Genomic DNA, 72089 nt, shown 5'->3' with positions numbered 1-72089 from the left:
GACTTCTTTCCGATGTGAATGATACTGTTTGATAGATACTGTTCAGTCCACTGGCACAGATGGTCTGAGATTCCGTATGCTCGTATTTTGTTGATTAGGCGGTAGTGCGAAAGGTATCAAATGTCTTACAGAAGTCAAAGAACACGGCGGTCTACCTGCGCGCTCGTATATTCTGCATTCAGACTCCCGTGGGCGAACAGAGTGGGACTGATTTTCCCACAACCATTGTTTTCGAAATTCATGTTGAGGAAATTCTCGGATTCCAGAAATGTAATACGTGAGCGTAAGACATGTTGCAAAATTCTACAGTTCACATACGTCTGAGATAATGATCAATTGTTTCATGCGTCTGTTTAACGACCTTTGTAAAAATGTGTATGAACTGTGTTTCTTTCGAATGCCTACGTTAAGCTACTTGCGGCTGGGCGGGTTCTGCCGGTCGTCCTTTCGTCTCCTTACCCTCTCTCTCGGTCATTTTCATAGAACAGTTCACCTACCTCTATATTTCTTCCTTCCGATTTCCCTTCACCCTGTAGTAGGAGATACGTACTAGGCAGTGTAAAGCAGCGTTGGTGAAACCACTACCTGATACCTACCACACAGAGGCCGCGTAACTCAAGTTGCATCCCTGTAGCGCTCTCGCACCAGCTAAGCGATCCTGTGACGATACGTGACGTTCTCCGGTGTATCTTACCTATCTTTCACGGCTGTCGAACCACGGTGCGTCTTTTCTATCCCTCACAACTTTACTCTACACACACTTATATATATATATATATATATATATATATATATATATATATATATATATATATATATATATATATAGGGTGTTACAAAAAGGTACGGCCAAACTTTCAGGAAACATTCCTCACACACAAAGAAAGAAAATATGTTATGTGGACATGTGTCCGGATACCCTTACTTTCCATGTTACAGCTCATTTTATTACTTCTCTTCAAATCACATTAATCATGGAATGGAAACACACAGTAACAAAACGTACCAGCGTGACTTCAAACACTTTGTTACAGGAAATGTTCAAAATGTCCTCTGTTAGCGACGATACATGCGTCCACCCTCCGTCGCATGGAATCCCTGATGCGCTGATGCAGCCCTGGAGAATGGCGTATTGTATCACAGCTGTCCACAATACGAGCACGAAGAGTCTCTACATTTGGTACCGGGGTTGCGTACACAAGAGCTTTCAAATGCCCCCATAAATGAAAGTCAAGAGGGTTGAGGTCAGGAGAGCGTGGAGACCATGGAATTGGTCCGCCTCTACGAATCCATCGGTCACAGAATCTGTTGTTGAGAAGCGTACCAATACTTCGACTGAAATGTGCAGGAGCTCCATCGTGCATGAAGCACATGTTGTGTCGTACTTGTAAAGGCACATGTTCTAGCAGCACAGGTAGAGTATAAAATCATGGCGGTGAATCGAGGAAGTACAGTACATACTGACGAAACTAAAATGAGCTCTAACATGGAAATTAAGCGTTTCCGGACACATGTCCACATAACATCTTTTCTTTATTTGTGTGTGAGGAATGTTTCCTGAAAGTTTGGCCGTACCTTTTTGTAACACCCTGTATATATATATATATATATATATATATATATATATATATATATATATATATATATATATATATCGCGTATGTTCCTGAACTTTGTCCATTGATGAACATTGTCAGTAATCAGTAATATACACTGGAGTCCAAAATTAAAGCAACAAGCGGAAATGTTGCAAGGTTGCGTGTACTTTGCCACAAAACAGAATAAACATGTATAAGAAGGTAAAAACAATGTAAAGATAGCAGAACGTAAACAATTGCAAAATGCATAATGGTAGACAAAAAACGTTCTTCATTTTTTTCCAACTTGTCGGATCTGCACACACATTGAGACACATGGTTAATGTGCTCAATATGGGATGTGACCACCTCTAGCAGCAATATAGGCCTGGCAAGAACGGCGCAAAGTCGAAACTAGCTAATCACACAAATTAAATAAGGACCATTAATATGCAGGTTACAACGGAACAGTTTGCACTTGTAAAATATTAAATATTTATTGGCAATTCCTTCTACCTATCTGAGACTGTTAATTTCACATGTTCAAAGAAATTTCTAACGACAGCCTAGAGAAACTGTTTCTAAATGTGTCTTTTTCTCTGGCTAAAGTGTTACGTTTTTGGTCACCTGGAACCTTACCACTCCCAGCTCCTAGCTCGCTAAGGCATATGCGTAAGTTAATAAACACTAGTTTGCAGAGTAAAATACACAGGTACCATTCACTTTCTTTAAACTGAATACTATGTGTATCTTCGTAATTATGGAGACGACATTTTTCGGAAATTATGATGATACGTGGCCAGTCTCATGCATTCTATTCGCCAAAGAGATAGTCGTTTTGTTGCCACTTACCCCAATGATTTTACAGAATAGTACTGAGCAGAGAGTAAGTCGCGGAACATATACTCCGTGCGGGTGCTTGTTGTCGTATGTGCAGACTTTAGATGGTAGGTGTGCAATACGAGAAAATGGCAAGAGGTGAGACAAATGAACGGCTTCAGCTGCTATGGGTGGATGGAAGTTTCTCTATTCCTTCTGTCTTATTTGATCCTACGTCGTCCAAGGTGATTTTAAATGATGATTCCTATCCCTCTCACACAGAGGCCTTCAGTGTGCACTTTCCACTTATCCCCTCTTTGCTCTGGATTCATAATATTTACGCCTTTCTTTTCAGTATCACCAGAGATTTCTTTCACTTCTTTGTATGCTGTATCTGTCTTCCCGATCGCTGTTTCTTCTTAGATTTTTCACGTTTCTCCTGCAACCATTTCGCTTTCTCTTCGCTGATCTTCGTATTAATTTCATTTCTAGGTGCCATAGTCATGTATTCCTGTCATTTCCTGAATATTTTCTTCGGTTAATTGAAGTATTTCTTCTGTTACTCAAGGTTTCTTCGCAGTTACCTTCCGTGTCCCTATGGTTGTCTCTTCAAATTCCGTGACTGTCCTTTTAAGAGGAACATTTATCTTCTTCTTAACTGCCTATTGCCGGCCATGGTGGCCGAGCGGTTCTAGGCGCTTCAGTCCGGAACCACGCGGTTGCTACGGTCGCAGCTTAGAATCCTGCCTCGGGCATGGATGTGTGTGATGTCCTTACGTTAGGTTTAAGTAGTTCCACGTCTAGTGGACTGATGACCTCAGCTGTTAAGTCCCATAGTGCTTAGAGCCATTTGAATCATTTGAACTGTCTATTAAGGTATTCATTACCGCAGTATTTGGAGTCTAGGAGAACTTCTCCTGCTAATTCCCCAGTAGTTCAGCACTTCTTAATACAGTGGTTCTACCAGACGATTCCTTTAAACTTCAGAGTACTCAGGAACACTAATAAATTGTGATCTCAATCTATATCTGCTCCTGGACACGCTTTACAGTCCACTATCTGATTTTGCAATCTCTGTCTGACGTAATCCAGCTGCAATGTTACCGTGACTCCAAGCCTGTTCCAAGGCTACTCCGTCCCCTTGTTGTTTTCGAACAATGTATTCCCAATTACTAGTAGAAAGTCATTGCAGAACTCAACTAGTCTTTCTCCTCTCTCCTCTTTGCTAACGAGCCTACGTCCTTCTCTAACCCTTCCTTTATTTTCCCCTATCCCATCCCCAAAAGCAGGACGTTCCTGTCTCCCATGATTATTAGGTTTTCATGTGCCTTTCCATACTGTACGTATTACCCGTTCTATGTCTGCTTATATCTTTTCTCTCTCCTGTGATGGGTCTTCGCTTTGAGACCCAAAGGAGGTACTTCACAGTGAGACTCGAGAGCAGGTGTTACACTTTGAGAGGGGACAATGCGGACCTCGATGATACCACGATGACACGAATGCAGGCCGCAGCTCTGAGATTCTGCAACTGGCTCCGGCACTCAGCCGCACCGGTCGGGGTTGCCGAGCGATTCTAGGCGCTACAGTCTGGAACCGCGCGACCGCTACGGTCGCAGGTTCGAATCCTGCCTTGGGCATGGATGTGTGTGATGTCCTTAGGTTAGTTAGGTTTAAGTAGTTCTAAGTTCTCAAGGACATGACCACAGCAGTTAAGTCCCATAGTGCTCAGAGCCATTTGAACCATTTGAGCCACTCAGCCGCGCCGCCAACAGTCCAATTTTCGCCCGGTAAATGACTTGCACTACGGCACTCCCATCAACGTCCACCTGTCACTTTCGTCTGTTTATTTGAAAACAGGATTAAAAACCCTAGCAACGACCAGAGCAGGTTTTTCTGTTGATAACGGGCAAATTATATCGTTAGTGGTGACGATTTTTTAAAAGTTTTCATAGCAGTGATCTGATATACTTTCAAGTGTGACTGTTCACTACATTCATGCTGATTGCGCTCAAAATTCCTTTATTTCCTATATGTATGCTACATTCAAGTGTAAATTAAATGTATTAATTTATAAATGTCAACACAAAATTCAGTCACTGCAAGACGTTCTGTCACAACTGAAGAAAGGCAACCTGCAGGTGAAACAGTCATGGGACGTACTGGTGTATTTGCAGTACAAAATTTTGTCTTCAACAGCATTCGGGTCCTCGAAGTACTCTGGATAAGACGTTTACTTTGTGGGAAGTATCTTCCTAGCGGAGCTCTATCAGAGCAAGAATGGTTTTTGTGAGTGTGGGTATTCTCCATTCTGACAACGCTGTTTTATTAGTAATATGTACAACTAACGCAATGAGTTTCGTATCTTCATTTGTTATTGTGTTCGTGTCAAAAGTCTACTCAAGGCCGTGTGTTTTCGAAGTGAGTGCTGCTGATAAGGTTGGAAGGAAACTGCCAAAAAATAGTTCATATTGAAGAGTGAATAGGATCACAAGTAGTATCTCGACTTGCACGAAGCAGAACGAAAGGTCGAAGATTGTGGCCCTTGTGCCATTCAGCCTTCAAGAAAGTCCGCCAAGATACTGATTGATAAGATAATTTAACTTTTGCAGAAAAATCTTTTGTGATTGTGGGTGTTCTCCATTTTGACAAGGCCATTTTATTAGTAATACACTGAAGCACGAAACAACCTGGTATAGGCATGCGTATTCAAATATCGAGAAGCGTTAACAGGGAGAATATGGCGCTGCTGTCGCGGACGCCTACATAAGACAACAAGTGTCTGGCGCAGTTGTTAGATCCGTTACTGCTGCTACAATGGCAGGTCATCAACATTTAAGTGCTTTTAACTTGGTGTTACAGTCGGCATGGGACACTGCATCTCCGGGGTAGCGATGAAGTACGGACTCTCCCCTACGACCATCTCACGAGTATACCGTCAATTTCAGGAACCCTGCAAAACATCAGATCTCCGACATTGCCGAGGCCGGAAAAAGATCCTGCAATAACGGGACCAACGACGACTGAAGAGAATCGTTCAACGTGTCAGAAGTGCAATCCTTCCACAGATTACTACAGATTTCAATGCTGGACCATAAACAAGTGTCAGCGTGCGAACCATTCAACCAAACATCATCGATATGGGCTTTCGGAGCCGAAGGCCCACTCGTATACCCTTGATGACTGCACGACACAAAGCTCTATGCCTCCCCTGGGCTTGTCAACAGCGACATTGGACTGTTGATGACTGGAAACATGTTGCCTCGTCGGACGAGTTTCCTTTCAAATTGTATCGAGCGGATGGAAGCGTATGGGTATGGAGACAACCTCATGAATCCACGGACCCTGCATGTCAGCTGGGGACTGTTCACGCTGTTGGAGGCTCTGTAATGGTGTGGGGCATGTATAGTTGGAATGATATGGGACCCCTGACACTTCTAGATACGACCCTGACAGATGTCACGTATGTAAACATCTGGTTTGTTCTCCTCATCCATTCATGTCTATTGTGCATTCCGACGGACTTGGGTAGTTCCAGCAGGACAAAATAACGCGCCACACGTCCAGACTGCTACAGAATGGCTCCAGGAACACTCTTCTGAGTTTAAACACTTCCACTGGCCACCAAACTCCCCATTATTGCGCATATCTGATACGCCTTACAACGTGCCGTTCAGAGGAGATCTCCACCCCATCTTACGTATTAATGGACAGCTCTACAGGATTCATGGTGTCAGTTCCCTCCAACGTTACTTCAGACATTAGTCGACTCCTTGCCATGTCGTGTTGCGGCACTTCTGCGTGCTCGCGGCGTCTATCACATTCTTTCTCTCTTCAGTGTGTGTTCAACTAAGGCGATGATTTTCGAAATCTTCCCTATTCGGGTTTCGTGTCTTGGCTTGTTATTGTGTGAGTGTAAAGGTCTACTCAAGACCGTGTGTTTCCGAAGTGAGTACTACTAGTAAGGTTGGAAGGTAACCGCCCAAGAATAGCCCATATTAAGGGGTTTAGCTGTCATACGACAGTGAAACGTGGTAAATGACAACCGTGCCGTAGATCGGAAACCAAGTTAAGTTTTTGTCATAAGACGTATTTTGTTTTGCCAGTTGAGTGGTTGAGGAAGTATTTTGTTTTCCCAATTCAGTGTTTCCCGTAAAGAGATAATCGCTGACCGAATTACAGTGATCCACTGGTAATAATCATTTAGCATAAACTGATCAAACTTGAAAATACATCAAATGGCAGCCTCCATACCGCTAGGACTCTAGAAAATGATGAGACGCCAGTGTGAGAATCAGAGTCCCAGAAAATGTCATAAGATATGTGTCTGTCACGTAGCTCGATCTAAATCCCAAGCAACATGGTTTTCTCCATCGCAAACTCAACTGTAAACAAGATACTACCACAGACAATATCAAAAGAGTTCAGTACAAAATCTTTTAAAATAATCCTACGACTAATTTCAACATTTAATTTTGTTAAATCCCTCGACCCTGTAATCGCTAGGTTTGTCTGAGACTTCGTGACATGACAGTTACATATCACTACACCTTTTTCTGCCACTATTTCGTGATTATTTTATTGAGAGTACTGGGCATGTTTCCTTGGGAGGGGAGATTCGCGCGTTTTTGTTCCTTCCATTGTGCTCCCTAGTTCCCATTTGTCAGCACAAGGTGGTCAGTCAGTCTAATTTGGGAGGGGGGGGGGGGGGGGAAGGGGCGGGACTGAGTGTCCCAAGGGAGTTGACCAGTTTCGCAGAAGTCTTCTACAGCCAGCGCCTGCCCTTGATGAGGACAGAGACCGCCTAGCCCTCACTGCCGACCTAGAGAAAAATTGGGCGCGGCGTTTTGCCTTTTCTGTGCGGATGTCAAAGGACGAGTCGCTGTGCTACCCGTCGTTTGTTTTCGCGCCAAATATTTGGTGTATCCAGTCGAAAGAGTCGCTGCCACCTCCCCCTGATCCTCCCAACGTGCTTTGTATGAAGAACTTGACCAACTGGCGGTACACTGCCCCAGGCCGGTACCAACTCCCGTTCGTTAATGCGCAATTTCTTATGCGAAGAATGGAATGTTCCTACTGTGTTTCCAAGTTTTTTTAGGTATAAGTGATATCCTGGTTTGGCACATTGGAAATAGCACTGAGTCGCCCTTCCACGTGTAGCTGTGTTTTTGAAAATTGGAAGCAAAGGGCGGAGAAGAAATTTCTGGGCTATTCTCCTCCCGGTAGCCATGTGGTCCTGATTGCCATACCCTAGCTGATTTTAAGGGGAAATGTAAGCGTCGCAGTTGCGGTAATGCAGTCCATATTCGGAGCAGCTCACAACTTACTTCTTATGCCACGCAAATTGTGTTGCCTATTTCATTAGAAATCTCATTTGTCTCTTTGACTCTGAATTTTCAAGTTGCCCAGATAAAGATATCTTGCTTACCCGGACACTGATAGTGTCATTTTGTGCAATTGTTATTCAGATTGCTCTAAGTGCATCATAAAAAGCAAATAAAAATCTTTTACACGCAGACTTGACTTGGACTGCAAGATCCCAGAACGTAGTTTTGCTCAACAGAACGATGTAACGGAGCTGTTTCTCAGAGGGAGGGAAATGTTTTATTCCTATTCTGCATATTAGACCCACATAAAAACAATCCAATTTTGTAGAGAACAATTTTATGTACATACATAATTAGTTATTTTGGAAAATTGTGGAGCCACAGGAATCCAAATAATTGTTCACTCTCTTTTATTTTGCAGTGTAAACAAGTGTCAGATGCCATGTTTGAGTGATGCAACATTCGCTCACATATACTACCCATCAGGTCGTATTTACTAAATAAGTACTGCATCTGGCCCATTGAGACACAACTAGATTTCATTCTTGAGACTAATTAATTTTTGAGTCGTTCTGCATACAGATATGATAAATAGCTTTTAAATACTAAGGACAAATTAACATACTTTTTCTAGTGTAATGGAAATTAAATACCATTTTAGAACATATTAGTTGACAGGCTCTCATTAACCATCAAGTTCACAACATGTCCCCATGAAATTTGTTACAGACAACTCTACCTTGTGTCGCATTGCAACATTATTGAGGGAAAGCAGTTCGAAGTTGAATTTCATTTGTATTTTGAGCAAAGTATCTGACCATCATGTATTTTTTTTTAAACGAGAATATTGTGATATTCATACAGCATAAATTTGAGACATATTACACCCAGATTTTGTGTAATATAACACAAATATCTGAATAATGGGGTAGATCAAAATTATGTTCCTAGCAAACCCAGTCGAAAAGATAACTTTAAGAATATTTGATATACAGAGTGAGTCTATTGCCATCTACAATAACTCGGAATGCATGATAGTAGCTGAAAAGATGTGGGACAGATGCTGCATGGGACAACGGGGGCCACAATATGACGTTGGTTTTTTGTTGCTAGGTGGGGTCACGACAGAGGTATGAAGGTCAACTTTGTTTTTTTAAATGGGATGCTATAGTTTGGTATTTATTTTCTGATAGCGGCTGTAGAGACGAATCCAATGATATGTAACAGTAAGGTCTTTGAAGGTCAACCAAGGTCAAAAAGGTGAATGTCCATTTACAGAAGGTGTTCGAAGTAATGACCATTGGTATCAATGCAAGGCTGCAATCTTCTTATCATGGATTGAGTGGTATTCCTTATGACATCGGAACTTATCGAAGAACATACTCTGACAATTCTCTCTCGTATATCCTGCAAATAGTAAATATTCGCCAAATTCGGCGTATCCATCTAACCTGTACGGACATGTAAACACCATACGACGGGTTCGCAATCCAACACTAATAGGAACGGCAATACCAATATCGCTGAATCAAGCGTGTGTGAATAATGTATTCCCTCGAAGAACAGATCGATGTGCTTATCATTTGCGGAGAATGCCAACGAATGTTAGTGAGAACTAGAGACTTATACGCTGAAAGATGTCCTCAACGTATTCACCCGACACGTCGTACATTTAAATATGTGTATGAAAAATTGAGAACAACTGTATCTTCAACGCATCGGAAACATAGCCGGTAAAGAAAAGTTACTAACGAGGAAACGGAAATCGGTACTCTTGCCACTGCGGTGTTAGTTCGCGTCAAATCGCAAGGGAATCTGGCATGAGCCAGAGTAGTGTTGTTCGTCTTCTGCATCGCCGTAAATATCATCCTTACCATATCAGTCTCCACCAAGAATTAACTGGTACGGATTGTATGCGTCACATTGAATTCTGCCGATGGGCTCAACTTCAGATTCACAGGGATGACACATTTATTAATTTCATTGATTTGATTTTATTTTCTGACGAGGCTACATTCACGAACCATTTGAAATGTTAATTTGCATAACATGCATTATTGTGGAACTGAAAATCCATGTTGGCTGCGGCAAGTTGCACACCAAAAACCGTGATCGGTGAATGTATGGTATGGGATTCTGGAGGAACAGAAATATAGGACCCTATTTCATAGAGGCAAAAATCACAGAAAAAGTTACCCAAAAGATAAGCCTTATAATGGAGGATTTCACGAAAAGTGTAAAGATCATGATAAAGGAAGAAATTGCGAGTTCAAGACAAAAGATGCCAAAACCGCAGCAAATACCCAACACCGCAAAGAGAGAAACCGAAAATGCATTTCACACAAAAGAAGACGAAACACCTACAACACGAGAATACCAAGCAACGGAAACGAATGGAAATGAAGAACACTGGACTGAAATTACCCATAGAAGAAAAAGAAGACCAACTAAACAACAGGAGACGCTGACTGGCGCTGGACCACGAGACGCAAGTCTACAAGCTGCAGAAAAGACGGCCTGGCTCTATATAGGACGGCTTACACCTGAGACAACACCGGACTCAATAAAACAATTTCTCAATAAGAAAAGAATAAAAGAAAACGTGAAATGTGAAGAACTGGCAACAACAATAATACGAAGTCTTTTAAAGTAGGCATCCCCTTTCACAACTTAGAGCTGGCGAATAAACCTGAATTCTGGCCAGCAGAAATCACCGTCAGACACTTTCGTTTTTCCCGTTTTTTTTTTCGAGAAAACGGAGGGATGCCTCTTCCATAAGACACAAGAATACAGCCCAAAAGAATGCAAAGAAGAAGGAGCAGTAGGAACCTTCAAGATCCTCCTGTGGAATATAGAAGGTCTAAAAAGTTCAACCAACACAGCTCCAACAGACTTTCTGCAGGGATATGACATAGCAGTCTCAACAGAAACATTCTTAACCGAAGACTGGTATCACCCAGAATTTTACTATACTCATCTCCGTGCAAAACAAGGCGACAGAGAAAGACCCAGTGGAGGAATAACTGTACTCATAAAACCGGAATTAACGCCAATGATTGCAACTATCAAACAAGAACATACACTCCTGACAGAAACGAAACACATTACAATAATATCAGCATACTTCCAACCGAGCAAAACATGTATTGATATAATAGATGAAATAGGCCAGCTGATCACTCAGAGTAAACATAATAAATATTGCTGGAGACTTAAATCGCAGAATGGATGTACAAAATTACAAAGCAAAAGTAACAGTGGAAAAGTTGCAGGAAGAAGGCTTTATCCTGTTAAACAATCCCAACATACCTACATATATTTCCCACAACGGCAAAAGTACAATAGACATTGCGTTCATAAGGGGACCAATCAGGGGTAATGTATCACTTCTCTGGACTGCAGACCACACACCACTTCGGAAACATATCCCTCTGGAAATAAATATCCAAGGAGCATGGCGAAAAACGCATGAAAAGGAGGAAGAATCACTCTCGAGAACAATAGACGTCGGGAAAGTGGAAGCAGAATCCGATCATATAAAACAAATCGAAATGTTAATAGACAATTCGCGACTAGAGGAAGCAACAGAAGCGATAGGAGAATTCATAAGACAAGCCGCCAACCCCAGATACAAAAGAAGAGCGAAAAAATGGTTCAACACAGAGTGTTACAGTCTAAGAAAAGATGTACTAGGAAGCCTACATCAACTAATACTCGGGAATTACGCCAAAAAACGAAGCATCTATAAGAAAACTCTAAAGGAAAAGAAGAGATCATTCTGGGCAAAAGAAGGAAAGAAACTAGTGGAAGAAGCCTCAAAAGACCCATATATTGTGCTACGCCCCAGAAAACGAGCGGAAACACATTACATAGACATGAAAATGTGGGAGACGCACTTCGACAACGTACTGAATAAGGAAGGACTAAGAGGGAGACCGGAGGGCAGAGAGGATACAATGCTGCAAACAACTGTGGATTGGATCCCATTGACCACGGAAGAGATCAAAGATGCCATTAACAGTTGCATGGGGGCTTAATTATATATAATGCAAGTATTTTTAATTTTAGTAGCTGTCTGTCCGGTTACGCAGTCTCGTAACCGGTTGGCCCTGACTAGTATTAGTACGCAATCTGACTGCATAGAATAACAACAAGGAATGAAAGGAAATTTCCGTTAACACAATTAATTAATTAATTAAGTCCCCAGCAACTATAAAAGCTACGAAACAACAAAGCACAAGTGTAACTGTTCTGTGTGTGGAAGTGTGATTCAACGTACACATCTGGCACGGTTCTTCCTCAATAAAACAAGATATTTTAAATACCATTCACACTGAATTAATTAAATAAAACTGAAATACTATAATTGCACATAGAAACCCGAATTACAGTCTAATACATGAACACAAGCCAGATGCTTTGTTGACTGTACCTGTGACCAAGATGCATTGTTAGTTAGGAAATTTAAAAAAAAATAAAAAAATGTTTTTTACCTTCATATATATTGACTAAAAATGTACTCTGATCATTACAACATCTCAATTCGAACAACATCTGCTGTCTAACCCATCAAAACAACTGCACACGACATGGCCTCAAATAGTACAGCTATCAACATCCTCTCAGCAAAGCACTAACCACCACAACTTCTGAACAAGCACTCCAGTGGAGGCGGCGGAATAAAACTCTTTGGCGCGATCTCTGGCGCTGTGACTCAGTGTAGCCACCTTTCACAATACCAAGAGTAAAAAAGCTGCAGGCCCTGACAGACTTTATAGCGAATATCTGAAAGACACTGCCCAAATACTAACGCCAATGTGGACAAAACTCTACAATAAGTGTATAGAAACAGCCTCCATTCCGGAACAGTGGAGACAGTCAACAGTAAAAGTGCTTTATAAAGGAACAGGAGACCCCCAAGGACCCTAGCAAATACAGAGGCTTAGCCCTTGAAAACTTACCTTTCAAAGTGTTCACAAAAATAATAGCATAAAGAATAAAGCAAATAATCGACAAACACCTCCCCGAAAGCCAAATGGGATTCAGAAAGGGAAGATCAACTCTGACAGCAATAGGACTCCTGCTAAAGAGCGTATGGGAAGCCCTTGAAGACAGATAAAAGTTCTATGTAGTATTCATAGATTTTACAAAAGCCTTTGACTTTATAAACAGAAAATTAATGACCAAAAAACTAGAGGAAACCCTGGGAAAAAACAACATCTGGACACGAATTATAAGCGCAATACTGCAATGGAACGAAGTAAGAATATCAGACAATCTCTCCCTATCGGGCCGCTACTCCAATCAAACGGAGTACTACAGGGAGACCCACTGAGTCCTCTGTTATTTATCCTTGCAGCGGAAGAAATTGTAAGAATACCCCAAAGGGAGGGTGCAGTCTCATATGCATATGCAGACGATATTGTAACAGGTGCAAAGAATATTGCAAAGTTACAAGAAGCGATAAACGATATGGAAGATTTGTGTGTCGAACACGGCTTCGAAATAAATGTGGCGAAAACAGAAATGATGGTACTCAGAAATGGAGGAAGAACACCTGCATCAGCTGAGATCTTCATACGAGAGAGAAAACTGAAGATTGTACCGGACTACAAGTACCTAGGGGTCACAACACAAACAACTGCAAAATGTTTCACAAAACATGTAACAGAGAAAGCAATGCAAGCAATAATGGCAATACATGAAATACAATACATCAGATCCCTTAGCCTAAAGACAGCAATGGCACTATTCAGAGCCAAAATCTTCCCAATACTGACGTACGGCATAGAAATTATTGGACCACATCTTACAGTGAACAACCTAACAACAGTAGAAAGAGTGAAGGCGACCTATATAAAGAATGCAATAGGAGTGTCCAAAATAACACGATCGAGACTTGTATACCTGCTGGCGAGGGAACCCTTCCTCATTGAAGACTTTCGGACAATCCTGATGCTACCCAATAGCAGCGCCTTGGAAAGTCTACTTAAAACATTGAAGGAAAAACGGAAAGACGTACCTCCAGAATTTTACAGCACAGGTGCCATGATTGACCGAACATGGACAAAGTAAAACTTAGAAATGAGACACGTGTTCACCAGATTGGCAGTCCATGGTTTCCACCACCTTATTTTCAACAACACGTCACATCATGAACCAAACTAAATTTGTGAGTGTAAACTGTGTCACCAAATTTGCAAACGCTACCATATAGAGCTCTGTACCAAAAGGACACGAACAATATGCAAATCACAATATGTGAAATTTCTAATTTATCTTATTATTATCACTGTACATTGAATTTGTATGGCTATTTGGCTGCAATAAACTTATTATTATATTTCATCGAAGGAAATTTTAATGGTAGGAAGTACAGCATGTTCGTACCAGAAACATTAAGTCTGTTATTGGAAGAAATACCTTTAGGAACAAGGAGCAGAATGTGGTATCAACACGACGGGTGTAAGGCATATTTTTCGCTGATGGCTAGAAATGAGTAGCAGGGACGATTCCCAAATCGTTGGATTCGACGAGGAGATGTGTCGTGGCCAGCTCGTTCGCCAGACTTGACGCCTCTGGATTTTTCCTTGTGGTGATTCGTAAATTGTTTATAAACACGTTGCAACTGAACCTGAAGATATGCAAGAGAGAATTGTCAGAGCATGTGCTTCAATAAGTGTCGATGTGATAAGGAATACCACTCAACCCATGATAAGAAGATTGCAGCACTACATTGATACCAATGGCCATCACTTCGAACACCTTCTGTAAATGGACGTTCATGCCACCTTTTTGACCTTCTTTGGCCCCTACAACGACCTTACTGTTAAACATCATTGGATTCGTCTCGATAGCCGCTATCAGAAAATAAGTACCAAACTATAACATCCCATTTATATATAAAAAAAAGTTGACTTTCATATCTCTGACGCGACCCCACCTAGAAACAAAAAACCAACTTCACATTATGGCCCCCGATGTCCCATGTAACTTTTGTCCCACCAACGTTTCAGCTACAATCATACTTCCGGAGTTATTCTAGGTGGCAATAGTTAATGACTCACCCTGCATATCATGTTGAATGGAGACTCCTGGGGTTAATGTTTTGATATTAATAAAACATTTTAACTGTCAATATGACACCTCAAGTTCATACTTTTGAACTATGTACAAGCCTGAGGGATGGTATTAATTCACCTTTGTGCCACTGTTTCGTGGTTATTTTATTGAGAGTAGTGGATACATTGTAAGGAAAGATTTGCGTTTTTTCTCAGTGTTGCCCCTTGTTGCTGTTTGTCGGCAGAAGGAAGTCAGTGAGTCTTACTTGATGGGGATCAGCATCTCCAGGAAGTTGAACAGTTTCATGAATGTGTTGCCACGGTCAGCTGAGTGCTTTTGTCGGTTAGAACTGGTGCCTGTCCTTACTGAGGGCAGAGACCACCATGCCTCAACTGCTCTCCCCAGAGAAAAACTGAGCACTGCATTTTTTGCCTTTTCCAAGTGGACGTCAAAAGATGGGACGCCATGGCACCACCTGAGCAGCATGAGAAAGTTGAAACGTCCCCTTTGAACAATTATACATGACTGTGCTTAAACTGACACACAATATTTTTAGCGCAACGCAATCTGACTTTCAAAAATCCCTACAAAAGAATGGCCCTGACTAACATTAACCTATACGTTTCACAAATCACTTACCTCACAAAAATCTTGGTTACTCGAGCTACTGCAATAAAGCGAGCGCCACTACTGCCAGCTAAATAAAAGATTCAAACTACTGGAGGCACTAACTACTGATAGGCATAGTTAGCAAATGAAAGATTTTAATAGAGAACAAACAATGTATTTACCTTGATATCATCATATATATATATATATATATATATATATATATATATATATATATATATATATATATATATATATATATATATATATATAGCAGTTCATAACAAATTTCAAAACTCCACCATCTCTCTCCCCACGTCCACCACTGCTGGCGGCTCACCTCCAACCGCGCAACGCTACGCGCTGTTCCCAGCCAGCTGCCTAACACTACAATGGCGAGTATTACAACAATGCAAAGCAGCTACAGACTGCACACAGCACAGCCAGTGATTTTCATACAGAGGTGGCGTTACCAAAAAAAACTAAACAGCCTACTTACATAGCCCCCATGCTCCCCACAAAATATTTTACAAATTGGTTTGGGCAGTGGCCAATACAGATTTGAAAAAATTTTTCATAATTACAATAACAAAGAAATCAAATGCACACACTTATTGATACAATGTTGGTCAAAATCTAAAATTTTCTCACAGTCCATAAAGATAGTCCTGATCATTCATCATAATAGTAATTACAGTTTTTTTTTCACAGAGTCTCATTAGTAAAAGAAATTGCACACAGAAGTAGTGGATTTCCATGCAGTCTTGAAGAAGTAGTGTTGACCTTCCAACGGAAAGACAGTGCTGACTCTTGACATGCTGACAGGTAATGGGCCACAACAGAGCAAACCCACAGCGGAGTCAATCGTAGTTTTGAAGAATATCGTTTGGTAGGTCATCACAGAGCAGACCCACTGCAGTCCTGGTAGAGATTACGGTATTGGTGGGCCACCAGAGGCGCAGATCCACTGCAGTCCTTGCAGAAATAATGGTACTGGTGAGTCATCAAAGATGCAGACCCACTGTAGTCCTTGTAGAGATGGCCAGCAGCCATCTGTTGCAAATGTGCAGGTGCACAATCACCATCGAAGAGTCTTGCGGACAATATAGCAAGTCCATGAACCACCACTTGTGCACTCACAAAGTTCTTTTTTGTCCTTAGAACCAGCAATGCTGTTATCCAGTCCCTTGCTGAATTATTAACACACATGCAAACACTAACAGTCCCTACTTCTCACATATTGTCCATATACTATGACCAACAGAAACGTGTGCAGTGAAATGGAACTTACAAGTTACTTAATTTGATGACCTGGTGTCAATTACAATTTTATAACATAAGAATACAATTACAAAGGTACAAAATACATCATTAAAGAACATAACAATACAGATAACATTTGTAGTACAGGTTTTACAATAGAATAGAAATAAACATATACATCAATGATACAGGAATTATGAGATAAGTAGATACATAAAAGATCAGAATAAATTTTGAAACATCAACTTCACACATGAGCATTAAAACAAAACAGAATAAATAATGTCTAAGCATATTTACAAAGTAAGTAACATATTATTAATGCCAATTATATTTGAGGATAACAGTATTCCTCATCATAGTGAATGTAGCTTAGTATTAGAAGAAGAAAAAATTCTATGAAACTACACAGAGACAGGAAGAAAACAAATACACAAGGGTACACAAACACATAGTGGGATAACACAAAAGGAAAGGACAGGGTTTGTTTTCAGTGTAACATTTGGTACTGCAGTCCAACCCAAAACTTCATTCCATAGATCTTTCGTCTTATTTCAACCTTTGCTTCCACCAAAAAAATCCTATCCAAGCATGCTTTCTGTATTTATTTCACATATTTCTTACCTCTTTATTTATTTCCAAGAAAATCCTACCTATACCTGCTTTCTGTACTTTTTTCGTATGACTTCTCAATGCATTTCTTCCAATTCATCGCAACGCAGTCTCTTATATAGTCTAACCCCTCTTAAGCTAACTTAAATCTACTGAGCTCAGATGCTAAACTAAGGAACGAGGCAATGCAGCAGCACAAAACAATTAACACAAACAGCAATGATAAAATATACAAAAGGCAAAGCAAGCAGCATAAATTACAACTAATATAAGGCAATGAGCAGCAAACAAGAAAAATAAATCAGTAGTAAAACTGGCTTAAAAGAGTAACACAAATTAAAATACAGTAGCGCTATGCATGGCAAACAGCAGCAGCATCTAAACATGACAAAGCGCAAGCAGAAAAAATAGTACACTAAAGACAACAATGCAGATAAGGGAAATGTCTGTTCACATCTTAATGTCTATGTAAGTAAAGTGGTGCACCACAAAAACTTATTCTATGAGATAAATTACCAAATACTTTAAAAGAAAATTATGTATGCAGTTCCTGTGAAGGTAAATGTCTTTTTGTGCTCCCTCATTTGTTTGAAAAAAAATATTATTTACTCGATCTGTAGACAGAAAATATTTATATTAATACATCTATAAAATTTTATTTTTATCAATGCTGCAGTGCAGCTAAGAACTAGATATTAAACAAAATGAGTAAACAAATACATAAAGCAAGCCATATGGCAATTCTCTCAATTAGCAAGACAATAGCTGTGAAATGTTTCTCATCGTTTCATTAGGCATTTTAGTAAATATCATAAATTAAGAGCTCCACAGTGTAATCATATGTTTTCAAGTTCGACCGTGTCGTTTTTGCGATGCTTTCTACAAAGGAATGTCAGAAGCGAGGTTAATGGCCTCTTTTTTTCTCCACCTAATGGCTTTTTCTCCGGGCGGCTGACACACCTGGGTGCCCACGACGCATTACGTGCAGGTGGTCACTTAACTTTCGTACGGAAATATTTACGACAGCAGTTTCCGCTACAGTGGCAGTCTCATATAAAAAATTGCAGAGGTCGAGAATTTGCGTTGCAAATGTGTAGATACAAAATCTTATGAATATAACAGTGTCCAAAAAATTTTCGCCGGCATTGTGATACATTCACGCATTTACACACATTTCATAACTCTTAAAGTATAATTCTTGGTTTCCAACATCCTTTTTCACAAGTCAGAGTCCCTAACTGCTATTCATTATTCATATACATATAAACACGTAATCACATTCCTTATATAGCATCAGCTTATTGATCAGAAACATACCGCAACAGCATAAAACACATCGTCGTTGTAAAAATAACATCATAACACCTCAGTCAAATCTCAAAATCGTCGTAGCTTCCTCCAATAATTTCAAAACCTAAAAAAAATTCTCTGCTCATTTCAATAGTGTCATCTACCTCAAACGTACTTTAAAAATCATGATCTCATATCAAATACATCGTTCAAAGCTCTCATAGTATCACAATGGTTGCGAAAAAATATGAACAGTTCACAAAGTACAGACAAAATACAATTTCATAAGTGTGAAGTTATCCAACTGTGTAACTGCGTAAACATCTGTCACTGATGTAGTAAAAAAAAATGTTTGTCTCTCAGTTAAATGATCTGATAGCTGTGTAATACTGTGTTGGAGAAATATGGTACCGATGTGTAAAGTTGTATAAGCAAATACCATATTAGCTAGGGCTCCTTGTGCTTGCCAAACACATGATACACAAAGTAAGTGTGTACCCCCCTGAGGATTAATGTAATTATACCCTCAGGTGTTACAGATTACAGCAATGGAATGAAATGTATCATGGAAAACTTTCTTTGTAATTCAAAAATCTTGAAAAATAAATGGCATAAGTACAAAATTAATCTCTCAAATGCGTGTCCTGTAGCGCTAAATGTGCGTCTTGCTGTAAGATAATTCTGTGGAAGTGTCGTAGTTATCGTCCTCTGTAAGCAAAGTTCTGCTGAAGTCAATATACTTACCTCATCATAAACGAAAGTGAAATGCTTTGCATATGGATACCGTAGTTATTACGTACCTTACCGTGATCAAGAAAGTACTGTAATGTAACATATTGTTGTGCTACGAAAAAGGCTGTCTCATTGTAGCTATACCACAAAAGTTACTACTAAAACATGTTTTACTTTCCAGAAGAATTCAGAAAAACTGTGCAGTTATAAAACAGATACACTGCAAAAGCAACATTGTAAATTGTCACTCATTAGTAGCGTCGTGATATAATTGTGTAGCTGTCACATAAACTAACCACTGTGTCGTCTGGTATCTCACAGATAGTACTTTAAATCCAGAATGTATTTTCAAGTAAATCAAAATGTTGCATTAAAATCTCATTAGCAGTACCAGTATGTGTCCTAAGTATGAAAGCCTTATAGTCGTTACATAATAGTGCAACTAACAAGCAAGAATGTACAAATAACAACACTGTGTCGTCTGTTCACTATAACAATGCATTCATAATTTCTGTTGGAATAAGTTCTCTTGGTTCTTGACTGGATATTTAACTTCAAACATTGTTGCATATTAACAGATTCTAAGTCTGACAAGCATACTAGTAATGTAAAGTGAAAAGTTTTATAGCAAAGACTAAGTAAAAAAACAGATTATCTTTAAATAAACGGTTTTACATGTGAAGTGTGGTGCTACCCTTTACTCTTCATAGTACTCACAGTTTGATTTGAATGCAATTATCATGTTGTATACGTCGGTAAGGAATGCTAAAATTTTTCTAAAGGCAAGCGTCTTATGTTATTTTTCTCTGAGCCAGCTGGCGCACGCAGCTGCCTGCTCTGCGAGTCATTGTTTGTCTCTTTGTTGGCGCGCGTCGTTATTGGGATTAGGAGACCTAACTTCTACAAATTCACGTTGTCGAAAGTGCCCTGCTCTGTTTGAATCCCGCCAGTTCTGATGAAATTCAGGTCTGTCGTTATGATTATCTCGTCTGTCGTCATGTCGGTAGATTTCATAATTTCTTTCTTGTCGGTCATGTGGTGGAGAATTTCTTCCTGAATCGTACCTGCGCGCTGAACTGTTGCGTCTGAAGTTATTCTGTCTCCCTTGATAATAATTGTTTTGGTTCCCATATTGTCTGTTTCTAAGGTAATCTCTGTCATATTCATTACTACGGAAATGCGATCTTTCTCTGTAACTATTATTACTCTGCCAGTGGTTGTCATATGGGTGGTGTCTGTTTTGGTCTCGATTTGCGTTGTAAGAATAGCCTTGTCGTGTCCAGTTATTGTTTCTGTCGTCACGGAATTGTGACGTATGTGACCTGTAGTGATTGTTTTCCTGCTTTCGCATCCAGCGACTGTCTGTGTCAATTTCTAATTCTTGTAGGAGTCCCTGAAAAGCTTCAATGTCGTCTTTGCAACGTCCTGCTAAAATAATATGTCGTAAATGTTCAGGCAGTTTGATTAAGCAAATGTGGATGAGTTCTGAGGGGCTGTATGGTTTTGACAGGTACTGATTCTTATGCAACATGTCTTCAAAATATTTCATAAGACTGGAAAATTCAGATTGTTCGAAACGTTTCATCATTATGATGCTATGTTTTACTCGGTCTTGTGTAGCTTGAGACCAATACGCTGAGAGGAAGGCATGATAAAATTCTCCTTCACTGTAACAATCGTGAATGACCGATCGCATTCTTACAGCTGCCTAATACTCCAAGTAGCCACACATAAATTCTAACCTGTGCTCTAATGACCAGTTGGGAGGAAAACAATGAGAGAATTGATGGAGCCACGCTTGTGGATGAATGTCGTTGGCAGAATTCTTAAACGTTTTGAATTTACGTGAACGAACAGCTTATAGTCAAAATCATCGTGTCGGCGAGTAGCATATCGGTCATTGTTACGTCGTGTCGGCGGTTCCATCTCAAAATCCAATGCGCCTTGCCAATTTCTTTCATAATTTCCGAAATGTCCTGTGTTATTATTTTGTGGTTGTTCCGTATTTCTATGTCCCTCTTCCCGTACTGGAGCACGAGTGTCCTCTGAAATATGTAATTCTTGTATTACCTGCGTCAACTGATCTTGTACTTCCCGGATTTCTCTTTTGTACTGTGTATTGATTTGATTTTGATTTTGCTTGAATTTCTTAATTTGTTCATACTCTTCTGTGTCAGTGATGGCTACAGGTCTTGTGTCATTCAGATCATCATCTACCTTTGTAGATAAGTTAGTGACCTGATCCGAAAGTTCGGCTACTTTCTCCGATAGTGAACACATTTCCCCAGTGTGTTTTTCTGAACCAAGTTTCAGAGTGTCCATTTGTGTTGAAATCGAATCTACTGTGTCCTTCAAGTTTTCCTGAGTTTTTGCAAGTTGCGTAACCGAATCGGTAGATGCAACTGAGTCAATTTTAGCCCACAAGGTCTCATGATTTTCATGAACAATGGTTTGCAGTTCTTTTATGGCTGCTTCGTGATTCTGTAATGCATTTTCATGCCGCGAAAAAATAGGTTGAAAATGCTCACAAATTTGTGTTTTTACGTCATTACAGACTTTTTGACATTTCGATTCAATGTTATGTAACTCAGTAGTTAAATCTTCACGTGTTTGTTCAAGTGTGGTGTCTAACTTTTGAAGATTTTGTCCCATTGTGTCTAACTTTTTAAGATTTTGTTCCAATGTGTCTAACTTTTGAAGATTTTGTCCCATTGTGTCTAACTTTTTAAGATTTTGTTCCAATGTGTCTAACTTTTGAAGATTTTGTCCCATTTGTTGCATTAATTGCAATAATAATGTATTAGTGTCTGGAATCTGTTTCTCTATGCTTTTTTGCAGTGCATTTTCACTGGCAACATTCACATTTTGACAAGCAGAAAATGTGTCTTGACTCATTTGAGAAAACGGTGAGGACCCAAAACCTGAGTCTACAATATTTGCAAAATTGTGTCCTGTCATTCCCGATTCCTGAGGCGAGCTGTTGCCGACCGATCGATCGATAATGCTTCCCCCTTCACTAATTGTTTCACTGTCCACGCCATTGTTTGCCACCCACTCTATTTCCCTATGCACAGTTACCAAATTACTACTTCGAATATTAGTTAATTCATTACACGGTGGCGCTAACACACTGCTTTCGTCTTCGCTGTCATTTCTCAATTTACTTTGGAGCCTAGTGTTACGTTTTTCACACGCCATTATTGTCACAATATTTCACACGACAACACAGAAAAACACAATTTGAAGAGCATAAAAAGGGGAACACATTAACATAGCACTGAAAATAATATCTAGTTAATTGCAGCTGCGAAATACTTGGTGCAAATCTACATGCATGCCACAACTGTTTTACTGTACAACAATGAAAGACTGCAACTACAAAGGAGATTTTCTCTACAATTACGTGCTAGCAATAAACAAAAGCTACAATAATTACACAAACTACAAGAAAAAATCAGAAGATCCCAGTGAGGTATCCTGGCAGGGTCGCCATATGAAACGTCCCCTTTGAACAATTATACATGACTGTGCTTAAACTGACACACAATATTTTTAGCGCAACGCAATCTGACTTTCAAAAATCCCTACAACAGAATGGCCCTGACTAACATTAACCTATACGTTTCACAAATCACTTACCTCACAAAAATCTGGGTTACTCGAGCTACTGCAATAAAGCGAGCGCCACTACTGCCAGCTAAATAAAAGATTCAAACTACTGGAGGCACTAACTACTGATAGGCATAGTTAGCAAATGAAAGATTTTAATAGAGAACAAACAATGTATTTACCTTGATATCATATATATATATATATATATATATATATATATATATATATATATATATATATATATATATAGCAGTTCATGACAAATTTCAAAACTCCACCATCTCTCTCCCCACGTCCACCACTGCTGGCGGCTCACCTGCAACTGCGCAACGCTACGCGCTGTTCCCAGCCAGCTGCCTAACACTACAATGGCGAGCATTACAACAATGCAAAGCAGCCACAGACTGCACACAGCACAGCCAGTGATATTCATACAGAGGTGGCGTTACCAAAAAAAACCTAAACAGCCTACTTACAAAGTCAGTTGCTTTTTTTCCAAATTTTTGGTGTATTGAGTCACAGAAGACACCTGTGGCACCATTCTTGGAGCGAAGATGTCGATCAGTAGGTTGTACATCAGACCACTATCAATCTCTTGTTTGTTTCACCAGGAGTGGGACGTTTATGTTGTGTTCCTCTCTTTTTTCGTGAAAAAAGAAATATTCTCTTTCGTCACTTTGGCAATAGCATTGAGTCATCCCCTACACTTGGAGATTTTTTAATTACTTTTTTAAATTGGAAGCTGAGGACGTAGAAGAAGTTTCTAGGCTATTCATCTCATGGCTGCCATGTGGTGCTGACTGGCGCACCCTAACTTGCTTTTGGCGGAAATGTAAGTGCTGCAGTTGTGCTACTGTGATCCGTATTCGGTGCAGATAAATCCTATGACACAATATTTGTTCCCCAATAGTGATGCTGTTTCCCGTCAGGGTACCTAATCACACAGCGCCCGTCGTTCAGGACTAATTTTGTGAGCATGAGGGTAAACTGCCGCACCTCTACTGCCCACGACAGTCATCACATCTTCGTGCACTACTCTGGAGAGAAAGGTGTACCATCGCTATCCACTCCATCTCCGTTACCTGAAGTTACCATTGTTTTGCGGGCCCCGATAACATGTTCCATGCGGGATGGGATCGACGCGTATAAGGCGCAAATGGCGTCCCGCTGCATAGCCATCCACGCTGCGTTCACCTGGTTACATAGCTCATCTGTGGTGGTCCGCATTGGGTCACAGCGCTGCAACCGTCTTTCACCATATCCCATATTCCAAAATGTTACAGGACCTGCAGTCATCCATTTCTAGACGACTGGAAGCTGTTTCGGATGTCAACGGGTTTGCTGCACTGGATTGGGCATCGTAAAGTGTTATGTTTATGGTGTTGCTATATTTTTCGTACACCATCTGCACAAACGAGAACTCATGCATTGTCAACAACCAGAAGAATGTCGGAAGTGGAACTTCAGAAGACGCGCTTGTCTGCTGAAGTACTCTCATCTGTACACACAAATTGATGCAGTGTGGGAAATATTAGAATACACAATTTTTTTTATTAAATTTTGTTTTCTTACAACTGTAATGAAAAGTTGTAACAAAATTACTCTATGCGTGTATTAATCATTTTCCTTTATTTAGAGGTTCGAAACAACGCTAAACTGAAGTATAAGTTTTCTTGAGTACAGTGCAAGGTTACATAAATGCACGATAAACTGATAAACCGCACCGACTACAGTCACCAGGAAATATCGGTGAGGTGCAGAGAACTGACGTGGTATCAGCAAACAATGTGTTCATACTGGACCACAGTAGGCTTCTTAATGTGAGGGATCGGAGATACGTCCAGCAAAGAGCACCGCCCTCGTCTTTTGATCCAGTATGTAGAAAAGAAAAGGATGGTCTGCCTTGAAAAAGATCGGTGGTGGAGGCGTTGTAATTGCACTTGGCGCTGGGACAAAATGAACACCTGCAACAGATAAATCAACATTTCAGATTGCGTGTAACTCAATAATTTACCATACCTAATTTGCATTGATGGCTGAAAACGTGTCTTTTCATTTTGTAACCGGGTACAAATGGTTCAAATGGCTCTGAGCACTATGGGACTTAACTTCTGAGGTCATCAATCCCGTAGAACTTAGAACTACTTAAACCTAACTTACCTAAGGACATCACACACATCCATGCCCGAGGCAGGATTCGAACCTGCGACCGTAGCGGTCGCGCGGTTCAAGACTGTAGCGCCTTGAACCGCTCGGCCTCTCCGGACGGCAACCGGGTACAGATTATAACATAATTGAAATTAAACTGTAAGAGAATCGTTGCACTTTATGAACCTTGCAAATAGTCATCACTGCTAATTACTTTCAGCTGTCACAAGGTGATCGCTTATAATAAGGGCACCGAAGAGTTTGACCGTAACTAAAACTCGTTTACTTATTTTCCGTGTTCACTCAAACAACTTTCTTTTTCAACACTTTGCCTTGATATTAATTGTAAACAGGTGTTATTGGGAGCAAGCTGCACCAAGTTGGTGGTATTTCAGCACCTGGCGCACCTACTTCACTGCACCACGATCCCTGACACCGTCCGCTTAGCAAGTAAAGTGACCCGACTGATTTCAGCATGTTGGTCGTGCAGAGCAGAAATCGTTCCATGGCTGTTCAGCATCCAACATATACCGTAAGGAGCGTTGCAGACAATGGTAGACACTCCTTTCAGAAGGACAGCCTGGCAGATATTAATGCGCTGGTTCTCATGCGCATCGTTTGCTTGCAGCACCTACCATCTTTGGAGAAAGCTTTTCATATGCCATAAGCGTACCTCAGGTGGCTGCAATGCGTTAATTATGTAATGGGGAAAGGCCTCCATCTTCATTATCTTGGTATTTGAGCAACGTCTCTGCGCACATGATAGATATAAAATACGTATGCATATTGATATTTTTCACTACAGTTGGTATTTAGTGCAGTGTCCAGTAGCTGCTAAGATAATCGGAACTAATAAACTTTTATAATGCACCAAGACTGTTAAGTCTGTACAGTGATGTTCTCAGTCTGTAATGGAGTTTGTACTGACATGAAACTTCGTGGCAGATTAAAACTGTGTGTAGACCGAGACTCGAACTAGGGCATGTGGTCTATAAGCTGAGTTACCCAAGCACGACTTACGACCTGCCTCACAGCTTCTTACCTTCAAAACTTAACAGTTCTGGAAAACTTGCAAGACTAGCACTCCTGGAAGAAAGGGTATTGCGGAGATGTGGCATAACCACATGCTGGGGATAATTTCCACATATTTTTGGACCACTGTCGTATGATAGTATTTTTAACGAGATCTCCGCCATTTGAACGTACAGACTTCTTTATTTCATCATGATTTTGGCTTTAAGTCGTTATCAAATACAATAATGTTGGGTGTAATTAGACTTTGTTAAGTGAAGTCATCGTCAAGATCTATTGAGCTGAATGTCCCAGCGTGTAGATAAGTGCAAAGTCATAAAAATGTATGGCAGACGGGTAACGATAAAACGATTGAGCCACAAATTAGCATCAATACAGTCATTACGCTTGCAGTGAACATGGCCAGAAAATATACTATGGATCTTATTGGTTTACTATCAGTAACTTCCAATTACTCTTGCAACATTCGTCTACCATCTCTTTGATCTCTTTGCTATATACCAATAGAGTTAAATGCAACACATTCCTCACACGACCATCTGGCTGTCTGGAACCTGGAAGACAAATAATCACGTTGAGTAGTTGGTACATTTTAGTGATACATAATCCACAACTTGCCAGCTGAATTGCAAGATCAAAACTTTCGTCTTTTACAGCTGAAATTTATTCTTGAGTGCAGACATGTTCCGACTATTCATGTTAGGCATCTTCAGTGGTCTACAATACATATAAAATTATCTAATTATATATATATATATATATATATATATATATATATATATATATATATATATATATATTGATGTGACATATGTGGTGATTTTTGGATTTGTGTATCTCTAACTATTTCTATTTACAGTTATCTGTTTGTGTTTTCCACTCACATTCATTTTTGTGACCTGTTCATCCAGTCGTCTGTAGTTTTATACATGCTAAAAGCACATGGCATAGGTTTCTTCAAGTAAATACTTCTCTCCACATAACCTATACTGCAGAAAACTGCACATGTTTGCACTGCTCTTGGTCATATGCTAAGAGTCATGCAGAATGAAATGTGGTGCTGGGATGGGTATGGGGGAAGGGTGTGTGGTGGAGCACTGTCTGTGTGTGTGTTTGTGTGTGTGAGTACGTGTGTGTGAGTGAGTGCGTAAATTTTTGTTTATTATTTATTTAAGTGTTTGACATGTTTTCATGTTAGACTGTGGATTAGTTTGAATATTGATATTCTGTTGCCGTTCTTTTTGTCATTGAGAAAATTTTCATTTTTATTCATGGCCTTCTGTATTAAATATTCTTCCAGTATAGCGAGAATTCCCTTCTTTTTGTTGTCGTGGCCCAAGATTGGAATTATATTTTAACTAAAGTTTAGTCTTGATCACAACACTTATGTCTCAATAAGTGTCTTATTGAGACATAAGTGTTGTGATCAAGACTGAACTTTAGTTAAAATATAATACTCTATTGATCACTGTTTCCAAAAATGTTTACCAAAATTGTACAAGATTGGAATGTCTATTTTATCTCAGTGTGATGGTGATTTTATTTTATTAGATATGCAGCATATGTGAAGTACATACATCCATTCTTCGGTGCTCTTATGTGTTCTTTGTAGCTGATGTTAAAATTTCTTGCAGTCATCTCAATATATTTAGAGTTGCAGCTGTTTTACGTTAATTCGTATATACCTGAACTGTTGTATTTATCTTTCTTTTCTGTCACAACTTCTGTTGTATTGTGCTATTTATCTTGAAAGATATATTAATTTTATGTTTTTTGAAGACGTTACTAATTTTATGTGTGAGCTGATTGTTGTATGTCATGGTATGCCATTTTTTGTTGAGAGCTCTCTTTTCTGGCGTGAGTGTGCATTGTGTGTTATTGTCCACGTATTTTGGAAAAACAAGGTTACAATCACCATAATGTTTAAATAACTAGAGGTCACAATTTTCTAATTTTTTTCGTCTCTGAGTCAGAGAAAACTGACGTAATGAATAATAAGGGCAAGTTTTTGGTTTCTTCTTGGGCAGCAAGTTACTTACCAGTTGCTGCAGCAGCCTCTGTGCCCTCTTCGTTAACCTCTATGAAAGCTTTGTGGAACACGTCGTCCACTTTAAGTCGTTTCTTGCTAATTCCAGAAAAATCTGCGTCGTCATCATCGAACATATCAGTCATTCCCAGCTGAAATTGAAACGACGTTTAGCTTAAAACAAGATTTCCTTGTACATTGTTTCTAGATTCCGTGGATAATATACGTTATCGGAAATTACAATAACAGTTCTAATTGCAATCACCAGATGTGTTGAAAAAAGTACTAAGAAATTTCTGACAGTGACAGACTGCTCAGTAGATAATAACTCGAACTTTTGGAAGAGATAACGAATGAAATTAATACGATATTCACCACCAAATATGTTGTAACTTCTTAGTAGCGCATCTACAATCCCTCTGAACCACGCCTGTTCGTAATTTTTATACGACCAAAGAGGGCATAAATTGCTCCTAATAATGGCACGTTAAAAACATGAATAATTTGGTTTTTTCTCATCAAGAGCAGCAGAAATACTGGTGTTCAGTTTGAACCCTATTGTTGCCTAATTTGGGTAGCAGCAATGTTACATTCAGAACAGTGCTTCAAATTTATTGTAATTAAGGAAGATCTTCTGTCTGGGTATGGGGCGGCTTCCCCGCGCCTATGTAATTCGGGTGGTAGCTAGCAGATAGCTCCATACATGACACATTGTTCTACCACGACAGATGTGTTCTTACGATGCAGCAGTTCCCAGTAGGTAGTTACGACTGCGGCCGAAAGGTGTCAGCATCTTACCGACCATGAAATAATGAAGTCAAAACCAGTATTCTGGAAATGAAACTTTCTCTGCCGTGAATATTACGACTTCTGTTAATTATCGTTGATTCAATATGTTCAGTTGTTAGTGTGAATGAAGTTGTGAATGCAAAGTAATATAATAAATAAATACTTTTATGTCCATTGACGGAATATACGTTAGCATGAAAACTATTTATGTACAGAGTGTGAGTAGTATGCTCTGGGAAAGGTTTGTAAAGTGCAACTAGTCAGTTTATGGAACGGGGGGGAACATGAAACATTTTAGGATAATTCAGTTATTTATTGAGTGATCTATTATGGTATCTGTGAATTTATAAATTTGTGCTTTTAATAAACTGCTTATCAAAATGCTTAAGTTGTGATTGGTTAAATGTAAAAGTCACGGGGTCGCGCGGTCTAATACTGTTATCAGATCGGCTATGATGTATCTCAGCCAGAGTACAATACAGGGTGATTCAAAAAGAATACCACAACTTTAAAAATGTGTATTTAATGAAAGAAACATAATATAACCTTCTGTTATACATCATTACAAAGAGTATTTAAAAAGGTTTTCTTTCACTCAAAAACAAGTTCAGAGATGTTCAATATGGCCCCCTCCAGACACTCGAGCAATATCAACCCGATACTCCAACTCGTTCCACACTCTCTGTAGCATATCAGGCGTAACAGTTTGGATAGCTGCTGTTATTTCTCGTTTCGAATCATCAATGGTGGCTGGCAGAGGTGGCCGAAACACCATATCCTTAACATACCCCCATAAGAAAAAATCGCAGGGGGTAAGATCAGGGCTTCTTGGAGGCCAGTGATGAAGTGCTCTGTCATGGGCTGCCTGGCGGCCGATCCATCGCCTCGGGTAGTTGACGTTCTCTGTAAACTGTTTATACCAACGTTTAATACACCACTTATAAGGAGGTTTAACACCATACTTCGTTCAAAATGCACGCTGAACAACTGTCGTCGATTCACTTCTGCCGTACTCAATAACACAAAAAGCTTTCTGTTGAGTGGTCGCCATCTTAGCATTAACTGACGCTGACGCCTAGTCAACAGCGCCTCAAGCGAACAAATGTACAACTAAATGAAACTTTATAGCTCCCTTAATTCGCCGACAGATAGTGCTTAGCTCTGCCTTTTGTCGTTGCAGAGTTTTAAATTCCTAAAGTTGTGGTATTCTTTTTCAATCACCCTGTACTTTCGCGCGTATGTTGTGGGCCAGAGAATTGTTTTGTTAAGATTAGATTAGATTAGTACTTGTTCCATAGATCATGAATACGACACTTCGTAATGATGTGGAACGTGTCAGGTTAATAAAAGGTGTCCATACAACATATTACATTACACAAAGTATTACATGACACTTAATTTTTTTTTGGGAGGGGTGTTGGGGTAATTACCCACTTACTATATCCAAAAATTCATCTAATGAGTATAAGGAGTTGCCATTCAGAAATTCTTTTAATTTCCTTTAAAATGCTATATGGCTATCTGTCAGACTTTTTATGATAATTTACCCCCTTCTGAGCCAAAGTTAGATTTAATCTTGAGTAGTGAAGATCATCCTTTCTCCTAGTGTTGTAGCCATGTACACTGCTATTACTTTTGAATTTGTTCGGATTATTAATAACAAATTTCATAAGTGAATATATATATATTGTGAGGCTACAGTGAAGATCTCTAGCTCTTTAAATAAGTGTCTGCAGGATGATCTTGGATGAGCTCCAGTAATTATTCTGATTACATGCTTTTGTGCAATGAACACTCTTTTACTCAATGATGAGTTACCCCAGAATATGATGCCATGCGAAAGCAGAGAATGTTTTTTCCAGTTCAACCCCTCATCAATGCATACACCTAGAAATTTTGAATATTCTACCTTAGCTACCGATTTCTGATCGAAGTCTATATTTATTAATGGTGTCATTCCATTTACTGTGTGGAACTGTATATACTGTGTTTTGTCAAAGTTTAATGAGAGCCCATTTGCAGAGAACCACTTAATGACTTTCTGAAAAACATCGTTTACAATTTCACTAGTTAATTCTTGTCTGTTGGGTGTGATAGCTATACTTCTATCATCTGCAAAACGTACCAGCTTTGCACCTTCGTGAATATAGAATGGCAAGTCATTAATGGATATTAAGAACAGCAGAGGACCCAAGACCGAACCTTGCGGCACCCCATTCTTGATTGTTCCCCAGCTTGAGAAATCACCATTTTTTTGCATATTATGTGAACTGATTATTTCAACTTTCTGTACTCTTACAGTTAGGTATGATTGAAAACATTTGAGCACTGTCCCATTCATACCACAGTACCTGAGCTTATCTAGAAGTATTCCATGATTTACACAGTCTAAGTTCAGTTTGGAGCTCACCTTCATGCACCCATAAGAACCTATTTTAATGCGGTAATTTAGGGAATTATGGGTTAATCTTAACCATAGAGAGCCGCAAAGTAACCGCGAGCGAGTGAGAAAGACGAACACGCTAAATTCCGATTTTTCTGTGTAAATTGCGACTTTTGAATAATCCGAAAACCGCGTGGTACGTTATACAAGTTGTGACTCCAAACTGGACATTCACGGTGGTCAATTTATGTAATATTCGAACGAGTATTCTGTCACAGACAATCTGTTTTGCAACATTTCCCGTAAAACGTTTGGTTAAATACCATAAGCTTGCTATGACGAGTGACTGTAATAGTGTGTGTGTGTGTGTGTGTGTGTGTGTGTGTGTGTGTGTGTGTGTGTGTGTGTGTGTGGGTGTGGGTGTGTGTGGGTTTGTGTTATAACTGCACACCAGCACGGGTATCAAACGAGTAACAATACATCGAAGTTTTCACGCATAGACTATCTATCCGTTAATAGCTGAATTTACCCTTAAACTAAAATATTTAATGCGACCTATGGATATAATTGGTGTGGCTGGTTCTACTACAACTTGTCCAGTCGAGCAACATCGATTTTTTTCTAACAGGAAGGTGTGTGGACTGGACTGCATCGGAAGATTTCACCGAAAAGTGAGTGGGCATCATCTGTAGGAGAAACAGTTAACTGCCCCGGTGCAGATAAACCGCAATAAGTCACTCTGATACACGTCTGCTAATAGCTACTAGAAAAAAATGCAGACATCATGGCTTGTTACCTTTGCAGATTCGAGTTCACCTTTCTCCTCTACGAATAGAGAGGTGCATCAAGCATATCGTGACTTTATTTAACTGACTTATATATTTGGCAAAATACACGAATCATCATAACTAAGAATTCCTGTGACACCAACATTCGTGACTTGGTACTTTTGTCATCACTGACCCGATGGCTTTCTTTCTGTGACGGTTTGTGAAAAGAGAATTGTATGGCACTTGCCTGGCTGGTGTTAAAAATTTGCGATTCCGGATTACAGCAGAGGTACGACTGTTCACATCATCACTTGCGAATGTGTGGCAGAATGTCGATTATCACCTAGACGAGGCTGCGCTGTCAGTGGAGGTCACATCAAATCTATGTGAGGTATTTTTGCCAGGTAAGTAATCCCCAGCGAAACAGATGCAACGATTTCCGAGATATGCACCATCTACATCTACATCTACATGCATACTCTGCAAATCACATCTAAGTGCCTGGCAGAGGGTTCATCGAACCACGTTCACAATTCTCTATTATTTCAATCTCGAATAGAGCGCGGAAAGAACGAACACTTCTATATTTCCGTACGAGATCTGATTTCCCTTATTTTAGCGTGGTGATGGTTTCTCCCTATGCAGGTCGGTGTCAACAAAATATTTTCGCATTCGGAGGAAAAAGTTGGTGGCTGGAATTTCGTGAGAAGATTCCGTCGCAACAAGAAACGCCTTTGTTTTAATGATGTTTCCAGATTGAGATTTTCACTCTGCAAAGGAGTGTGCGCTGATATGAAACTTCCCTGCAGATTAAAACAGTGTGCTGGACCGAGACTCGAACTAGGGACGTTTGTGTTTCGCGGGCAAGTGCTTTACCATCTGAAGTAAACAAGCACGACTCACGACCCGTTCCCACAGCTTCAATTCTGCCAGTACCTCGTCTCCTACCTTCCTCCAGGCTGTGGGGAGTGTGCGCTGATATGAAACTTCCCTGCAGATTAAAACAGTGTGCTGGACCGAGACTCGAACTAAGGACGTTTGTGTTTCGCGGGCAAGTGCTTTACCATCTGAAGTAAACAAGCACGACTCACGACCCGTCCCCACAGCTTCAATTCTGCCACTACCTCGTCTCCTACCTTCCTCCAGGCTGTGGGGAGTGTGCGCTGATATGAAACTTCCCTGCAGATTAAAACAGTGTGCTGGACCGAGACTCGAACTAGGGACGTTTGTGTTTCGCGGGCAAGTAAACAAGCACGACTCACGACCCGTTCCCAAAGCTTCAATTCTGCCAGTACCTCGTCTCCTACGTTCCTCCAGGCTGTGGGGAGTGTGCGCTGATATGAAACTTCCCTGCAGATTAAAACAGTGTGCTGGACCGAGACTCGAACTAGGGACGTTTGTGTTTCGCGGGCAAGTGCTTTACCATCTGAAGTAAACAAGCACGACTCACGACCCGTTCCCACAGCTTCAATTCTGCCATTACCTCGTCTCCTACCTTCCTCCAGGCTGTGGCTAAGCCGTGTCTCCGCAATATCCTTTCTTCCAGGAGCGCTAGTTCTGCAAGGTTCGCAGAAGAGCTTCTCTGAGATTTGGAAGGTAGGGGACGAGGTACTGGCAGAATTGAAGCTGTGGGGAGGGATCGTGGGTCGAGCTTGGGTAGCTCAGATGGTAGAGCACTTGCCCGCGAAATGCAGAGGTCTCGAGTCCGAGTCTCGGTCCGGCACACAGTTACAATCTCTCAGGAAGTTTCATATCAGCGCGCACTCCGCTGCAGAGTGAAAATCGCATTCTGGTGTAATAATGTGTTAAGTTAATAGTTTAAGCAATCTTTTTCACTTATTTCAGTGCTACCACATTCATTAACTGAGCTTCTTCCCAGCGGCTATGCCCACGTAAACACATGTTACAAATTTGGAAAATGTTGTATGACCGCCTTGAGCTGGTGGTAAAATTTTTATTTATACAACCAGTTTCAGTCGTATGGCCATAATCACGTTCATAAAAATATTCACAGCATCACGTTAAGTGAAGCATAAAATAATTATCATCAGATGATAAAACACTGAATCAGTTCACTGGGTTAACGCTGACTCCAGTTGTAACACGAATGGGTATACTACCTAGCACAGTTTTTATAAATTGACGATTTAATTTATGTTTCGATATTTCGGCTAACGTTATGCTGTGGATATTTTTATGAACCTGCTGACAGTCAGACGACTGAAATTGCTTATATGAATAAACTATTTTACGAGTATATCAAGGCGGTAATGTGACGTTTTTCAAATATATAAGAGCTATGGTGCACCACCTCCTGAAAATACTTGTTATAGACCTCCAGGGATGAGTCGAAAGTCATAAGCGAAAATCGTTCTGATATCTCTGATAGTGGAATCATGTACAGGTACTGTCGTTGCTGTAGGATAGGCAAGTTTCAGAGGTGGAAGTATGGACCAAAATAAAAAAAATAATGGTCAGTAATATTGGCACTAAAGTGCATACCTCAACATCATCTTCGCTAGCGTGAAATGCGTCTCTTCCAGTGAGCGAGTGCCCAAAGCTTTTAAGATATGCGTTTTAGAGCCCATATTTATTGTACATTTTCTTTTTGTTTTGGTGTATACTACCTCACCCAATAATACGGAAAGCAAGGAGCTTGCAGTAAAAGAGATGTGTTTCACAGTATCGATGATGAACATGTGCTCAAAGCACTTAAGGTATGCGTAATATACCAACTTTTTACCCGGGGCTTCGCCTGCGGACACATATGTCATGTATATTGAATACATATACAATATATCTCATTCTCTCGTGTTTTATACCATACAAGTCCAGAGCGGAACTTAAATTTATCTTAGGTACTCAGCCGTGTGGTCCCGAAACATACTGACAAAATAATTGGCTCACTGCATTGCTCATTCTCTCTATCAGATTCATTTTAGCAAAAGCAGACAAGCATGGCTAGGACGGTAACAACCTGATATACCATGTATTCGTATCCTTTATCGCAGACCTACCCTAAAACCTCCCAACCATGTAACAGCGTCCCACTCCCAACTTTGTGACACGGGTTTTGACATACAGAGCTCCCTAGCGGTAGTTGTGATCAACCTAAAGTTTCGGAAGAAGTACGGGCAACTGTCTGGAAGAGTTGGAACAGATTCCACGTGCTATCTGCCTCAACTCCATGTTTCTGCACGTTTACAAAACTTAGTGTGAGTTGTTCTTGTGTTAACATGATTAATACAGACTCCTCTGACTTCACCATATCTAGTTGCTGAGAAACCTGGTATGTTTGTATGGTCACCTCAACAATATCAGCTACAAAATGAGAAGTTTGGCAATTTGAATTGATCGTTCGTTCAGGTTTTGGGTACCCAACACTATGACACTAGTTTTTTTTCAATACTTTCACATTTAGGTGACGTATCTTTGTGCTCATTGCCACAGTAGTGGCTTTTAGTGTGTAGAACAAAGGTGGATAGTCGGCAATATAAAATTTTTTCACCGGAATTGCTGGAAAAGATCTCGGATGAAGTGAAGAGTGAAAAGACCATAGCTCGCCAAGCTAACAAAGGGTATAGAATACACCGAAATGTGATTTATAAGAGGATGAAACTGAAAAAGGAAAATCGATCTTTGACCTCTCACAACCTAGGCAGACAACGAGGAGCTTGAAGAGAGTATAATCTGTGGCCATGTAATCGCTCTTACGGTCTGTGGTTTTCCAAATGATAAATTCGAACTGCAGCTGATTGTGAAGCATTATTTAACACAATCTGGCCGCACTGTTCCTGAGATCAAGGATAATCTGACAGAAGAAAGTGGGATGACATGTTTTTGGGAAGACATGGGAAGTTGAGGGTGAGAGTGTCAGAGAGCATTTCGCGATACAGAACAAGGATCAATGCTGAATGTGTTTTTCGATGATCTGGAAACTGAATAGCAGGGCGTCTCTGCAGAGAGTATTTGAAGTCATGACGAATGAGACTTAACAGACGAACTAGCTTCTACGACAGTCACAGCAAAAAGAGGTTGCAAGTACCCAGAAATTATTAAAAATGCTACTACAGTGTGAATCTGTATAATGATGTGTGGCAGTGCGACGACAGAACTGGCCCCATTTTATCTGACTTACAACGCTGAAAATGTTAATCCTGGGTTAAAGTAGGGGGGAGGTGAGAGGTACTACGAACACGCTACAGTCGGTCAAAGAGCGGGTGATTTGACATGCGGACGCTAGAAGATTGGTCTGAGTCCAGTTTGCTGATTATTTTAAGGAAACAGTTTGGAAATGAAGTGATTTTCCTGGTTCAGTTCCCGTTCTTTTATGTGAATGTGTGTGTTTGTGCCTGTTCTTACAAGGATCAAGATTTGTTTTTAAGATTCCTATCAGAAAGTTTATTTTTGGATGTGTTGTGGGCTAAAATTTAACTGTTTTTAGGAACTGGAATGCGTTAATTCCGATAAACGCACTACAACAATGTGACACATCCACTGTGAATGATTTTTCCTCGTGAGATGAAGAGTGTCACATAGCTGAGTGACACAAGAAATTCGTCCATCGCCTCCTCTAAGAGATATATCTTTTAAAGAGACAGAATTCAAAAGAAGAGGCGTGTAGCTATGTTGAGTAAAATCCTCAGCCTTGAACATGAAATATTACGGGAGTTACGTACAAAATACTTAAAAAAGTGTCACAATGTTGGGGAATTCTGTGGTGTCATTGCAGCTGATGGGAGAGCTATTCCAGGACAAAGGCGATATCGCCAGTGGTCGGCAAATGTCAACGACGGTAACGGCGTCCTGAATACGTTTCTTTTCAATTTTATTTGGCCTTTGTTGCTGCTGCACCATACTTCGAGTCCTGTATGATACACACAATCTCTTTGGCCTCTCTCAACAGAGGGCATAGCTTGTTTTGGCGGTGTTGGGTACTTACCATCTGCATAGCATGTTTCAGCCTAGTTTTCTCTCTGTTACAGATCATTTGCGCCATTGATTGGATCATTATGATAGGTTGTGATTAAAGTATAGCACTTATTTCCACAAAAGAGAGAAATAGTCACCCTCTTGGTAGTTCTGTTTAAGTTTTCGTCCTAACAGTTCATAGGGGCTTCCTTTTATAGCCAGAAAAGAGTTGTGGAACTCCGTAGAATAAAAAGAGATTATACTATTCGCACGCTGAAAACAAGGGATGTCCATACCTCGTACGTTGAACAGCATTGCTGAAAGATTTTACGAATGTTACAAGCAGTATACCGACCCTCCATATTAAAGAGCGTAGTGTTGCACGAAAAATGTGCTTGAGCAAAGGCGATCACATAGCATATTAACGTTCCACAGATTAAATTAAGATCAACAAAGGAGAAGAAAATATAATTCTCAAACCACTGACAAAATTTATCGAGTTCACAATAATTGAAATACTGGCGTCAACTGTTATCGAAATAATTATTGACATCTGTTCATATGGATATGCCGTTCACCAAATCGAATATTTTCCTAAAGAACGTTAAGTTGTCGGTTCTTACTGCATCATAGAACCCTGCTCCTTATTATCAAATTTAAATTCATGTGGCTAACGATGCCGGCTAATACAACAATTGAGAAATACAGCATTTTCATGGAAGTAAAAACTGTAACACGTCAAAAATCGCACTCCTTCAGTATTACTTCTAGGTACCAGAATTACACTTACTTTCCTGAGTGCTCCTGTAAGTCCTGCTTCGTAGTCCATTTTGAATTTAGGTAAATATACATGTACCTCGGCATTGTACATTCTGGAAATTATTTCTTGAAGACATACATTCGTAAGATTCTTCTCGACGTCTGGTAGGCCATTTAATTCTCTGGGTAAAATTATCAACATACTTATTCTGTTACCCTGATGTAAGAAATAAGATCAAAAAACACAATTAAACTGATATTACATAAACTGGGCAGCAGAGCAATCAAATGGAGACTACAATAATATGAGGGCTATCCGTTTATTCAGGTCCGACCGCTCGCGAAATATAAACCACAGTGAAAATCCGCAGAAGCTTCGCACTGATAGGTTGGGCAGTGTCTGTAGAGTTCATGTCGATTGCGTCACGTTCCTCTTTTCAGTTTTAAGCCCACAGTGAGCACGTGAAGATGCCTAGAAAATAGTGTCTCTTGCCAAATATGACTGCCTGCTGACAGATTTCGCCTGATTTCACGCACCCCACAAAATATAGCTGTCATTCATCTCCTTCTTCGTGATAACTCTCGGCCGCTTACCGCAAAGGCAATAAAGAGATCACGTGAACCGCTGGCTATGAAGACAATATTTTGACACAGAACAACGAGCTGCAGACCAGCGTAGACAATTGGTGGAAAGCACAGGAGGCTGCCTTGTATGACAAGGATATAGGAAACTTGACTACGCTACGACAGAACGTCTAAGTCGGAAAGGCAACTGTATAAAGTAGTAGCTGGAAGGTAGAGCTAACTGTTGCAAATGAAAAAAAAAATTGATTTTCATTATGGCCTCCATTTCGCAACCGATCGGACCTTAATAAATGAATGCCCTCGTACCTTGTCAAACATTGTATGGAGCTGTGTAACTAAATTCTTATTTCACTGTTTCATGCTGTAACAAATATGTAGACAGGGAATCATTTAAAATTCAAGGGGCTTAAGAGATTAGTACATTAATTATTCTCACCATAAAAACATGGATGTTAGCTCTGTATGACAATTATCATGAAATGAAGCAGTAGTATTTTTTTCAATATTACTGCGTGTATAACGTGAAAAGTATTAAAATGTTGGTGGCTGGCTTAATAGCTATGCAAACTATCGTTACTTTAGACTCCATTACTTGTTAATAGTATAATACATTATATTCATACTGATTGTTAAAACAAGGATGAATTCTTATTCTCATCTATTTAGTTACGATATGGACACAATATAACGTCTTTTATTATTCGTTTTATTGATTAAACCTACGCGAAACTGATTTACTAGAAAAATTTGTCTTGGTGTTGTTCTAAAACAAACATACAATGATGTTATTTCCAGAATGAGATTTTCACTCTGCAGTGGAGTGTGCGCTGATATGAAACTTCCTGGCAGATTAAAACTGTGTGCGGACCGAGACTAGAACTCGGGACCACTGCCTTTCGCGGGCAAGTGCTCTACCACACAGTTTTAATCTGCCAGGAAGTTTCAACGATGTTATTTCTTGCAAAAAAACGCAATACAAGCTAATCAAGACATAAGAATCTCATTACTGTATGTTTCCTCGATTTGTATATTAAAATAATGTAATTCATGTGTCTTCAGACGAAATACCTTGTACGGAAGCAGGATGACCTGAGAATTAAGCTCATTTATCTCCGCGTACATATATCGATTCTTGACGAACATGGTGTCCACATCTTTAGTTGGCTGTGATGGTGGATGGAAAGGCCGGGGCTCTGTGAAATATTTGCTGAACTGTACGCTCCAGTTGCCCTTGAAGTAAACCGCATTGACCAATACCATACGAGTGTGTTCACCGAGAGCACCTGAAATAATTGTTGTTTACTGACATTTGAACATAATCCACTCTGTCATTCATTCACACACGCCTTCATGGAAGTGAAACTCGTTGCATTATACATTAACAGACAGAGGTAGCCATTACAAGCTACTTTTGTTAAGTACATTGATACAACATTATGACTACTACTAATATACCGACCCGACGACTTATCTTAGAAGATAGATTAAGTAACGGCCAATCTAGGTTTCTAGCATTTGTAGAATTAGAGAATGGTTTTGACAATGTTGACAGGAATACCCTCTTTCAAATTCTGAAGGTGGCAGGGGTAAAATACAAGGAGCGAGAGGCTATTTACAATTTTTAAAGAAAACAGATGGCAATTAAAAGAGTCGAGGGGCACGAAAGGGAAGCAGTGGTTGGGAAGGGAGTGAGACAGGGTTGTAGCCTATCTATGACGTTATTCAATCTGTATATTGAGCAAGCAATAAAGGAAACAAAAGAAAAATTTGGAGCAGGAATTAAAATCCATGGAGAAGAAATAAAAAGTTTGATATTTGCTGACGACTTTGTAATTCTAACAGAGACAGCATAGGACGTGGAAGAGAAGTTGAACGGAATGGACAGTGCCTTGAAAGGAGGATATAAGATGAACATCAACAAAAGGAAAACGAGGATAATGGAATGTATTCGAATTAAATCAGGTGATGCTTGGAGAATTAGATTAGGAAATGAGACACTTAAAGCAGTAAATGAGTTTTACTATTTGGGGGAGCAAAATAACTGATAATGGTCGATGTAGAGAGGATATAAAATATAGATTGGCTATGGCAAGGTAACCGTTTCTGAAGAAGGGGAATTTGTTAACATCTAGTATAGATTTGTCAGGGAGTCTTTTCTGAAACTGTTTGTCTGGAGTGTAGCCATGTATGGATGTGAAACATGGACGATAAATAGTCTAGACAAGAAGAGAATAGAAGCTTTCGAAATGAATGCTGAAGATTAGATCGTTAGATCACGTAACTAATGAGGAGTAGATGAATTTGTGGCACAACTTGACTAGAAGAAAGGATCGGTTGGTAGGACATGTCCTGAGGCATCAAGGGATCACCAATTTAGTGTTGGAGGGAAGCGTGGAGCGTAAAAATCATAGAGGGAGACCAAGAGATGAATACAGTTAACAGTTTCAAAAGGATGTAGGTTGCAGTAGTTACTCGGAGATGAAGAAGCTTGCACAGGACAGAGTAGCATGGAGAGCTGCATCAAACCAGTCTTTGGACTGAAGACCACAACAACAACAACTAATATACTCATACTGATAATTATGTTAATTGTACAACATTACCCGCCTCCTTAGAAGAGGTCGCTAGCTCACGCTTGTGCACAGGCACTCGACTGGAAGGTAAGGCGGTTCGAATACTTGTGGTGGAAAATTTTGACTGCCTTGATCTGGCCGACAAGGGAAGGAACTCTTTGCGCCGATGTCCTAGATTAAATTTAAAAGCTCTCTGCGGTGTCTTATGAGGTGAGGGAATGTGACACTGTTGATGGCGAGCCGTTCGTCGCATGTGGACTTTAAGGTCGGTGGACCCCTTGGTGCCATTCAAGAGAAGTAGGCTACGTGCCGGCACCGAATTTCACCGTCTCTCCCAGTGATCCATACCAACACACAATCAACTGTACAACCATTCAACACAGTGATCCACACGGTACATACACACACACACACACATACACACACACATACATACTTCACACTTCATAGCAGGTCGGAGGAAGGCAACGGCAAGCCACCTCCACTGGGACCTAGCAGTGTACGGCGATACTGGATTCCTGCATCTGCTCCCCCTACACTAATTCTCTGACTGGGGGGATACTCTGGCATTTGCCGATTATTTACATGTGATTAAGCCGTATTAGAAGGTAGAAACCTTATTTGAAAAAAAGTCGCTGATCACTCAGCCTCTATTTGTATCTAATACTTCAAACAAAGCATTTATGCAACTTTGCATAAACACAGATAATCTGTTATACATTTTTTAACTGTGGTGTCACCGCCAGACACCACACTTGCTAGGTGGTAGCCTTTAAATCGGCCGCGGTCCATTAGTATACGTCGGACCCGCGTGGCGCCACTGTCAGTGATAGCAGACCGAGCGCCACCACACGGCAGGTCTAGAGAGACGTAATAGCACTCGCCGCAGTTGTACAGCAGACTTTGTTAGCGAAGCCACACTGACAAATACGCTCTCATTTGCCGAAACGATAGTTAGCATAGCCTTGAGCTACATTTGCTACGACCTAGCAAGGCGCCGTATTCAATTGATAGTTATTATGTGAAGCATGTATCATCAAGAGAGATGTTCTACAATTGTGGATTAAAGTTAAGTATTACTTCATCTACGTACTTTATTTGCACTTCTCATTGTCCTGTTCCAGACCTCACGCCAGTCAGCGTGTAATTAAACGCGTGCAAAAAATGGCTCTGAGCACTATGGGACTCAACTGCTGAGGTCATTAGTCCCCTAGAACTTACAACTAGTTAAACCTAACTAACCTAAGGACATCACAAACATCCATGCCCGAGGCAGGATTCGAACCTGCGACCGTAGCGGTCTTGCGGTTCCAGACTGCAGCGCCTTTAACCGCACGGCCACTTCGGCCGGCAAACGCGTGCATTTCGGCCTCCTCTAGAAAAACAGTGTTGGCTCTTCTGCCAACACTACATTAACGAAGTGGCAAAAGTCTTCCGAAACCTCTTAATATCGTGTCGGAACGTCTTCCGCCCAGTTCAGTGCAGAATCCCGACGTGGCATGGGCTCACCAAAGTCGTTGGAAGAGCCCTGCAGAAATATTGAACCATGCTGCCTGTATAGCAGCCCATAATTGCGGAAGTTTTGTCGGTGCAAGATTTGAACTCTCGATTACGTTCCATAAATGTTGGATGGGATTCATGTCGCTCGAACTGTCCAGAACGTTGTCGTGGACAATTTTGGCCCGGTGACATGCCGCATTGTCATCCACAAAAATCCCATCTTTGTTTGGGTTTGCGAATTTAATGAATGGCTGCAAATGGTCTCCAAGTAGTCGAACATAGCTATTTCCAGCCAATAATTGGTTCAGTTGGAAGAGAGGGCCCAATCTATTCCATGTAAGAACAGCTGACACCATTATGGAGCCAACACCAGCTTGCACAGTGCCACTTTGACAACGTGAGTTCATGGCATCGCGGGGTATGAGCCACACCCCAACCCTACCATCAGTTCTTACCAACTGAAATCGGGTCTCATCTGACTGGCCACGGTTTTCCAGTCGCCTAGGGTCCTAGCGATATGGCCACGAGCGCAGGAGAGGAGTTGCAGGCGATGTCGTGCTGTCAGCTGAGCATTTGTAAACGGGCGATTAAAAGATGATTATACGTGTGTGGAGAAGACGTCCATACCAGTACTCATGGAGATGAATCACGATCAAGCAAGTGTGAAATCGCTCTTTGGCGAAGCTAGAGGCGCTGTCAGCATCTTCCTATATCTGGAAGGCTATGATATCATGCTGAGGACCTATTATTATTCCTCATTTAGGCCATACTCGAGTTTGTAAATTCATCACTCAGTGACGTCACACACAATATAATTGACAATACAGTGATTTGAATGAATTTTAGTTGCATTTTTGGCTGTGTGCTGTCTCGAACTAAAATCTTCTCCTCTTTCCTGAGTTAAAATTATAATCATCAACCACTATTATTTCAGTATTCCTACAAAGAAAACATATTTTTTTCTGCATTGTGATTTCATTCCCCTGCCCCATATGGGCAGGGAGGGGCTGGCAACGGCATAATCCGCCATTCTTCTGCTGAGTGACATGACAGCTAATAAAAGAAAAAAATTATAGATATAAAGGCGATGAAAAGGTGGACATAAAAACAGAGTAAGGGGGGACAATGGAGTGAAAATACACACTGACACGAAGACATTCATTGGGGGACAATTAAAAAAAGTCTACATGAAGTTAAAAAATAGATTTGGCGATTCATAGAGCACAAAAAAGACACTGAAGTCACATGCACTGGTTAAAAGTTGGCCACTCCAGAACAAAGACACCTTAAAACCCCCTTAAGATGAAGCACACACGACAAACAATAAAAACTGCCAGGAGGGACCTGCCGAGGGAGAGGCCTGAGAGGAAAGAAAAAGAGGGGAGAGCAAGGTGCAGTGGGAGAGGGGGCAGGATGAAACGAATAGGGGGTCACGGGTTGTACCAAGAGGCAGCAGACAGATAGGGTGGGAGATGAAGAGGTGAGACAAGGCAGGAGGGAGTGCAGAGAGGCTGAAGGGGAGCACAGGAGAGGGGGAGGGTGTATCAGGGGGTAAGCCATTCAGGAGAAGTGAGGGAGAGGAGAGGGAGCCCTTAGAAGGAGGCAGGAGGGAGGTGGGGTTAGAGTTGGTAGGAGGGGTAGACGTCAGGGCGAAGTTCATCATACAGGAGGGGTAGGGTCTGGAAGTTGGGTTGGGAAAGCAGGTGGAGGGTGTGGAGATTGAGAAAGGGTGGGACACAACGGTAAAGGCGCGGCAATGGGCTGGGGGTGGAGAGGCAGGGCGACACCAGGGGTGGGGGGAGGGATCGAGTCGGCGGACAATATAGAGGGTGCAGATGTGTTCAAGGGAAAGGAGAAGGTGGGGGAAGGGATGAGGTCACAGTGGATGCGTGTGGGGGATGGAAGGAGGATACAGAAGATGAGGCAGAGTGCATGCCGCTTGAAGATTTGGAGGGTGTTATAGAACCTAGGAGGGGCACAAATCCAAGCAATGCTGGCGTAACAAAGGATGCGACAGATCAAGGATTTATAGGTGTGAAGAAAAGATAAGCTAAAATCCATTTACATAATTACCAGTTCAAAATTCTATAAGCAGTTACGTTGCATTGTACCTGGCCACTTTCATTTTTCTGCCACGACATTGCAGTTCAGTAGATGGCATTGTTTCTAATTATTCACGATCAGTGTGATATCCGCTAGCACATGGGTTAAGTGTAATCGTGCCAATTTCGGTTGAAAAAATTCGGGATTGGTTGCGGGACATCGTGGAATATTTTCGCTGCAGCCACTGTAGTTTCGTGAAGCTCCGGTAGGTGACGGAGAAATACATAGCCTTCAAAATGGTGTCAGTAAGAGGCGTGCGTTCCAAGCAGAGAGCTGCCACTGAGTTTCTTTTGGCGGAAACCAGAGCATCGCAGATATTCTTGGGCCCTAACGGAATGTCTCCGAAGACCTGGCAGCGAACAAAAGCACAATGAGTCGTTGGGTGAAGTGTCTGTCATCATCGGAACAAGTCTGTGCAAACCTGTCCCATATCCATCACGCCGGCCAGCCGCACGCAGCTGTGACTTCAAATGTTGGAACGTGCGGACACTCTCATTCGAGGCTATCGACGGATCACAGCCAAACACCTCGCTGCACAACTGGACGTCTCTCTTGGTAGTAAATTTGTAAATTCGTGGTAAGATATTATGGGACCAAAATGCTTAGGTCATCGGTCCCTAAGCTTACACACTACTTAATCTAACTTAAACTAACTTACGCTATAGACAACACACACACCCATGCCCGAGGGAGGACTCGAACCTTCGATGGGGAAAGCCGCACGGACAGTGACAAGACGCCTCAGACCGCGTAGCTCTCTTGGTAATGTTGACACACTTGTTCACCTGTTGGGATACTCAAAGGCGTATGTCCGTTGTGTTCTTCGCGACCATATAGACTATAAATACCATAAAGAATGATGAAGGAACATACAGGGTCTTTCAAAAATGACCGGTATATTTGAAACGGCAATAAAACCTAAACGAGCAGTGATAGAAATACACCGTTTGTTGCAATATGCTTGGGACAACAGTACATTTTCAGGCGGACAAACTTTCGAAATTACAGTAGTTACAATTGTCAACAACAGATGGCGCTGCAAGTGATGTGAAAGATATAGAAGACAACGCAGTCTGTGGGTGCGCCATTCTGTACGTCGTGTTTCTGCTGTAAGTGTGTGCTGTTCACAACGTGCACGTGTGCTGTAGACAAGATGGTTTATTCCTTAGAACAGAGGATTTTTCTGGTGTTGGAATTCCACCGCCTAGAACACAGTGTTGTTGCAACAAGACGAAGTTTTCAACGGAGGTTTAATGTAACCAAAGGACCGAAAAGCGATACAATAAAGGATCTGTTTGAAAAATTTCAACGGACTGGGAACGTGACGGATGAACGTGCTGGAAAGGTAGGGCGACCGCGTACGGCAACCACAGAGGGCAACGCGCACCTAGTGCAGCAGGTGATCCAACAGCGGCCTCGGGTTTCCGTTCGCCGTGTTGCAGCTGCGGTCCAAATGACGCCAACGTCCACGTATCGTCTCATGCGCCAGAGTTTACACCTCTATCCATACAAAATTCAAATGCGGCAACCCCTCAGCGCCGCTACCATTGCTGCACGAGAGACATTCGCTAACGATATAGTGCACAGGATTGATGACGGCGATATGCATGTGGGCAGCATTTGGTTTACTGACGAAGCTTATTTTTACCTGGACGGCTTCGTCAATAAACAGAACTGGCGCATATGGGGGACCGAAAAGCCCCATGTTTCAGTCCCATCGTCCCTGCATCCTCAAAAAGTACTGGTCTGGGCCGCCATTTCTTCCAAAGGAATCATTGGCCCATTTTTCAGATCCGAAACGATTGCTGCATCACGCTATCTGGACATTCTTCGTGAATTTGTGGCGGTACAAACTGCCTTAGACGACACTGCGAACACCTCGTGGTTTATGCAAGATGGTGCCCGGCCACATCGCACGGCCGACGTCTTTAATTTCCTGAATGAATATTTCGATGATCGTGTGATTGCTTTGGGCTATCCGAAACATACAGGAGGCGGCGTGGATTGGCCTCCCTATTCGCCAGACATGAACCCCTGTGACTTCTTTCTGTGGGGACACTTGAAAGACCAGGTGTACCGCCAGAATCCAGAAACAATTGAACAGCTGAAGCAGTACATCTCATCTGCATGTGAAGCCATTCCGCCAGACACGTTGTCAAAGGTTTCGGGTAATTTCATTCAGAGACTACGCCATATTATTGCTACGCATGGTGGATATGTGGAAAATATCGTACTATAGAGTTTCCCAGACCGCAGCGCCATCTGTTGTTGAAAATTGTAACTACTGTAATTTCGAAAGTTTGTCTGCCTGAAAATGTACTGTTGTCCCAAGCATATTGCAACAAACGGTGTATTTCTATCGCTGCTCGTTTAGTTTTTATTGCCGTTTCAAATATACCGGACATTTTTGAAACACCCTGTATGTGCGGCATTGATTGTGCGTTACGAGGCTCATCGTTACAATTTTTTGTCGAACATCATCCCAGGCGACTAAACATGTGTTCATCACTTCGAACCGGAAACAAAACGGCGCCACACCACCACTCCTACGAAGAAAAGTTCGAAACCGCACCCGCAGCCGGTATAATCACGGCAACAGTCTTATGGGACTCTGAAGAGATTATTCTGTTTGGTGCCCTCTCTCATAGCGTGACGATCAACTCTGAAGTGTATTTTACTACCCTCAGGATACTGTAGAAACTGAAGAAACAACGCAAGGCTTCACACAAGTATGTGCGACCGAGAGGAACTCACAAAACGTCGTTTCACTGTTCTTCCGCATGCACCCTACAGCCCTGATCTCGTACCTTCCAACCTCCATCTGTTTGGCCCAATGAAGGATGCACTCCGAGGGAAGCAGCACGTGGATGATGATGAGGATATTGATGCAGAGCCGGTCGAAGTGGCCGTGCGGTTAAAGGCGCTGCAGTCTGGAACCGCAAGACCGCTACGGTCGCAGGTTCGAATCCTGCCTCGGGCATGGATGTTTGTGATGTCCTTAGGTTAGTTAGGTTTAACTAGTTCTAAGTTCTAGGGGACTAATGACCTCAGAAGTTGAGTCCCATAGTGCTCAGAGCCATTTGAACCATTTTTTGATGCAGCAAAATGTGGCTCCGAGGTCGACCAGTAGAGTGGTAACATGTCGGCATACAGGCCTCCCAGGAAGGCCGTTGCATTGAACAGATTTCGAAAAATAGGGTTTTGCAGCCAAAAGAGTGGGGAATAATATGGTGTATTGAAATCCTGAATAAAATCAACCTGCTTTCAAAGAAAAAAAATGTGTTGCATTACTTATTGAAATCCCCTCACAAAAGTGAAAGTGTTTTTGTTCTTTTCGTTTTACTGCTATATTTCTCTTGCTCCGTTGTGAGGAAATCGTCGTTGCTCACTTAAATTACATTCTTGTGAAAAGTGTTTGGCAAAATTTGTTTGATTTGTTTCTATACGTTTCCAAGATTTTTGAGGAGATAATATTATACATCTTTTGCGTCTTGTGTTATTACATTGATTTGTTTCTATACGTTTCCAAGATTTTTGAGGAGATAATATTATACATCTTTTGCGTCTTGTGTTATTACATTCTGGTGAAAGGCTGGGCCATAAGCAGGGCCACTTTAAGGCACAAGTGGCTGCTTGGGGCACCAAGTGTAAAATTTGCACACAGGGTGTAATATAATTCATAGCGGAAACTGACACGGGTGAAAGTGTAGGGTAACAGAAGCAAAAACATTCCAGTAAACACGGGTGCCCGAAAGAGCCGTTTGCGAACGTGAGCCACCACTGACTTCAGTATCGAGTACTGTCCTTGTGGTGTCACCGCCAGACACCACACTTGCTAGGTGGTAGCTTAAATCGGCCGCGGTCCATTAGTACATATCGGACCCGCGTGTCGCCACTGTCAGGATCGCAGACCGAGCGCCACCACAAGGCAGGTCTCGAGAGACTGACTAGCACTCGTCCCAGTTGTACGACGACGTTGCTAGCGACTATACTGACGAAGCCTTTCTCTCATTTGCCGAGAGACAGTTAGAATAGCCTGCAGCTAAGTTAATGGCTACGTCCTAGCAAGGCGCCATTAACCATTTGTAACGTTGCACGTACCTCAAGATAGAGTCTCACTTGTATCATCCAGAATGCTGTATACCAAAGGACAATATAAAAGTTAAGTGTTCTAGTAGCTACGTTCTTTTCTTTATCACATTCATTACGAATCCTGTTCCAGACTTAACGCCAGACGGCGTGAGTTGACGCGTGCCCTTTCGGCTACTTCACTGTGGACTGGCTGCCTTAACAGTCCACTACAGTCCTAGTTAGTATAAATGTATTTTAAATGTAACCTCTTAGAAGAAGTTCCCATCTAAGTGGACACAAATTTTTGCCAGGCCTAACCTAAAAAGAAGTACAATATTGCTTCCGCACGTTGTGTGTTACAAATAACTGTCCACTGTTACCAGTTTAAGAAGAACTGACATAGTGCACCATTAATAAATGTTATGTCTTGTATGTAGTGTTGTTAATGGTATCATTGAATGGATATAGAACGTTGGTGACTCTAGCATGGGGAAGTTGTTTCTTTGGCACATTTGGTACTGTTTCACGTTTGATTATAAGGCAGTCGCCAAGTCATTTCAGGGAGGATATTGTGCAGATTTTGTTACAGCCACCTGGTGGTCTTTCATGAAATACTGGTTTATCATTCATACTTGGAATTAACAGGTACCTGTTACACATATCATACTGACATTTAGAGGTACTATTGTATTCGGCTTTGTAGTGAGTTACAAATTGTTTCTGCATCTGTGGATGCATGGGATATTTTGAAGAATCAGGTATCTAATGCGTAAAACCTCTCAGCTGCACCCGTTTGGAAAGCCGAATTGGCTTCGTCTTACACATAGTGTCTTTCCGAGAGCAATTGTTATCATCAAGTGCGTTTTCATTTCATTATGGCAGCGCTTATTGTGTGTAGGCTGCCACATCTTACATACGGCAAGCATAAATAATGATTCCCTTACGAAACGGGTGACGTGGAGCATGAATAAAGCAGAAATCATATAGGTAGCGCAAACTATTGGATGTTAAAAACGATTTAAAGACATACTGACATTATTCTAAAGTCACGACAAAATTTGTAAATGATAAGATAAAACCTGAAGTCACTTACCTTTTCCAATTACTTGTTTTATTCTTCCATTTGTTATGCCTGCTACCCAAGAATTTATTGCTCCGGCCGCTCCTACATCCTTAAAATCCATTTCTTCTGCTCCAGCCATGAATTTTTTCGCGGACTGCTTGAACCGCTCTTTAATGGTAAAATTCTGCTTCACAAATATCCTGTTCGCTACTCTAAGGATAACATCGTCGGATTCCTGAAGCAAAGTACGTAAACATTAATTACTGCTCTCAACAAACCACATCTCCTTAAAAAAAAAAACGAGGAAATGCTGTTTCCTGGAGTTACAGATGACTAGAGGAAAGCGGCATTCGGAGAACACGAAACAAAATTTTCGTTGACGATTGCGGATCGGATCTTCTGCGCGCAGAGGACAGCTGAAAAGATAGTGTCACCTGAACTATGTTCCGACCAGCACCGTAAAGTAATTTGCAAAGTATTTAAAAATTTAAAAAAATATTGCTCGGCAGAAGTTAGGTCACTGGCCCTGGTGGGAAGTTCAAACAATTTCTTTGTAGGGGTCAACTTTGTGACACCAGCTTGCTCCGTTCGTGAGATCCAGAAGAGAGCTAGTGGCGCGTCTAAGGCTGTGATCCTGTTCCTCGATTTCGTAAATCCTTCACTACAGTTCCACACCGGCACCTACTAAAACAAAAGCACACACGAAGTATCTGACCGCATATGCGATTGGATTTAAGATTTTCTAGTAAACAGAACTCGATTCAGCAGCGACACCTAGGGCAGAGTGACAGGGCTGCCACTTCTCAGACTTTATGAAGATGATGCAGCACACAATACGACGAGCTCTCTTAGGCTGTTTCAACACAGGACGAGTCAGCTGCCCCTGGCGATGGGTTTCTTGCAAGCAACCCACAATGCCTTTTAAAAAATTTAAAAAAACCATGATATTTTATATTCTCTCGCTCGCTATGTGCAAACTATTAGTCCTACAGAAAAAAATGAAAAGCACTTTTTGTAGAAAAATTAATGGAGTTGAATTTTTTTCTGTGATACGTTATCGGTGGAGACCACTTTTGTGCGTTTTTCTTGAATAATACGAAGACTATCCGGCTGCGGTGGCCGGGCGGTTCTAGGCGCTTCAGTCCGGAACCACGCGGCTTCTACGGTCGCAGGTTCGAATCCTGCCTCGGGCATGGATGTGTGTCATGTCCTTAGGTTAGTTAGGTATACGTAGTTCTACGTCTAGGGGACTGATGACCTCAGATGTTAAGTCCCATACTGTTCAGACCCATTTGAACCAATACGAAGACTACGCTCTGTAGCGAAAACGTGTCCCACCTCAAAATTTAACTACAATAAATTTCCAACAAAGAGGCCTTTTTTTTTTTTTAAGGGAGAGAGTGAGAGAGAGAGACTAATGGGTTGCTTGTAGCAAGCGTGAGAATCTGAAAATAAAATTTTGCGCATACTATTTGAAGGCGTTGACGGTTGCATAAAACCCATTGGCAGGGGCAGCTGGATCACCATGTATATGGCAGTAGAGTGCATGAAGATTACATTATTAGAAAGGTGTTCTTTAATTCAGAGATATTTCCAGATTACTACTACCGACTGACGCGAAAACTGGGAGTAAGAATGGATGTTCTTGAATGTCCACTGGACGGCGAGATCGGATTAGACAAGGAGAGGAAGGAAATAGGGAGTGTTAGAGGAACCATCCTGGCACTCTCATAAATCGATTTGAGACTTGTGAAAACCCAAATCTGAGCGAGCGGACAGGATTTGAACCCCGCTCTTGCGTAATTCAAGTGGGCTGTCTGCTATTGCGCCATCCCAATTAGTGCAAAATGGTTCAAATGGCTCTGAGCACTATGCGGCTTAACTTCTGAGGTCATCAGTCGCCTAGAACTTAGAACTAATTAAACCTAACTAACCCAAGGACATCACACACATCCATGCCCGACGCAGGATTGGAACCTGCGACCGTACCGGTCGGTCGGCTCCAGACTGTTGCGCCCAGAACCGGACGGCCACTCCGGCCGGCCAATTAGTGCAAAAGACTGCCAGAACCAATTAGTGCAAAAGACTGCCGGAAGATATCCTTTTTTTCTTTTTTTTGGCGTTTCTCTACAGGACCAGCATTGTTATGTGTTGGTTTTGGTAATGTCAGTAATATTTTCTGGCAGGGTGCACCTTCCTGACACCACCATTCTCACCCTGAGAAGGTGTACCCCGCCTGCCTATGCATAGTGTAGATCTCTCGTTAAAGTGTGATAATGTTTTATAAGTGTTTGCAAAGTGTGTATCTAAGGTGAGACATGGGTATCACCCCGTTATTTACCTGTCTGGAAGAGAGAATCCGCCTAAAAGTCACATACAAGTGCGTGGCAATGTGAGTAAAGAGACGAAAAGATCCGACGTCGGTTTATTACGCTGTCGATGATCAGCCGCTGGAATCAGGCACAGCTGTTAAGTATCTAGCATTTTCTGTCCGGATAATTCAGGCGGAACGACCACACACATCTAGCAGCGGAGAAAGCAGATAAAAGCCTCAGATTTAATGGAGGAACATAAGAAAGTGTAAGCCATACACCAAGAGGTCATTTATAATTTCGTTCGACATTTTCTTGAACACTGAAACTTCCTAACAGATTGAAATTGCATGTCGGACCGACATGAGCGACTGAACTATTTTATTTTGCTTTTCTCTTTACTTTTTCAATTGTTTTCTTTTTCCTTCTCTCTTTTCTTTTTTAATATTAATTCTGGAAATTAAAATTCTTTGTGCTTAATCCCTTCTTCGGGATTAGGATATGCTTCCTGCTCCAGAAAAGAAAAGCGTTTCTGAAGAAGACAAATTCGTAAAACATCCGATGTAAATTTAAGTGGTGGAAAGTGTGTTCTGTAGACATTTGTCTGGAGTGCAGCCTTGTACGGAAGTGCAACGTGGATGATAAACAGATCAGACAAAAATACTGCACTACAGAAGAATGCTGGAGGTTAGATGGGTAGATCGCGTAATTAATGAGGAGGTACTGAATAAAACTGGGGAGAAAAGAAATTTGTGGAATAACTTGAGTAAACTGAGAGACTGGTTGATAGGACGCGGGATGAGACATTCAAAGTATTGTCAGTTTGGTTCTGGAGGGAAATGTAGGGAGTAAAAATTGCAGGAGGAGGCCAAAAGACGAGTGCAATAAACAGGTTCAAACAGAAGTGGATTGCACTAATTATTCGGAGATGCAGAGATCTTCGCAGGATAAAGTGGCGTGCAGAGCTGCATTAAACCAGTTTTCGGACTTAATACCACAACAACAACGAAAACAGAGACAATGAACTCTCCGAGAGCGTAGTAGGTCCTCGTCGATTTACAGCTTGCATTTCTCGTTAAGGCAAACCAGGATATGATGACTACAAACTTTTGAAACTTTTCACTGTACTTTCTGCCACACCTTTGTCGCTTATAGACTACCACTGTAGCTGCTGTGGATAAGATTGAAAGTCCAGTACATCCGGGGTGGCTATGGTTACTTAGTGGTACAGTGAATTGGGCCGCATACCAAGTATACAACCAGTGTTTGTTTCCTGAGCACTTGTGCCAATCCAGCTGGAAAAAATGATGCATAGTTTTGGTAGTAGGGCTCGTTCTGGTAATTAAAGCCATTTCGTTTTTTGCCCCTGGCGAAACTGCATTTGGATCTAAACAAATGTATATATGTGCAACGCTGTCCGGTAACATTCTCTACACATAGGGTATGATATTAGATTGATGTTGGATTTCTTGTCTCTAGTTTGAGCCTCCTCACAGATTACATCCAACTCTTATAAGACACGGAATATACTGTACGTAAACGTTCATAAATTAATAAAGTACGTTACCCAAGAGATAAACTTATAGTTACAGTAGAGTGCACAACTGGAAAGCTGAATTGTTGATGAACATGCGACTGAGGATACAAATAAGAATGAAGGAAACTTTGAAATTACTTGAACAATCAAGAAAATAAAAACTCAGCTGCAGCATGCGTAGATGGTGTTTAAAACTTGGATGCTCGACCCTGAAGTATCACAGCCCAGTAGTGACAATCAAAAATATTAAATTCATAAGAATAAAGTAAAATCGATACTATTCTTGAAATAATATAGCGAATTGGAAATTTTCAGCGGCAAGTGCTTACACAAAAGCATTGAAGGTAGTTCCTTACGATTATAACTTAAGTGAGGAGGAAGACGTCCGGCATAATTTCAACACAAGCAAAAAAAAGGTGTCACAAAGTCTTAGTTCTATTTTACAGAAGAGTGTAAGGACTTCAGACACTAAACGTGAATACAGATTGCTTATAAATTAAATCAAAAGAAGATATTCAAAACCACAAGAAAGAAATATAAAAATAATGAAAACAGAGAAAAGTTTCAGAAAGAATTGATTCTGTGGATATGATGCGTTAAAAGAGTTGAAAAACTGTTAAGTTGCTTGCTGAAAGAGGAGAATGAAAAGGAACGCGAAATGGAAGAATTAGTGTGAAGAAGCAAAACTTGTTAGTTGCAGAGGGATATCTATCAACTGGAATGGTGTTTAGTGTAGTGTCTGGAATCGTGTAAACAGTGAAAATAGTATCAAATTTCCATAAAAGTTTCTAAATTTAACGAAAGTTGACGAATAAGTGCAAGAGAGCACTTATAGGACCAACACTCACAACATCAAAATAAGACCTCTGAAATTTTGTTGACAGTTTTCACTGCGATTGGATATAGGAAGACAAGCTTTCTATTGTTTAAAATGTCAAATAAATTCAGGATCCCACTGGTATTAAAAGAAACCTTACAAAGGTACGAAGTTTATAATATAATCATTTTCACCTTCAGCTGCTTCAGTATTTCACTGAAACCTTCTTCAGTGGCATTTTTGTCTTCAGGTAGACGCAGACCTCTCGCCATCTGCTGGGCTGTCCTTCCGCCAGATCCGAGAAACGCAAGCGCCAGAATTACCTGTATGCTCCAGGGTGAGAAGAACAAGTTACCTTGCCCACCGGCCAACTCCTAGAAACAAAAACATAAATTGTTGACAAGCTATCTTCAGCAGACAGAAATATTTCTTATACAGCAAAAATGTTGATTTAAAAGAACGCACCAGAAAAGCAGCTTAAGTGTGACCCAGAATTTGAAACAACTACCTTGTGGGCGTACGTACTAATATCGTCTTCTTCTGCCTACTAAATCTCTACACAGCGCGTCACCTGCTTCTCGTGCTCAGTCTGTTCCTTGTTTTCCGATGCCATTCTACAGTCATTCAACTTCGACGCCTCACCGCACATCCCAGCACCATCAGTAAACAACAGGAAGTTGATGTCCACCTGGTCAGCGAAATAATGCATGTACAAGGTGCATTCAAGTTCTAAGGCCTCCGATTTTTTTTCTCCGGACTGGAAAGACATAGAAACATGCGATTGTCTTAAAATGAGGCCGCGTTCATTGTCAATACGTCCCAGAGATGGCAGCACCATACAGCAGATGAAATTTAACCGCCAGCGGCGAGAATGAGAACTGTTTTAAATACTTAAAATGGCGACGTTTTCCTTAATTGAACAGTGTGCAATCATTCGTTTTCTGAATTTGCGTGGTGTGAAACCAATTGAAATTCATCGAAAGTTGAAGAAGACATGTCGTGATGGAGTTATGGATGTGTCGAAAATGCGTTCGTGGGTGCGACAGTTTAATGAAGGCAGAACATCGTGTGACAACAAACCGAAACAACCTCGGGCTCGCACAAGCCGGTCTGACGACATGATCGAGAAAGTGGAGAGAATTGTTTTGGGGGATCGCCGAATGACTGTTGAACAGATCGCCTCCAGAGTTGGCATTTCTGTGGGTTCTGTGCACACAATCCTGCATGACGACCTGAAAATGCGAAAAGTGTCATCCAGGTGGGTGCCACGAATGCTGACGGACGACCACATGGCTGCCCGTGTGGCATGTTGCCAAGCAATGTTGACGCGCAACGACAGCATGAATGGAACTTTCTTTTCGTCGGTTGTGACAATGGATGAGACTTGGATGCCATTTTTCAATCCAGAAACAAAGCGCCAGTCAGCTCAATGGAAGCACACAGATTCACCGCCACCAAAAAAATTTCGGGTAACCGCCAGTGCTGAAAAAATGATGGTGTCCATGTTCTGGGACACCGAGGGCGTAATCCCTACCCATTGCGTTCCAAAGAGCACTACGGTAACAGGTGCATCCTACGAAAATGTTTTGAAGAACAAATTCCTTCCTGCACTGCAACAAAAACGTCCGGGAAGGGCTGCGCGTGTGCTGTTTCACCAATACAACGCACCCGCACATCGAGCTAACGTTACGCAACAGTTTCTTCGTGGTAACAACGTTGAAGTGATTCCTCATGCTCCCTACTCACCTGACCTGGCTCGTAGTGACTTTTGGCTTTTTCCAACAATGAAAGACACTCTCCGTGGCCGCACATTCACCAGCCATGCTGCTATTGTCTCAGCGATTTTCCAGTGGTCAAAACAGACTCCTAAAGAAGCCTTCGCCGCTGCCATGGAATCATGGCGTCAGCGTTGTGAAAAATGTGTACGTCTGCAGGGCGATTACGTCGAGAAGTAACGCCAGTTTCATCGATTTCGGGTGACCAGTTAATTTGAAACAAAAAATCGGAGGCCTTAGAACTTGAATGCACCTCGTACATAGAGAATAAAAGCGCTCCTGTCACGTTCCGTGGAGCACTGCTGACGATACCCTTGTCTCTGATGAACATTGGCCGTCGAGCCCAACATATTGGGTTCCGTTACTTAAAAAACTCTTCAAGCCACTCACATATCTGTGAGCCTGTTCTATATGCTCGTCTCTTTAACAGCTATCTGCCTAAGGGGCTTCATTGTGCACCTAACGTTGGAGCTCCCGATAACTAGTAAATCCCTCCCTCCCCCCCTCCTCCCCCCCCCCCTGTGTGCCTGCTCCGAACCTGCTGAAGGAGCGGCCACTTGTCCCTCGTACAGGGTGACTGGGCGTGGCTAGGAGACCAGTGTCCTCAATGACCCTCCGCCTCGAGCTACGCAAGCGTATTGCCACCCGTCACTTTGAGGGTGGATCCACTAGTGACTAGGAGGTGCCTCGGCAGCAGAGCCTTTGAGCAAAACAAGCGATACCTGATATGTCTCCGTTGCGGCGCGCTAGACTCTCCACCACCGCTACAACTCCAAGGCAGCAGAATGAAAGTGACCGACTGGCGCTAAAAACGCATTCAGTTGTTCCCGAAGTGCGGACCGAGCGAGGTGGCGCAGTGGTTAGCACACTGAAGGGCACATGTTCAAACACGTGTCTAGCCACCCTGATTTTCATGATTTCCCCAAAATTCCATCAGGCAAATGTCAGGATGGTTCCTTTGAAAGCGCACAGCCGATTTCCATCCCCATCCTTCCCTAATCCGATGGGACTGGCGACCTTGCTGTTTGGTCCCTCCCCCAACTCAACCAACCAACCGACAAACTGCGGCCAGCTCCTCCTGTGTCCAAACACAACATACACACATCCGACCCATCCTAACAAGATCGATGGATAAAGTAAACTATAAAAGCATGCAGACTCCTATATGAGCAACTTGCTACCCTCCTAACGTGTTATAAAGGGATGCTGATGCTTCAGTGAGCTATGTAGCTTGCTGTTCAAAAGAAATGAAAACTGCACTACAAACTGCACGAATTTACACTTCAAAATGCGACCTTACACCTCTTAAGTAGGCATGTTTCTTACCAGTTAGACTATGTTTTTCATCACCCCAGTACCGGAGCTCCCTTTTTAAAAAGCGTTTCTTTCTTGCGCCAAGTGCTTCTGTTGCTGCTTTAATTAGTACTTCCTTTATATTATTCCGTTCCTGGTTGATGTCATCGGCCTTTATATTTAAACGTATGTATTCTTAAAGTCTTTTCTGGTATAGCAACCGGATATTGTCGTTTTGAAGTAAAAGTACTTCAAATATTGCATCATCATTATTTAACTTCTGTTTGGAAGATATCTTCCATCTTTGAATTAGTCATGAGAGGTAATGCCTGAAATCTGGTATTCTAGGCACGATATTGACACTGTAGATCTCGTAATATTGAATTCCCTAACGGTTTCCGAAACGGAATGTCCAACTACCATTCCGCGTTAGAAGTCTGTTAATTGTCAACGTACGGCCATAATTACGTCGGAAACCTTTTGCACATGGATCAACTGAGTACAATGACAGCTTCGGCAATGCAGTGCCCTTTCATACCTTGTGTAGCCGATACTACCGCTGCCCTTATATACAGGGTGGTCTGTTGATCGTGACCAGGCCAAATATCTCACGAAATAAGCATCAAACGAAAAAACTACAAAGAACGAAACTCGTCTAGCTTGAAGGGGGAAACTAGATGGCGCTACGGCTGGCCCGCTAGAAGGCGCTGCCATAGGTCAAACGGATATCAACTGCGTTTTATTTAAATAGGAACCCACATTTTTTATTACATATTCGTGTGAATCTTTTAATTGGACCACTGCTTTCGCTTTGTGATAGATGGCGCTGTAATAGTCACAAACGTATAAGTACGTGGTATCACATAACATTCCGCCAGTGCGGACGGTATTTACTTCATGATTCATTACCCGTGTTAAAATGGACCGTTTAACAATTGCGGAAAAGGTCGATATCGTGTTGATGTATGGCTATTGTGATCAGGATGCCCAACGGGCGTGTGCTATGTATGCTACTCGGTATCCTGGACGACATCATGCAAGTGTCCCGACCGTTCGCCGGATAGTTCGTTATTTAAGGAAACAGGAAGTGTTCAGCCACGTGTGAAACGTCAACCACGACCAGCAACAAATGATGATGCCAAGTGGGTATTTTAGCTGCTGTCGCGGGTAATCCGCACATCAGTAGCAGACAAATTGCGCGAAAATCCGGAATCTTAGAAACGTCGGTGCTGAGAATGCTACATCAAGATCGATTGCACCCGTACCATATTTCTATGCACCAGGAATTGCATGGCGACGACTTTAAACGTCGTGTGCAGTTCTGCCACTGGGCGCAAGAGAAATTATGGGACGATGACAGATTTTTTGCACCCGTTCTATTTAGCGTCATTCACCAACAGCGGTAACGTAAACCGGCATAATATGCACTATTGGGCAACGGAAAATCCACGATGGTTGCGACAAGTGGAACATCAGCGACCTTGACGGGTTAATGTATGGTGCGACATTATGGGAGGAAGGAAAATTGGCCCCCGTTTTATCGATGGCAATCTAAATGGTGCAATGTATGCTCATGTTCTACCGATGTTACTACAAGATGTTTCACTGCATGACAGAATGGCGATGTACGTCCAACACCATGGATGTCCGGCACATAGCTCGCGTGCGGTTGAAGCGGTATTGAATAGCATATTTCATGACAGGTGGATTCGTCGTCGAATGGCCCGCATGTTCACCGGATCTGACGTCCCCAGATTTCTTTCTGTGGAGAAAGTTGAAGCATATTTGCTATCGTGATCCACCGACAACGCCTTACAACATGCGTCAGCGCATTGTCAATGCATGTGCGAACATTACGGAAGACGAACTACTTGCTGTTGAGAGGAATGTCGTTACACGTATTGCCAAATGCATTGAGGTTGACGGACATCATTTTCAGCATTTATTGCATTAATGTGGTATTTACAGGTAATCACGCTGTAACAGCATGCGTTATCAGAAATGATAAGTTCACAATGGTATATGTATCACATTGGAACAACCGAAATAAAATGTTCAAACACACCTACGTTCTTTATTTTAATTTAAAAAACCTACCAGTTACCAACTGTTCGTCTAAAATTGTGAGCCATATGTTTGTGACTATTGCAGCGCCATCTATCACAAAGCGAAAAAAGTGGTCCAACTAAAACATTCATATTTCTTTACTACATACATATACAGTTTTCCGTAGCTTTATAAACATTACGGAAGTATCTTGTGGTCTACAGAAATTAATTTTACGCCGATGAAAGATATTCTGTTCGTATCTTCTGTATTTTTTTATGTGGCACTATTAACCGAGTTATCTAGATACAAGTACTATCTACATCTACATCTACATGGTTACTCTGCAATTCACACCTAAGTGCCTGGTAGAGGGTTCATCGAACCATTTTCATACTACTTCTCTACCATTCCACTCTCGAATGGCGCGTGGGGAAAAGGAACACCTAAATCTTTCCGTTCGAGCTCTGATTTCTCTTATTTTATTGCGATGATCATTTCTCCCTATGTAGGTGGGTGTCAACAAAATATTTTCGCATTCGGAAGAGAAAGTTGGCGATTGAAATTTCGTAAATAGAACTCGCCGCAAAGAAAACTGCCTTTGTTTCAGTGACTGCCACCCTAACTCGCGTATCATATCAGTGACGCTCTCACCCCTATTGCACGGTAACACGAAACGAGCTGCCCTTCTTTGCACTTTTCCGATGTCCTCCGTCAATCCTACCTGGTAAGGATCCCGCACCGCGCAGCAATATTTCAGCAGAGGACGGACAAGTGTAATGTAGGCTGTCTCTTTAGTGGGTTTGTCGCATCTTCTAAGTGTTGTGCCAACAAAGCTCAGTCTTTGTTTCACCTTCCCCACAATATTATATATAGTTGCTCGTCATTGTAATTCCTAGGTATTTAATCGAATTGACAGCACTTAGAGCCGGCCGGTGTGGCCGTGCGGTTCTAGGCGCTTCAGTCTGGAACCGCGTGACCGTTACGGTCGCAGGTTCGAATCCTGCCTCGGGCATGGATGTGTGTGATGTCCTTAGGTTAGCTAGGTTTAAGTAGTTTTAAGTTCTAGGTGATTTATGACCACAGATGTTAAGTCCCATAGTGCTCAGAGTCAGAACAGCACTTAGATTTGTGCGATGTATAGTATATCCAAAATTTATCGGATTTCCTTTGTGGATGTGGATGACCACGCACTTTTCTTTGTTTAGTGCCAATTGCCACTTTTCGCACCATACAGAAATTCTCTCTAGATCATTTTGTAATTGGAATTGATCGTCTGATTTTACTAGACGGTAAATTACTGCGTCATCTGCAAACAATGTAATGGGGCTGCTCAGATTATCACCTAGACCATTTATGTAAATCAGAAACAGCAGAGGGACTATGACACTACCTTGCGGAACGCCAGATATCACTTCTGTTCTACTCGATGATTTACCGTCTATCACGACGAAGTGTGACCTCTCTGAGAGGAAATCACGAATGCAGTCACACAATTATGCTAAAACTGTAATTAAGCGACTATGTAAAAAATATCCTCAATCGCAATGCTTTGTCATAGCTACACTTAACTGAATGCACGACCCAGTAGCTAAATACTAAGCTATTTCGATCCCTTCACATGAAGACGCAAGTACGCTTCAAATGGCTCTGAGCACTATGGGACTCAACTGCTGAGGTCATTAGTCCCCTAGAACTTAGAACTAGTTAAACCTAACTAACCTAAGGACATTACAAACATCCATGCCCGAGGCAGGATTCGAACCTGCGACCGTAGCGGTCTCGCGGTTCCAGACTGCAGCGCCTTTAACCGCACGGCCACTTCGCCCGGCAAGTACGCTTCCCCCCTCCCCTCCCCAACCCTCCCACCACTAACCCCATCCCACACAAAGATTCATTACACCTCTCCCTTTCTTCTGATATTTGCTGAGTGCGTTTGAGTTCTCTCAGAGATCTCTTCTGATATCCATCATTGCTGTTGCACACACGTCAGCGGGTCAAATTCCCTCAACTTTTGTTATGTTGGAGGTTGAGTTACATGCTTGTCAAGACTCTTCTCTACAATCTCATTTCAGTTCCCACTTCCTGTTTTACGCTTCCTCGCACAACCAGAATGCGTCATTTCTCGATCTTAGCTACAGGCACAGTCAGTATGTCTCCTAGCGTACTAATAACAAGAAGACAGCGGAGGGGGCAGCCTTTCGGTGTAGTGAAGAATGTGAGATATTGCGTGGAGTCTTACCCTGTACATGTCAGATGTGAAGAGGTCATTCGCTCGAGACACCGTCTGCACAGCATCACTGAAATCTCCGTCAGCCATTTTGTCGAGAACCTGGAAGGACAAAGTCAGCAATTTTAAGATGATGCCTCATAAGTTCAAAATTACGTGCTTATTTCATATTATAAGCAACCACAAATAGGTGGGCAAACTAAAATCAAAGAAATAGAGAAACAAGAAAGGATAATTCTCAGGAAAATTTTTGACCCGATACAAGAGCAAGGAATCTGGAAGAAGAGACCAACATCAGAATTATATAAATACACAGACAAGATTACGGATACAATAAGGAAAAGAAGAATGCAGTTCTACGGACATATCCACAGGATGAATGAAAACAGATTTTCAAAGCGAACTGTTAAAGTTGTAACCTTCCCACACGAAAAATTTATATGAGAAAGAAACCATGAGCCAGGAACCAAGTGTAACCTCCGCACAGAAATATAAATTATTAAAATGAACCAAGCGTAAACTCCCCACAGAATAATAATTAAAATGAGTTTTTTTAATATTGTAACCTCTGAACAAAATTGGCTCCCATTTATAATCTGTGTGCAGAAATGCAATCATATTTAATGTTCCCACAAAATTCCTTTCTAATTTAATGTTAAGTTCGGAACAGAAAAATTCCTAAACACCAAAATAATAAAAAAAATTCAGTAACCTGGTAAATTTTATGACGACAGCCACGCTGCGCCTCGGCCCTGTATTCTGAATAAAAAAAGCAAAAATTCTTACCTCAATAAAAACTGCGAATGTATCCGCTCTTATGTAGAAATTTTTGGCACAGCTTCGTGCAATGCTGCCGTATATATATATATTTTTTTGATTCTTGGAAGGAATGATCATGCATTGGAAATATTCTTTAAATTCAAATGAATGCTTTTCTTAAAAAAATTACTTTATATTATAAAAATTATTATTGGGGGCATTTTTTTAAAAGAAATTAATGACAGTTAATATACATTACTAGATATGCGCAAGGCTGCTTCTTTACCTTCTACAATAATACTCATTCTCCAGAGTGCCGACCAGAGCAGACTGCCGACACGCGCAGGCACGCGCCGACTACTGCAGACTACTGCTTACTAGCACGGACTGAAGACTAATGCCGACTGAAGACTAACACAGACTAGTGCCGACTCGCGACAAGCAACAACTAACTACATACTACTCTCTGGTCAGAGACTCTGCCATGCCTCGCCCATCGCCGGCAACACATACGTCTTACAAAGTCATTAACTTAGGCAGGGGAAAAACAAAATGGATAAAAGAAGTTGAAGAGGACCTCAGACAAGCACACATAACAGTAAACGATGCAGAAAATAGAACTGAATTCAGGAACATCATCAAAAAACATAAATTTGACACAACAACACAGAAGAGACGCGGATGGAAATGGACAGCGGAGCGAAAGAAACAACACAGTGAACACATGGAGAAATAAAAATCAAAAGGATTGAGATTTCTTGTCATGATTTAAACAGGTACGTGAGTCGCATCATGCACAAACCATATGGTTATTGTTACTGAGTTCAGACACTGACGTTAATATAATGTTCCTGTCTAACCTGAACTGAGCAGTGTGAGTTTGTGCTAGTCCAGAAATTTTTGTTCTGCAATTTTGTAATAACTGTTTCTAATGAGAAGACAAACAAAAGATAGGCAGTTAGAGAAACATAACATTTGCAAAAATTCTCCCATTGTTTGCGATCGGAAGACGAAGGACGCTTCAGATTTGTAAGATGAAAACTTGGAGATCTGAACCCTGTCCTTCTTAATGCAAGTCAAGGTGCTTAATTCCGCATCACAAAAAGCGAGCGCAGAGCGCGAAACAATCCCCATTATTTATGTTGTAACACCGGAAATGCATATCCTCCCATTTCCATCTATTGTACTATAAATTCTTTTCCTTTCTTTGTTACCTGAAGATATGACATTTCTGTGTCTTTATATATTGTAATTATTTACTATTTGTGTATGCATTCATGTCGATGTATAATTGGTTTGTTTTCTAAATATTATTTGTATTTTTACGCTGGGTCTGGCCTAGGGAAAACTATGCTATCGAACGACTACATCGATAGGTCGTGTGGAGAACGAAAGTGTTTAGGATCTTTGGTAGTGAGAGTCCGGCGGGAGTAGGGCAGTGGAGCTGGTGTGTTGTGTGGCTCTTCCGCGAGTTGCCGCGCTTTCGGGGTTTGGCAGCATGTAATTGCGCTCGACTTGCTATGATAGTTTCTGACACGGTGTCGCGGACGGGAAGCATTAGCTGGCGCACATCAAGAGCCCGTTTCGCCTGGTGACCGTGTCGAGAAGAAGGCGCGCCAACATCCAGCTTCTGCAACAGCGACGGCCGACAATGAGTGACTGTCGCCACCTCCTCGATCGATGACTTCAAACCTTCAATCAACCAACAAGGAAGAGTGGAAGCACGTAAAGTTTTAGAACTGTATGGCAGACCTCAGCTTTTCAAACTGTTTCAAAATTACAGCAACGTAGCATGGACCTTTGTTGCTCATTGTCCCAATTGCATTACCAAGCAGGGTCCCTTCCTTTTCCGGAATGAACCCGAGTGTCGTTGATATTCAAACGTCAGCATTAAAGTATTATCATTCAATTTCACTGCTTTAATTTCAAAGTTCAGTTAAGGTATTCATAGCTGGCTACAATACTTAGATTACACAAGCACAAATTAAGAGTGCGAGTTTTGTTAGCATATTTTAGCTTACCTGTGACTGCGGCTCAACTTGGTACGTACTAAATTTTACTATTGTTAATTGTTCAGAATCATTTAATTCAAGTTCAAAGTTAAATCTCTTATTTCTAAATTGTGTAGCTTCAAGTAGCTTTTGAAATGATTGTTGAGGTAGCCCAAGACTAACGTTATTTTACTGAATTTCGTAGTGCTTCAGAAACAAAGCTCACTATTAATTTCAGTCACTAAATTAACTTTCAATTTTCCAGTTTTATTAATTCTTTTGCTAAATTAAGTCAGAGTGTAGCGAAATTTATTACTTCTGACAAACATTCAGTTTTCACACAACACGTGTCAACCTTCAGTTGCCACGCTTTTAGTGCATATTATATGTGCAATAACCTTTCTTTTTCAGTTATTATAGTAGTTGTCCATAGGACTGGCGACCGTAATTTTCTCCAAATCTCAAATGTCTAATTAACGCCAATTAATTGTTAACGTAACAACCGCACATTTACTTTCTTTGTTTATTTTACCCTTTTCTCAAAATCAATTTTCACCAATTTCATTTGCATTTTTCCTTTCATTTAGATGTAACCCTTTCCTCCCTCTTTACCGGCAGATTAACTTCGGTGACGATTGCTTATCCCAAATTACCATTAGGTACACGCGGTTTAATTTTTCACTGTCATTGAAGTGGATAAATGAGAGGGAGGTTACAATGTCACGTATGTACATGCACATCTGATACGTGGGGAGGCGCTGGCGCCAGTCGCTTTCTCCGTTCGATTCACCCGGATGCATTGTTTCTTTCTGGCGTTGCTTACCTTTGCCTCGTTGGCCGGTGGTGGTGCTGGTGGGCTGGCAGGGAGACTGGGTTTTGGCTTCGGAACGGCCGGTACGTGTCGCTGCTCAGAGAGAGAAACTTGTGTTTGCGTGGAGTTAGCTGGATTTGACCGGTGTATGTGGCCCGGAGTGCGGAAGCGGGCGTGTTATTGCAAGTTCTTGAGGCGTGACTGGGCCATGGTCTTCTACACAGGACGTTGAGCAATGTGTTATTCATTTTGGCTAGTGGAGTTGAACTATGTACCACGCAGCTGTCTATTGAAGAAGTAGACATTCAAGCTTTCTAGTTTTGCACTCGGGCCTACCCGTGTTATCACTAGCTTCCACCATTTCTTATGAGTGCCAATATTGTATTGGAACTGCGACGTACTGGTGTTATAATATTATGCTTTGCCTTATCGTTGCCCTTCTATAAAACTAGTCTGTTTGTGCTGGGATAATTTTACATATTTTGAAATTTGAGGTCTACTTTGTCTTGATGTGATCTATCTTTGTAGAATTTTATCTGACTATATTCTGGGGCTGTTAACATTGTTTCTTTTGGCGACGCCTTGGCCGGCCAGTACCAGAGGGAACGGGAGGTTCTTTAGGCCGCGGGGAAAATGGCAACCGATACGGCGGCCACTCAGTTCTTCGGGTTGCAGTGAGTGGGGATCTTGCATTAAGTTAAGTTTCCTCTGCATTGGGACGCCAAGGCATCTGTTCCGTTTGCTATACTGCTGATATACAGGGTATTACAAAAAGGCACAGCCAAACTTTCAGGAAACATTCCTCACACACAAAGAAATAAAATATGTTATGGACATGTGTCCGGAAACGCTTACTTTCCATGTTAGAGCTCATTTTATTACTTTTCTTCAAATCACATTAATCATGGAATGGAAACAAACAGCAACAGAACGTACCAGCGTGACTTCAAACACTTTGTTACAGGAAATGTTCAAAATGTCCTCCGTTAGCGAGGATACGTGCATCCATCCTCCGTCGCATGGAATCCCTGATGCGCTGATGCAGCCCCGGACAATGGCGTATTGTATCACAGCCGTCCACAATACGAGCACGAAGAGTTTCTACATTTGGTACCGGGGTTGGGTAGACAAGAGCTTTCAAATGCCCCCATAAACGAACGTCAAGAGGGTTGAGGTCAGGAGAGCGTGGAGGCCATGGAATTGGTCCGCCTCTACCAATCGATCGGTCACCGAATCTGTTGTTGAGAAGCGTACGAACACTTCGACTGAAATGTGCAGGAGCTCCATCGTGCATGAACCACATGTTGTGTCGTACTTGTAAAGGCACATGTTCTAGCAGCACAGGTAGAGTATCCCGTATGAAATCATGGCGGTGAATCGACGAAGTACAGTACATACTGACGAAACTAAAATGAGCTCTAACATGGAAATTAAGCGTTTCCGGACACATGTCCACATAACATCTTTTCTTTATTTGTGTGTGAGGAATGTTTCCTGAAAGTCTGGCCGTACTTTTTTGTAACACTCTGTATTTACCTTCAAAACCATAAAGGAAAGAGACTAGTGTTCTTAATTATACCTTACGTGCACCGGAAGTTGAACTTATGTACATGTTAAAGAGAATACTTGATGGGTAGCGGAAAATTGGAAAATATGTGAATTGTCTTACTGCGCTTGCCCAGGTGACCTATTTAAAAGAAACTTATTTCACCTTTATTATTCAAGTGCCCTTTGCTAAATGAAACTGATTTTACCTTTTATTGTTGCAGTGCTTACAGTTAGTATAGAAGTTATACGAAGTTCTTGTTTGCGCCTAATTCAATTAGAAAGGTATTGTGGAATGTATTTTTCTGACTTGTGAATAAGCGACACTTGTAGAACATTTTTGGTAAATACTGTGCCCTTTGGGTTAAACTGTTGATCAGTAATAAATTAGTTGTATCTTGCAAGTCCTCTGTACTTGTAATTATTTCAGTTGTCACCGGTTTGCACGCAAACTCCGCGTTGCAACATCTATACACTGTTAAGCTACCTAACAATGTATGACAGATGGCACCACAGGTACCACAAAAATTTTCATCATTTCCTGCTACAATCTGGAATTGCTTCCGGGAAGATACCGTAATTTAATAAGAGTAGTTGTGTTGGTGTGATTCACAGTGTAGACTTCGAACCCAGTCAAGCAGCAAGGAGCTAGTCGCCTGCGACATTCTGCTGCTGAGCTCAAGAATACTACTGGCGTAGCATTCTGCGATACAGCTATCTACTGTAGTGATGCCGAATTTCCAGATGCTGTGACGCAACGCTGCACTGCCGTCGCCACCTGCATCAGAGGGGGTGGGCTCCTACGTAGCTGGACATAACGGCTATAAACATGATTACTCTGCAATTCACACTTTAGAGCCTGCCAGAGAGTTCATCGAACCACATTCAGACTATTTCTCTATCGTTGTACTCTCGATCAGAGCGCGGGAAGGACACTTAAATCTTTGTGTGCGAACTCCGATGACCATATCTCCCTATGCAGGTAGGTGACAACAAAATACTTTCACAATGTGGTGTCACCGCCAGACACCAGGTGGTAGCCTTTAAATCGGCCGCGGTCCGTTAGTATACTGTCAGTGATTGCAGACCGAGCGCCGCCACACGGCAGGTCTACAGAGACTTCCTAGCACTCGCCCCAGTTGTACAACCGACTTTGCTAGCGATGGTTCACTGACAAAATACGCTCTCATTTGCCGAGACGATAGTAGGCATAGCCTTCAGCTACGTCATTTGCTACGACCTAGCAAGGCGCCATTATCAGTTGCTATTGATACTGAATCATGTACCGTCAAGAGCGACGTTCACCATTAATGGATTAAAGTTAAGTATTCCACCAGCTACGTCCGTTTTTTCTAAATTCTAATTTCCTTGTCCTGTTCCAGACCTCACGCCAGCCTGCGTGAGCTAAAACGCGTGCCTTTCGGCTTCCTCTAGTAACACGGCGTTGGCTCTCCTGCCAACCACAACACACAATCTGGAGTGAAAGTTCGTGATTGAAATTTCGTGAAAATATCTCGACGCAGCGAAAAACGCTCTTGTTTAATGATTGCCACTCCCGCTTGCACATCGTAGCCGTCACAACCTCTCCTCTCATTTGCGATAGTACAAAAGGAGCTGACTTTTGATCTTTCTTGATGTCCTCGGTCTTATCTTTTAAAAACGCCTTGCCGCGTAGTGCGTGGTAGTATTCTAGAAAAGAACGTACAAACGTTGTGCAGGCAGTCTCTTTAATAGACCTGTTGCATCTGCTAAGTGTTCTCCCAATGAAACGCAGTCTTCGGTACTGCTTCCCACAACAATGCCTACGTGATTGTTCCAATTTAAGCTATTCGTAATTGTAATTCATAAGTATTTAGATGAATTTACAGTTCACACTTTTCATTGTATAGAGTCGATTGCCACTTTCCGCGCCATACAGATATAGATATTTTCTCTATATCATTTTTCAGTTGGTTTTGATATATATATATATATATATATATATATATATATATATATATATATATATATATATTAATTAGGAACAGCAAGCATGAAGGTTTTTACATCGTAGTCAAGTGAACCATTTGTCATCCGATTGTATTCTCCTTGCCTTAAATCCCCTGTAACAAAAGCTTTTTATTTCTGTGATTTGCTTGATGGTTCAAATGGTTCAAATGGCTCTGAGCACTATGGGACTCAACATCTTAGGTCATAAGTCCCCTAGAACTTAGAACTACTTAAACCTAACTAACCTAAGGACATCACACACACCTATGCCCGAGGCAGGATTCGAACCTGCGACCGTAGCAGTCCCGCGGTTCCGGACTGCAGCGCCAGAACCGCTAGACCAGATTTGCTTGAAAATACGGTTTTTTCGTCACTGGCCATGAGCCCAATAGCGACTGGAAGCGTATGGAACACTACGATTCGAAAACTGTCAAAACGAAGACAATCATGAAATAACATCCCTCTGTCATAAATGACTGTTTCCAATTTCTTGTCCAATAAGCCACTGTCTTCAACACAGTTGATTTATCTAGTTGCCAATAGAAAGAGAGACGAGAATGGAATGGCTCATTTCTCGCCCTTATCGGTTTCACACTATCCCAGTGACAATTACAAGAACACTACCATTCAGTAGACATTTTTAAATGCATCATGAATACGGCACGTCGGGAAAGAAAATCTATATAACCATACTTCGCATTCCTCCACATTCCCTCCTCCCCCACCCCTCCTTTACTTTTAAGTTCTTAAACTGCACAGGGGAAGAACGTCTCCAGGAAGTCTTTGTACGAGTTCTTTGAAAAATTCCCACGTCAAATTTCGGGACACCTAACGTTACTGCACTGAATAAAAAGCTGCTCTGAACTCTAGCAGACTCTTTGAATTGCAGTTATCCGTGAGACAGTTTTGTATTGATATCAAACACGAGCACAGCTTTAAATAATCCGAGGTATTTTATAACTAGTAGGCCTTTAGTATCAATAGTCCACGTACTTACTCAGTAGGAGTCGTGAAGCCACACAGTCTGTGGTGTGACGCCAGCAAACTGAAGAGCCTGTTGAGACCGAGATGCTATTTCAAGGCCCTGGAGGATCTTTCTTTTTCGTCTTTCACGGAAGACGTAATCCGCAACAAATTGCCCGTGCAGGTTCCTGCACGTGGAGAGGAAGGAACCTGACCGGTTTTTATATCGCATATCCATCCCGGTCACGACAGCTATTCCGCAGTATTACTCCCTCCGCCCAGCCAAGTCCCCCCCCCTCCCTCCCTCTCCTCTCCCTCTCCCTCTCCCTCTCTTTGACGACCCCTCCCCCTCACTAACACAAACGAAACTGAACAAGAGGGAAAAAAAAGGTAGTCAGTTAAAGTTGCTTAAGTAGCACTGACCGTTACTGTGAAAAAAGTTAATGACCCTAAGCTGTCGGACATTAAGCGAAGAGGAATAATAATTATACGAGGTGCATTCAAATTCTAAGGCCTCCGATTTTTTTTCTAATTAACTACTCACCCGAAATCGATGAAACTGGCGTTACTTCTCGAAGTAATCGCCCTGCAGACGTACACATTTTTCACAACACTGACTCCATGATTCCATGGCAGCGGCGAAGGCTTCTTTAGGAGTCTGTTTTGACCACCGGAAAATCGCTGAGGCAATAGCAGCACAGCTGGTGAATGTGCGGCCACGGAGAGTGTCTTTCATTGTTGGAAAAAGCCAAAAGTCACTACGAGCCAGGTCAGGTAAGTAGGGACCATGAGGAATCACTTCAAAGTTGTTATCACGAAGAAACTGTTGCGTAATGTTAGCTCGATGTGCGGGTGCGTTGTCTTGGTGAAACAGCAAACGCGCAGCCCTTCCCGGACGTTTTTGTTGCAGTGCAGGAAGGAATTTGTTCTTCAAAACGTTTTCGTAGGATGCACTTGTTACCGTAGTGCCCTTTGGGACGCAATGGGTAAGGATTACGCCCTCGCTGTTTTAGAACATGGACACCATCATTTTTTCAGCACTGGCGGTTACCCGAAATTTTTTTGGTGGCGGTGAATCCGTGTGCTTCCATTGAGCTGACTGGGGCTTTGTTTCTGGATTGAAAAATGGCATCCACGTCTCATCCATTGTCACAACCGACGAAAAGAAAGTCCCTTTCATGCTGTCGTTGAGCGTCAACATTGCTTGGCAACATGCCACACGGGCAGCCATGTAGTCGTCCGTCAGCATTCGTGGCACCCACCTGGATGACACTTGTCGCATTTTCAGGTCGTCATGCAGGATTGTGTGCACAGAACCCACAGAAATGTCAACTCTGGAGGCGATCTGTTCAACAGTCATTCGGCGATCCCCCAAAACAATTCTCTCCACTTTCTCGATCATGTCGTCAGACCGGCTTGTGCGAGCCCGAGGTTGTTTCGGTTTGTTGTCACACGATGTTCTGCCTTCATTAAACTGTCGCACCCACGAACGCACTTTCGACACATGCATAACTCCATCACCACATGTCTCCTTAAACTGTCGATGAATTTCAATTGGTTTTACACCACGCAAATTCAGAAAACGAATGATTGCACGCTGTTCAAGTAAGGAAAACGTCGCTATTTTAAGTATTAAAAACAGTTCTCATCCTCGCCGCTGGCGGTAAAATTCCATCTTCCGTACGGTGCTGCCATCTCTGGGACGTATTGACAATGAACGCGACCTCATTTTAAAACAATGCGCATGTTTCTATCTCTTTCCAGTCCGGAGGCTTCGTATTTCCTTGCGTCTGTTTTTCAGTTCATCTGTTGTTATCCTAATATTCAAATGCAGCTGAACGCCTCTGATGCATATGTGTGATACGTACACCGCATGATGACACACACGAGTACATTTACATCATATTCCATAATTTACTTCACGGTGTGTTGCGAAGGACAATGCCGTACTAAAATAACTTCCCCCCCTTTCTGTTCTAACCACAGCTGATATGAGAAAAGCCGGCCGGTGTGGACGAGCGGTTCTAGGCGCTACAGTCTGGAACCGTGCGACCGCTACGGTCGCAGGTTCGAATCCTGCCTCGGGCATGGATGTGTTTGATGTCCTTAGGTTAGTTAGGTTTAAGTAGTTCTAAGTTCTAGGGGACTGATGACCTCAGATGTTAAGTCCCATAGTGCTCAGAGCCATTTGAACCATTTTTGATCTGGGAAAAGAAGGACTGGCGATTCTAATATGTCTACATTGTAATTTCTTTAATTCCACCCTCGTGCTCAGTACGTGAGATACAAATTGAAGGGAGTAAAATGTTTCCTAGCTCGTAACGGAATGCCGTCTTTCAGAATACGTTCACCGCTATGCACAGTCACCATTTTTGTAAAGACTTCCACTGAACTTAGCTACTTTCCTG

At 41.7% G+C, this 72089-nt stretch overlaps 1 protein-coding gene across 2 annotated transcripts; it reads right to left on the bottom strand.

Moving 5' to 3' along the window:
• Positions 1-24506: 24506 nt before the first annotated feature.
• On the bottom strand, positions 24507-69834 carry LOC126235742 (serpin B6-like). Of its 2 annotated transcripts, none has more exons than XM_049944527.1 (8): positions 69716-69834; positions 61636-61725; positions 54474-54653; positions 49644-49848; positions 39372-39586; positions 37750-37935; positions 28120-28258; positions 24507-24864 (listed from the first exon to the last, which is right to left on the bottom strand). In XM_049944527.1, the coding sequence occupies exons 2-8, from the start codon at positions 61711-61713 to the stop codon at positions 24716-24718; spliced, it is 1152 nt and encodes a 383-aa protein (XP_049800484.1). In that variant the 5' UTR covers positions 61714-61725; positions 69716-69834; the 3' UTR covers positions 24507-24715. The 2 variants fall into 2 exon arrangements, with proteins under 2 accessions (XP_049800484.1, XP_049800485.1); XM_049944528.1 differs by having other exon boundaries at positions 69712-69778.
• Between the last annotated feature and the right edge of the window lie 2255 nt (positions 69835-72089).

This window comes from Schistocerca nitens, chromosome 2, assembly GCF_023898315.1.
Source record: "Schistocerca nitens isolate TAMUIC-IGC-003100 chromosome 2, iqSchNite1.1, whole genome shotgun sequence".
In the NCBI taxonomy this organism is placed as follows: domain Eukaryota; kingdom Metazoa; phylum Arthropoda; class Insecta; order Orthoptera; family Acrididae; genus Schistocerca; species Schistocerca nitens.
Note: the sequence above shows the minus strand (reverse complement) of the source record. Positions and strands in the feature narration are given on the sequence as shown.

What these genes read in the sequence shown, in the direction of transcription:
- LOC126235742 (XM_049944527.1), bottom strand. Translation starts at nt 61,713, where the DNA reads ATGGCTGACGGAGATTTCAGTGATGCTGTGCAGACGGTGTCTCGAGCG. An exon ending in AAATACTGAAGCAGCTGAAG is followed by an intron (nt 49,849 to 54,473) that starts GTGAAAATGATT and finishes ACTTTGCTTCAG; the next exon opens with GAATCCGACGATGTTATCCT. An exon ending in TTACAGGAGCACTCAGGAAA is followed by an intron (nt 28,259 to 37,749) that starts GTAAGTGTAATT and finishes TTTCAATTTCAG; the next exon opens with CTGGGAATGACTGATATGTT.